Genomic DNA, 72,089 nt, shown 5'->3' on the forward strand with positions numbered 1-72,089 from the left:
ATCTACCAGTTGATGCTATATCCTGTGAGGGATGTATATATATATATCTAAGAAACATTGAGGCAAACATCTCAGATCAATCCACTATCACTAAGCATCATACCCCCACAATACCACATCAATCATAATGTGCCATTAGGCCCATTAGTTATGCTGAAGCTGTATAAAATTGCTAAAGGCTCCAGGCACACGCTCTAAAAGATCTCTGCCTCCAGCACACAGGGTAACATAGTTTCCTTCCACATGCACATACTTTGCATCCACACAGCTCATCAAAGAGTTACCAGGAAAGCAGTCCTAACCCAATAAGGTTCATAGGTTCATAGGTAGGTACTAGGCTATCAGCCCAAGGGCCTACATAAGGCAAGCCAACAAGATTCCCTGGCTTACGCCACCCAAGAAAGTTATTTTCCTGTACCACTGTCGAGCAGAGACACACAAGGGATCCCCGGGGTGTATTGCCTATTTTCCATCCACTCATCAAGATTTTTCTTGAAGAATACTAATGAAGAACTTTGCTTGACATAGATGGGTAGCCTGTTCCAGAGTATGGGAAGTCTCTGGGACAGGAATCTATCCCAGCATGTCCTGTTTATTGTGGTGACAAGGTTTAGGTCCCTAGAGCATGTAGCTCAGAAGGATTGGGATTTCTTTAGGTGTAGCATGTCCAGCAGCTCTGGGTTTGACATAGCTTTATATGTTAGGCAGAGATCACCTCAGAGTAGGCGATATGCTATGGAGTAAAGCTGGAGTTTTTGAGGCAGTTAGTGTAGGGCATTTGTTTGAGGCCAGTAATCCTCTTTGTGAGGCACTTCTGTGGCCTTTCCAGCTGCTGCAGATGTCTTGTGAGGTACATTCCAAAAGGGGCGTTGTACTCTATAATGGGTCTAATGAGTGTCGAGTAGAGGGGAACAATGACCTCTTTTTTACTGGATGAGAACCCTTTCATGATGAGGTGTGCCATGTAGAAGGACTTCCTGACTACTGTGGCGATGTAACTATCAAAGGAGAGACTATTGTCCTCCAGGGTCCCAAGGTATCTTATCACACATTCAGTGTTAAGTAGATTGCTGCTTATGTGGTAGTTTATGGGTACAGTTTTTACCAAAGGGGATGGCACTGCAATTTTTGGCATTGAGGTTGAGGCCATGGCTCTGAAACCAGGCATTTGTCTCAGTGAGGCCCTTCTGTAGGATGTCCACATCATTTGGGGATTTGACTATGGCTCTTAGTTTGCAGTCATCTGTGAACTTTGCTACCCAGAGGCCTTCTGTGTTAGCCTGTACTTCAGAGAACTAGATACCAAACAGGAGAGGTCCCAGGACGGAACCCTGTGGTACTCCACTTGTCACTGCTTTGAGGTCAGATTTGGAGTCTGCAACTTTTACAGTGTGAGATCTGGCAGTGAGCCAGTTGACAACCCATCTTGTGAAGTAGGAATTTATACTTAGTTTAGTGAGTATAGCTATAATTCCAGAATGGGGGATGGTGTTGAAAGCCTTAGCGAGGTCAAGATAGACTGTGTGAACCTCCTTACCCTCATCTACGGCTTTGGTGACTGCCTCAAAGAAGTTGATCAGGTTCAGGAGGCATGATCTGCCTTTCACAAACCCAAACTGGGTGGGATCCAGAGTTTGGAGGTTACCAATGTCTTTGTTTATGAGTTCCATGATGATACGTTCCATGGCCTTGCAGACCAGGCTCATCAGGCTAATAAGGCGATAGCTCCCGGGATCAGTGGTGGCTCCCCCTTTGTGGTGTGGGATAACTGTTGCTGTGCACCATTCAGTGGGCACAAAGCCTGATGCAAGGCTATTATTGAACATGGTGCTTAAATGGGGAGCCAGTTCGTTCTGAAGTTCATGTAAAACACAGCCTGGGATGTTGTCCGGTCCCATGGATGCTGTGTTTTTGGCTTTAGAGAGTGCAGCTTTTACCTGCATAGTTGTGATTACATGGACTCTGCATTCTTCCTGTATATATATGGGCCCAGGGGGTGAGAGGGGGGTAAAATTAGCACTGAACCTATCTGCCAGGATGTTGGCAATATCAGTTGGTTCTGTAATTTTCGTGCCTTTGTGATGTAACTCAGAGCAGATCTGGGTGTTGCCATTGAGATTCTTGACATAGCTATAGAATGCTTTGTGGTTGTCCCTGGAATTAGTGGTGATTTTATTTTCGTAGCTAGCTTTGGAGGATCTTATAAGGGATCTCAGCTTCTTACTGAGGCTGACCAGGGAGCTCCTCCACTCATGGGATTTTACTCTCTTTTGCAACAGTTTCTTCCTTCTGTTGTACGGTTTGTTTATGACAGGGGACCACAAGATTGGCTTCCTTTTTTTGGAGGATAGCGTCTTGGTTCTGTTTGGGATAGCATGATCCATGCACTCGTGTAAGTGCTTATAGAGTGCATTTGTGTAGGATTTAGCAGTTGTAACTGTATTGTCCATCTGCAATGGTCTCATGAAGTTCACCACTTCTGTCTTAAGAAGCAGGAAGTTGGCTTTGGAGAATTTTTTTTACTGTGGTTTCCTTAATGGGGGGGTGGGGGGGTGGGGGCGAGATGTGGATATCAAGGGTGATTAGCTTATGGTCGGATCGGACCAACTAGGAGTTGACTGCAGGTGTGGAACACCGGTCACTCATGTTGGTAATGACTAGGTCTAGGATATTGTTGCCCCTGGTGGGGGTGTGGATAAGTTGATTGACGGCATTGGAGTTTATGAATTCCAGAAAGCGTTGGGCTAAGGAGTTGGTACACAAGTAGTTTTCCCAGTTAATGGTGGGGTAGTTGAAGTTGCCCATTATTATAATGTTTGGTTGAACCCTAATATTTTCCAGTACATCAAGTGGGAATCCTGGGGCATGGTGGGGGATCTACAATTGGATTGCAGTTTTGCCCAGAGTTAGTTGCACTTGGATAACCTCGGATGCATTATGCTGAGCAACTAGCCAGGAGGTGTAGATATCCTTAATGAATATGGACACACCTCCGCCTTTGGTATTTCAGTCCCGGTTACATGGCTGAAAAGTGTGGTATGAGGTATAGCTTGGTAGTGCAGGGGTGCTCTCTGGAGCCTTGAACCAGGTCTCAGTCACTGCACAGATATTGATGTTCTCCATTTTAAGGAGTGTCTCGAGTTTGTGCATTTTGAGATTTAGACTTCTAGCATTGAGTAGCATTACCCTCAGTTTTTGCTTGCCTGTTCCTGTTATGGTGGTGAATTTGTTATTTGAACCCTGCCTAAAAAAAGGCACTAAAGGGGCAGCAAGAGCCTTAGCCAGTATCCAGAATCCCAGGGGCGACAGGTGTAGGCCATCTGTGGCAAAGCATCGTAGTTTGTTGGCCATGTCATCCCAAGCAGACAGATACTGGATCCCCTTAGAATGACACCAGAAGCTTAGCCAAATGTTGAAGTCAGTCATTTTGTCCTTGTACTGCGGTATCATTCTGGGCGATGGCAGAATGCTACTCAGGGTTAGGGTCACACCTGCCTGGGCTACAAGATCAGAGAGCTCTTTCATGTCTCTTTTCATGTAGTCCAGGGAGGTATGTCTCAGGTCATTCACACCAACATGGACAATGACAGAGTCATATTTGTACTTGTTGTGGAGTGACCTGAGTGCGTGGGTTATGTGGCGGATCATGGCACCTGACAGGCAGCTAACAGTAACCTTTTCCTTGTTCAGCCTGGTGAGTGGGACATCAGTGTGCCTGACTATAGAGTCACCTATGACTAGTGTGTTGGGTACATTGTTTTGCCTTATTGGCTGTGGTTGAGTGGCAGACTGAGTCTGTAGGCTATGTGTCATTTGGGTTGTGTTGGGGGATGGAGGTTGCTTGCGTTTCTGCTTTGGAGGTCTCTGTTGCTTAGACAGATTATTATTGAGAGCCTCCACGAATGTTTTTGTGTTACTATGTGTGGATTTTGGTGGTGTAGGTTTAGTGAGACTATGAGACTATGTGATGAGTGTGGTGTGGTGCAAATGTTTACCTTCTCCTCATGACTGTCAAGTTCAGTCTTGGTTGGAGAGAGCTTTACCTCCAGTTTGGCTAGATAAGTGCATCTCTCACATGTTGTAGTGTTGGGTGGTAGGAGGAGAGGGTTGTCTGTGTACATGAGTCAATTTCTACATTGCCTCAAGACGCCCAAATTCATCAGATAGACAGGAGAGAACACTGGGAGCTGACCCTTGGACATGCATGAATAAAAAACTATGTTTCTCTAGATAAGTGAGGAAAGTGAGTACAAGAATGTTTTTCTCTAAGCCAGTGAGAAAAGTAAGTACAAAAACTGTTTTCCTCTAGGTAATGAGGAAGATTGAGTGCTATAGTAATTAGTAGCTTATTTGGTGCTTACAAGTTCTGAACAAGTGCTGAGCATGAATAAGCAGATTTAAGTGCTAAAACTAAGAATCTGTATCTGCACTAGATGAGTTACAGGACAGAAACATGTGCAAATGCAGGCTTTCAAATCAGAGAGTTGAGAGAGATGGAAGATTGCCCAAACAGCCAATAACTACAATTTCTGGGCCAAAACCACTCCTTATGTGGTAGACAGGTTACCTAGTGCTTACCACTCCCACTGAAAATCTAGAAGGTTTCCCTCCAACACAGAAAGGCTGGATACAGCAAATATGTATCTGGTACACTAGTTACAGGAAAGGTAGGAAACAGGCTTACAGTTTTTTTTTTTTTTTTTTGCAGAAAAGTAGTAAAAACAATTCACATGCAGTGCAAGCTAGCACACTTGAGTATGTAGCAATATTAGACCAAACATAGTTTAAAAAATGCAATTAAATTAAAAAGGACTAAAAGCAAGTGCAGAAAGAGTTTATTAGGTAGAATGTGGTAAAGAGATGGGACTAAGGGAGTGTCCCCGATCAAATCTACAGTGGGGCGGGCAACTGCAAAAGCCACCAAATTTAAACTACAAACCAAAAATAGGGATGGGGGGGGGGTGAGACAAAACAGTTTCAACAGAGATCTAAGCAACAACTAACAGTACAAACTTTAAAGTCAAAAAATATACTCAGCTCTGTGTATTTGCAGATCAGTCCAATCAGGTCCACTTAATCTGTTTCTGCACAGGGAAATTACTTAGTCATAGGTGACTCTTTAGTTAGGCATACAAATTTCATATTCAGAAGACTAGACAAAAATAATGTGACTGTAAGTTGACTGTCTATCTGTTTGGTGACAGGATCCCTGATTTACAAAGGCGCTAAAGTCCCTTAAACCAGACAAATATGACCATGACTTAGTGGTTGCCCAGGTAAGAGTGAATGACCTAAGGTGCTGCACCTTAAAGGACATACAGAGAGATGTGATGGAGCTTACTATGCATGTGTTATAGGCAGGAAAGACACTGGTCTTGAGTAGCATCTTTCCTTCACCAAAAATGATGCCTAGATACAAAACAAGATAATTGGCTTTAGCAATTGGTTAACTAGCTGATGCCATTCTAAGTTGATCGAGTAGGTATCAGCCTGGGATGAGAAGTTAGATTTTCTATTTTGCCAGAGGTGGCTTACACCTCTCATACCAATGTTTCTGCATACTGGCTAAAGCCTTTTCTGATCCATAGTGCCTACTTTAGGCAGCGCACCCCTGTTGGGCATCCCTACATAGCAAACTCAAACTCCAATTCAGACAACATCAAGTTGGCACTACTCAATGTTAGGAGTCTAAATAAAAGGATGCCTGAACTTGAGGTTTTCCTTCAACTCAAACACATTTAGAGTCATGTAGTTAGGGAGACATGTTTTCAATGCAGTGACTATACTCTCTCTGTGCCAAGGTTTATTACCTATCATTCCTTTAGGAAAACCTATATTTGTCAGAAATACCATTATCTTGGATCAAATTACCTATGACCCTAACTTGGAGCACCTGGAGATCCAGATCACTTTTAATAACTCTATTACTTCATTCCTAGCTATAAAGCTCTATCAATATCACCCAAAGATCATGGAGGTTACTATAACACCAAGGGTTTAAACAGAAAACCAAATAACTTCTTGTTACAGAATTTCAATTACCTAAGCGTTTTATTGTAATACTTACACTTCTAAAAATCAATTTGCTTAGTATTTCCTGTACTTTGTTAATGCTGATGTGATAGAGCAAATTGTAAAACTACCCACTAGAGCTTCTAATATCTGTGATCGTGTCCTTACCAATCTACTTGTACTATCCCCCTGACACTTCTCATCCCTATTTAAATCTGACTTGGTCTATGTTATTTCACTGATGTTCCAAAACATCAAACCTCATATGGTTGAACCCATATTATCAACATTACATAACATCAAAAACAGCAAAATCCACAAAACTGTGTTTTTGCAAGGGGGAAAGACCCCTGCAGCACCCTACACTCCCTGCTAATTATATATACAAATTATGAGATTGCAGTACAGTGGGGAAAAGGGCAAGTTCCCTGATCCCCACTATACAGCGATCTCCCTACAAACAGGTAGATAATTCAGAGTGTCGATCATATGGTCTCAACCATATGCAGTTCAACATTCTGAAACATTGATATTCTGAAGGGGACCCAATCTGACTACAAGTCAGTCATTTTCTCTTTCAGGTCTAAAGGTATCTCAGCAACAAATTATGTTTATAGGGACTTCACCAAGGCAAATATATTTCAGCTTGTAAAAGATCTATGTAAATTTCCAACAACCACCTGCAAATGGATCCAGTTAAGAGGACTATAATATTGATCCTGATATGTACTAATGCCTAAACAGCTGCATAGAAAAGTCAGCACCCACCCACCCTAAATATAATGTCAAATTCAGGAATAAGCCTTTCTGGTGGAACTCCTGTATTAATAAAATATATAACAAAAAAGTTGAATGATAACAACATTTTAATAAATTCCTCATTCCCTTAACATAGAACCACACTAAAAGATATCAGAAAAGAACTTAAGAGTAGTATTAGACAATGCAAAGAAAAGTATGAGTTTAAAATCATTACAGATAACAAAGGAAACTACAACTTTCTTTACAGCTATGTCAGGAAATTAAGGAATAATGTCTAACAATGCAGTAAGCTAATCTTTATGGTTGGGGGTTGACATAGTGGTTAAGGTGTTTATGTCGCAAACACAAGGTACAGGGTTTGATTCTCACCCTTGATGGAAATTGACGAAGCTTAAAATGACCCCCAAGGTCAACTAGCCTTGTACTTACCTATGATATCACATATGCTGATCCCAGGGATATAGCCAATATATTAACAGACGAAGGTAATGTTAACTTTAACCTACCTACCCACATTCTTGCTGCCAGTTTTCCAGATAATTTAAGCTCCTCTGAAATCACCATGGAATAAGCCTTATAGTCCCTAACAAAGACTAAAAGTAATATTTCCATGGAACTGGACAACATACCAGATTGCAATCTCATCAGTGCCAATTATGTATTATCTGAAACTCTACTTAAAATATTTAATCACAACTTATCCGTGGGGTTAGTGCTTGATGCTCGGAGAACATCCATTGTGACTCTCTATCAATTCAGGCAATTATAGGCTAATTAATCTTTCCAGCCTTACATGCAAGGTCATGGAACATATCAAAGCAGAAGTAATTTGTGCAGACAGAGACAGCATAACTGAGCTAGATCCCAGTCAGCTTGTTTTGTGAAGGGCAGGTGTTGTCTCATGAGCCTAGTAAACTTCTTTGAAAAGGTTACAGAGGATGCGGACAGTGGTTTATCAGTGCACAATGTATATCTCAATCTTGGTAGGCTTTTAAAATGCTCCCCATGCTGGTATTGTTGAGAAGTTAGACTCAAAGTAAACCTTCATCTTCTGGGTTGGTTACAAAAGTTGCTGGTACCCTCTCTGAATGTAAAAAAGCTGTTCCCACCTCATATGTTTTAAATATTACTCCGCTTCAGAAAGAACACTGTTAAAAGAAACCTGGGCACATATGTGGAACATTCTGTCTCATTCAGTCATTAGGATTCCACCACAGTCAGGAAATCTTTCTATTTAGCTCAGTTAATTTCTGAAGGAATGACTTCAAAATCCAAAGAACTCATCCAACACTGTATTTTTCTCTTATCAGACCCATCATTAAATGCAATCCCCCCTTTAGTATGTATAAATCAAAGCATATTACTCAACTAGAAATTACTCAAAGATACCTTACCTAGAAAATCAAATGTCTTAAATCTTTCCACTACCCTCATAGACTAGTACAACTCTCACTGTATACATTAGCTTACAGGCTGATCCCATGTGATGCATGTCTTAGTTTTTGAGCCACTAAAGACCCAATCATCTGTGATCTTCACCCTTTTTGTAAAGCCTGTGTATCTACAAACACCCACAGATTTAGAGACCTAAGTCTAAATCAACAAATAAACAAAATTCTTCTGGAGATATAGGTTCCTAAATAAGTGCATTCCTAGTTTACAGAATAAGTTACTACTACATGGCAAACAAAGCACTGCTTTGACTCCCTTTAAAGGTAGCATCGATGATTCTCATGTATAGCTCTGGTTCATTTGGGAGGTAAAAGGCATGGAATATCACATGTGTCTGCGTAATAATGTATATGGCAAGGCATCTCATGGTCCACATGATTACTTGCTTAATATTGTTCTTATGTTCCTATGTCACCATGTTCAAGGTTATGTACTTGCACAGAGCATCTACAAGAGATCTCCCCTTATACAACTCTGATCTAACAGGTAGAAGGAGTCGGAACGAAGAGATGATAAATCAGCAAGCAAAGGAGAGTAGTATTGCTGGAAATGAATTCATCCTCAAGTTTTGGTGAGTACCTTCATGAGGTGGACCCTGTTTTTCACAAAATCTCACCAAGATGACACTGATATACAGACGGTATTTCATATAGGAAATATCATAGACAAAAGTAGGTTAAATAATAAAACAAGATACCTGGGTGCACCAGGATAACAAAGTGCCCAGTCCTGGTAGGTGCACTGATGCCAGGACATGAAAAAATGACAGTGTAGAATCCTCAAACCATGGAAAATAAGGCTAGGCCAGTTTAAGGGGGGAAGGATGCCCCCCCATTGTAGAAGGAAGTAGTAGTCCACAAAAATCACAAAAACTGATAGGCCACGAAAAGAGCCATAAGGATGATAGAGTGGACTATTGAGGATACAAAAGAAATTATGTATTGTTACTATTATGCAAGAAGCCCCAAATTCCCAGACAGAAGATGTACAAAAAGGTTAAGAGAGAAATTGGTGGAAAGAAAAATACTTGCACAAGAAAAACTGTCAAAAGCTTCAAATACAAATTTGTGTTCATTAATACCACATATTTATGAAAAAAAACATTACATAGACCAAGAACCCTTGGGCTGATTAGAAAAACAAGCAACTCAGGAAGTGTAAAAATATAAAGAATAAACCAAGAAATAAAATATAAAGAACAAAATGTAACGATTTTGAAAAGGTCTAAAAGACAAATATGGACATGGGAAAGAAAGAGATATCTGATATGGTGCAATATTTATGCAAAGGAGAAAGCCAAATTAATCAATACAAAAAAGTAGCCCCAAAGATATTCAAAGAGAAATACAGGCAAAGGCCTCCATATATGGAAAATTCAAAATACAAAAAATAAGATCACAAAGAGGCAACACAGAAGAAAATATTGGTAAAGGAGAAGTTAAAAAAATAGAAGCCGAAGATATGGAATACCTGCGGAGTAAAGGATTTAGAAGTCTAACGCAGGTTATATCACAGCATGATGGAACAATGAGTCCCCCCAAGTAAGGAGAAACAGGAGGAGCAGAAGACATCTGAAGAAGAAATATGGACACAGGAAAGAAAAAGAGATTTAATATGGTGCAATATTTATACAAAGAAGAAAGCAAGACTAGTCAATACATAAAGAGCAGCACCAAGGATATTTGAAGAGAAATACAAGCAATGGCACCTGGATATGGAAAATTTTGCAATAGAAAAAAAAACAAGTGGAAAAAAAAATCGTGAAACAGTGGTAAACCACTTTGTAGTTAAGCCATAATAAAGGATAAATTATTATTCCAGGGATAAAAATTCAAAGTGGGGATATTCCAGGGTCACTCTTTGTCACCACTGCACTCTTGTCCTGTCCTTAACCCACTAAGCTGTAGACTTCTCATCTTTTTGTGGATAATTTAAAACTGTATAGTTAAACAGATGAGGAATTGAAAGTGCAACTGCAAGTGGTCAAAACTTTTTCAGATAATATGAGTGTCATTGGGAATCGCCTTGAGTATTATTGGATTTATTGGATTTAGTTACATTCTACAAACTATTACTGAAAATAACAAAATCCAATAATAGTCATGGTGATTCCATGTTCTCATAGAAAATATCTATGTCCTGGGACTCTTTGAATCAAAATATACTTAATACTACCCACAAACCTAAATTCAAACTACACTGAAGCAACACCTTACCAACACTTGGCTATGCTCTTACACCAACCCTAGCTAACAGTCTTCCCTTATTATCTCCCTCCCATGTCAAGCTTTCTCACTCTGACATCTTCACATACCAATCACTATCTAGCTTCCTCCTTTTCTGCCTATTACCACTCTCAGTCACTGTTACATCAGGTATTACCTATGTAAGTTCAGACTTCTTTATCACTACTTTCACTTGCTGATGCGTTACTCTATTGGTCTGTTGTCTACTCTCTTTTTGCAAAAAGTTTACTAAACACATGAATTAACAAATTATCTTTTTATGTCATGTAAAACTTGCATACCATATTCCTTGAGTTAATCAGCTGTCTCATGTTACTTTAACACTTTTAGTATAGCTTAAATATGGTACTTTTCTGACTTATTTTACTATTGTTACTCATTAATGTAATGGTATTTATGTAATGGAGGCTCTCTCCACTGTTTCTAGTTCACCACTGTGATTTGTGTCAATTATGAGAAAATGTATCTATGTAATGGAACTTTTTTCCCTGGTCTCCTGCTGAAAATGGGACATTGGCCCAGTAGGACTTTCTCAGTAAACAAAAGTAAAATAAATAAATAAATAAACATTTAAAGCAGGAGTGCTGCAGCACCAAGAAGACATCAGTCTGGGACAGGAACGTGATATAAAACAACCTGCGTAAGAGGGAGTATATAAATATTTGGGAATTCATGAAAGATCAACAATAAAACATGAACAAATGCAAATAAAACTTAGTAAAGCATATTTTAGAAGACTAAAGTTAATACTGCAAACAGCACTGAAATCTAGGAACCAAATACAAGCTATAAACCGATTTGGTCTTCCTGTTCAAACATACAGGTTTGGAGTGATTGACTGACTCCAAAAGGTGTTTGATAAGTTGGACAGGAAAACAAGAAGGATGCTTCGTGCTTATCAAATGATTTATAAAAGCAGTGCATACCAAGACTATATATTCCCTGTTCTGAAGGAGGTATGGGCCTCCTCAAAATTTATTACATGTGTAGATCTGCAATCATAAGACTGCCACAAGACCCAAATATAGTGAAACTTTTAAAACATGAGGAGAGTAAGTCTAAGATGACTTCCCTGCTTAGTTTAGCAGAAGCATATCGGTGTCAAGCAGGAATGGAAATCAAACCAGAAGTAGATAAAAATAAGGCAGCAACTAAATGTGCCAAAAAACAAAAGAAAGAATATAAGGTGAAGGATCAGATGAGAAGGCAAAAAATGTGGACAATATATAAATATAGTTGCAAGTATAGAAAACTCTTGGAACAACCTCATGTTGATCAGCATCGAATGCAGGAATGGTTAAGGAGAGATGAATTTTAACTAAAAGATGAAAGGTTAATACTGGCAGCCCAGAAGTGGACTACATACATGTTGGTTTACAAAGTCCATTGAACATGTGGGTGAAACCGACAAATGTTGCTTTTGTAAAATAGAATTGAAAACAGTTTTGCATATTGTTGCTGGTTGTGATGAACTAATGGCAGAAGGACTGTATACTGAAAGACATAATAATGTGGCAAGACTGTTGCATTGAGGATTGTGCAAACATTATAATACTGAAATATCTGAAAATCTCTGGAAACATGAGCCACAAAGCATTATAGAAAATGCTGAAGTTTATATCATGTGGGATTAACCATTACCAACAGTTTGAGAAAATAGATGAGAAAAATACAGTTACAGTAGTCCATGAAAAGAAGACAAAAGTAGCATTGATCATTGAAACTGCTTCACCTAGGGACTATAGTGTCTTACATACAGAGAGACACAAAATCATAAAATACCAGGATTTGCAGGCAGAAAAGAGGGTGATGTGGAAGACGGATACCCAGGCAGTTCCAATAACAGTAGGAGCAACAGGTCTTATAAAAAAGAATTTACAATTATGCTTAGAAACATTACCGATACATGAAACTCAATATGAATTGCAGAAGGAGTCAATACTGGGCACATTATGATGCTGTGAAGAGCAGTTCTGGCTAACATCAAAAATTGAAACAATACTAATTTCATGAACTTTAATCACACTTTGACTTAGGAATGGGGTCCATTTATTTAATCATGGTATTAGAAACCCAAAAGACTTGGAGAAATTAAAAAGGTAGAAGGACAAAGTCGTACCACTAAAAATTTAGTTATTTTATGTGTTTAACTAATTACAATAAACACCATTGTAGCCATGTTTTGACAATGTTTAGCCACCTAAGGTATGTCTCTGTAGGTAAGTCACTCTGGTTGAAGGTGAACCTGGACAACTCCCCAGTCCAGAAATTGATGAATTCGTAGCTCCATAGATATTTCAAGGTCAGTGAGCCTCATGACCATTCATGCCTTGCCAATATCGTCCCTCAGGCCACACCTTCTTTCTCCAGGAGGGTTGTACTAATCCTGGAGTAAATTTGTGTATACCCATTGTTTATATTTAAATGACGATGGTGAGTTGCACTGCTTATCATGCAAAGGAAGTTTATTCTAGAGGTTTGGCAGGTGCTGGGTTATAAACCTGTCCCTTGACTCTGTTTTGTTTATCTGTTGGTAAAGATTTGTGTCCCTGATTCTCGTACCTGTGGAGATATATTTTTTGGAGAAATAAGAGGTCCAGTGCAATTGAGTCTCTACTGGAGTGGTAAGCGAGATGGAAATCTCCTTTAAAAAAGTCTATAAGACACTGAATAAAGGGCTAGAGCTTCCACTCTCTCTTAGTAGCTCAATGACTTTAGGTCTGTAATATTTCTGGTTATGAACTTCTGAAGCCTTTCTAATTGTTCATTATGTTTAGTAAAATTAATCCTAAAGGGGTTGTAGTACTTCATAACTGGCCTGATCAATGCTGCATATAAGGGGTTGATAACATTTTTAAACCTTAATTATGTGGTTTTGGCAGTTGAAAGGAATTGCCTGACAGCCATTGTCACATGATAGTCATAAAAAAGGGAGCTATCAACTCAAGTACATAGATCCCTGACAACATTTTCATTTGTAGAGTTGTGTTGTCTAAATAGTATGATGAGGGATGGAGCTGCCTAACAAAAGTAATGATTCTATACTTTTAACAGTTTTTATCAGCCCATTTTTTGTACACCGATCATTTACTAGAGAGGTAGAGAGAGGAGTTAATTCTGGAGAGTTTGGAAGTCATAGGCTAACTTAATAGCAACGCCCAGTTTACAATCACCTGCAGACTTTGCTAGCCAGGGGTATTGGCTCTTTGCTTGGAGATCTGAGAAGTAAATACCAAAAAGGTGAAGTCCCAGCACTGAGTCCTGAATAACACTGCTGGTCACTTTCATATTTTCTGTTGAGGCACCAGCAGCTTGCACTGTGTAAGTGCTGGCTTTCAGCCAGTATGCCACCCATCTTGCCACTTATGGGTAGGTTTTTAAATTATTTAGCTTTTGTATGATGTCAGCATGGGGAATGCTTTCAAAGGGAGATGTGCTGCATGGCCACCACCAACAGTCTGCATAAACCTATCAGAGAAGTTTACCATGTTAAACAGATAGGATCTATCCTTCACAAAGACAAATTGCTGAGGGTCAAATCTAACAAGATTCTTGATATCACGGGTCTATGATCAGCCATTGAAAGGAAAAGATTGCCGAATGACATTACATCAAAGATGCCATTCAGCAAAACTCCTCATGTGGTGGGCTGCACCCCAAACTCCCCACTAATTATCTATACCAACTCCAAGATCACACTACAGTAGGGAAAGGGCAAATTTCCTGATCCTTACTGGAATGGGATCTTACTGGAATGGGATCTTACTGGAATGGCTCGATGACCAGCATGTTCAATGAGGCATGCTATTAGATGCTTTTTTCTTCCAATGGCTGAACATGGACCCTGATATCACAGTTTATGAGGTTAGTTATAATATGTTCATGGCTTTCCAGAAGAGGCTGATAGGTCTGTAATTACTCGGGTCCCTTGTAAGGCTGCCCTTTAGGGAGAGGTATCACCATTCATCAGGGGCAAAACTGGCTCCTAAGTTAAACAGTATACAGAGTCCTAAGTTAAAGAGTATAAACAGTGTGTCTGCAAAGGCTTCTCTGTCACTATTAATTAAGCAACTAGTTATATTGTCAGGTCCATGGAGAAAGTATTTTTGGTCTTTGTTACATTCAGTAAACAATCTTTACAGATAATTGGAGGGAAAGGCTTTTAGAAGTTTTAGAGCTTTAAAAAGAAGTCTCAGGTGAAATAAGAGGATTATTATTGAAGATCTTTGATAAGTCAAATGTAGACTCCTTTCAGGGATAATAGATGTGCCAAGCTTGTCAAAGCTTCTTCTCCTGAAATATTCTTATATATGCATCAGCTCTACTGCACTGTTGCTGTTGTTCACCCTTTACGTCTGTCTTCTGTTTCTGCAGATGTTGTGTGACCATGGAGTTAGTATATATAACAAAGGGATGGTCAAGGGAGAAAACTGTTCTTCATGGGTGATGCATGTTTGACTAATTTCCCTTACAGTTTCATTTGCGATCTCATTCAACAAGTTTGATTAATTTACTACATTTGTAGACAGTTTCAGATCAACGTCTTGTAATAATGCCATTATTATTACTTATTCTTTCACCTGTGGTCATTATGTAGCATGCTGAGGCAGCTTTTAAATTACTTTTTGTCTAACTCCGTGACCATGAAACAAAAATTATTTCTATTCTTTTCTCTTTAGACCTATATCACTGAACAAAATCTGACAATTAACATCAAATTAGTATACTGTCATCATCAAAGCTGCAAGATATTAAATAATATCTTAAAAATCAGTACACCTTCTTCCATTATGTGATACATTTTCAAGTATGACAAAACAGCAGTGGGCAGTTATCTGTCATCCACTTCTGGACTTGATGCTTCATCTACATCTAATGGGCACACGATTTGGTGATTCTGAGGATTAAATATTAACTGCCCTATTTAACATGTACATGATTCCAGTTGTTCATGTGTTCATCTGCACTAGTACAGAAAGTCTGATGACACAGTCTTATTTTTTCTGTCTCTTCTGATCTTAAAATGGCCATCAAGCCTTCATCTTGTCCACCCAAGCAACCCATTCATTTCCTGGGATGGCAAGAACACTGTTACCCATTTGTTTCTCCCAGGGGCAAGGATCAAGCAATAGGAGTGACGCTATCATACCCTCTAAGAACTGTAAGGAAGGAGCATTTAAATTCTCTCAGTTCCTCACTGTGCATGTTTGCATTATCCAAAGGGATGGCATGCAATGGGGTTATGCAATGGACTTCTTTCCCACATTCATGACAGGCATCCTCCTTGATTACCCTGCCCTTGTTGAATGCAAAGCCCTTCAGTAATCCCCAGTCTCTAACAGGAATTTAAAGCAGACTCTGTATTTCTGGGTGCACATTCTTCAGCCTACCCCCCAACCCCACCCCCAAGAGAGAAGAGCAGACCATTATACCTCTGAACTCTCCAGATTTTCACAAAATGGCCAGATTTTTGCCTCATATTTTTGGTCTGTTCATCATAACATCTGTGGTTGTCTGGTAAATCATTGAGGATTGAAGTCACTAAATAATAATAAATAATAACAGGCATTTGAGTTTTAGACTTTCTATCCTTCAGAAAATACATAATAATGCAAAACCTGTTATTCTAGTAACTTTCTAAGTTTATAGGAGCAATATTTTTAAATCTGTTCCTATTTTTGAGTTTTGTCCAGATTTCTGGCACTGAGCACTTGAGAGGTATGCAGAACCTGGGTTATCATTCCTCTCTCTATCTCCCATCACTAGCTAGTGACTGAGATAGCACTCAAACCCAGATGGGCTGAGGTATCATCAGAGCCTTAGAGTGTTCTGTTAAATCTGGGGAGAACCCTGATGGCAGTTTGGTGCACTATGTCATTCCATTGTATTGTTGTTAATGCTGTTTGTTGCTTCATTAATGAACTTCAGTGCTATTCTTGAAGACAGACCATAGAATTGCAACGATCACAGTGATTATTATTTACCTTTACATCGGTAAAAACTGAATCATTTCATTCTAACTGCAAAGTATATTTAGCAAAATCGAATTCCACTGCTGTAGGTACCAAATATACCCAGTTGACTATAGAATATCTTAAGAAAAGTATAATCCACTACATGCTGCGAAAAATATTGTTTATGTCATTGCATGTTTTCATTCACAGCAGTATCAAGGTGAGTATAATAGAAGGTACTGCTTCTGAGAAAAAGAAAATGCCATTGTTCCAAGCACTGGAAAAAGTAGCATACCTTTCTTTGCTTTCCATGTTCTGCTAAAATGAGCAATAGAACACCATACTGTTGAATAAGCATCCACTCCATTGTACGTGCTATATTTAGTGTTGTGTTTTTTATTCCCAGTTTATGGGTAGTCACTAGAATAAAAAGGTATCCTCTGCAAAGCATCACTGCTATAAAAATGCCATTAATGTAATTGGATGTTCTTTGGCTTGTATAGGTTTGTAAAAACAGTATAGTCACTTGAAACTTTAAAACCACAGAGCAAAAGCAACTCTCCAGATGATATAGGACACGGACACCTGTTTAGCGCTTTCATCCACTTTAATAATGTGAACTTCTTCAGAAACAGTTCAACTTACCCAACCTTCCCCTTATATAACATTAATCACATGACAAGAAATTACATCATATAAAAACAAAAATTAAATAACATAATAAATACGTCCTTTACATATTTATACATTAAAAAAAACATTCCAAATTAATGGTTTTGTTCAAACCTGGTGCTTGATCTGCACCAAGGTACATTTGCCAAAAAGTCTCTTTGCATTCTAATTTGTTATTGCAGTCCCCACCAAAACATATATTGTCTACCTTGTCCAAGAAAAAAGATAGAAATTTCTTAAAGTCATTACAATTAATAGCATGTCTAGCTAGAGAATTTGATAAATCCTTCTTTTTAATTGCCAACTGATCTTCGTAAATCCTACGTTTCAAACATCTGATGGTCTTGCCTATATAATAACTTGGGCAGGACATACAAGTTGCAATGTAGACCACTTATTCACTGTTGCATGTAAAATTATAATTAGCCCAAAAAGTTTTATTAATATAACTTAGTGTGACAAAAGAAGAATTACTGATGAATCTACATTGCTTACATCTCTTACAAGCATAAGTACCCTTAATTTTATGTCCATTGTCCAAGTCATTTTTGTTTCTTTTATTCCCGCATTCTAGCATGCTTTTGATGTTAACCACCTTCTTATATGTAAATTTAGGTTCCATTCCTATAATGGTAACTAAGTCCTTGTTCCCTAACAAAACTTTCCAGTTATTTGTAATAATGTCTTTGATGTACCACATTTCATTTACTATCGGCAGTGCAAAGGCACTAATGTATGTTTCATTTCTATTGTTGTTGTTACTATGTACCAGAGTAACTGGTGGACCTACTATTAAATCCTTTGATTTCAAAATAAGAGAACTCCATTTCTAAGGCTCACTACTTCTTGTTCTATCTGGTTCAACCACTGCTATCCTCTAAACATGAACAACGACCTAAGGAAATTTAACTCCTCAAAAAAAGTGTCATCATCTATGGTTAAACGACTTAACCTAATAATCTGTCCTTTGACTACACCTTTTTTCATGTGTGGCAGATGTAGACTACCCTTATGCAGATACTGATTTGCAAAGACTGACTTCCTGAATATACTGCTTGTAAACATTTTGGTCTCATGATCCAATAATAGATGTATGGCACAGTGGTGCAGTGGTTAACGTTGTCGCCTTACAGCAAGAGGTTCTCCAGTTTGATTCTCAGCTGGGGTGCCTTCTGTATGGAGTTTGCATGTTCTCCCTGTGTTTGCATGGGTTTCCTCCAGGTACTCCAGTTTCCTCCCACATTCCAAAGACATGCATCTGGAGCATTTCTCTCCGGGCCTCCGATGAAAACAGGCTCTGTGAAACCTAGTCAGACTTTCCCGGTCAACAAATGTTAAATAAATAAATAAATAAATAATGGACTCGCCAAAACCACTTATTTTGAATTCCAGGAAGTTTGTTGTTGAATTTAAATTTGTTTGTTTGTTTCTTTCGGCTTTTTCCCGGTTAGGGGTCGCCACAGCGGAACTCCGGTCCACTAATGATTGGCAGTAGATTTTGACGTGCTGGCTTCTCGGGCCTAATGCAGAACTTTCAATGAAGGAACGCCCATTCATGCATGTTGCCACACAGAAGACGCTCTAACTGAGAATCGAATGGGCAACATCTAACTGTGAGGCGACAATGCTACCGCAGCACCACGAGAAACAAAATCTATAAATTCTTAAATTGTCCATCCCACAGAAAAAAACAAGTCATCAATGTACCTATAGTATAATCTGACTTTGTTTAAAAAGGGATGGTCATTCAAAAACTTTGTTTCCCAATTTGCCATCACTGTGTTTGCAAATGCTGGAGCTACCCTAGCTCCCATCGCCACTCAGATATTTGTTTAAACAACTGGTCATTAAACTTAAAATAGATATTATCCAAAACTTAACCCATCAGGGTAAAAATGGTATTTACCTTTATGTTGTCAAAATTAGTATTATGTGTTAAATACTCTCTTAGGTATTCTATACCAACCTCTTGGTCTATAGATGTATATAATGATTTCACATCCAATGTACCAAAATAAATTTGTCCCTGTGGAATGGTGTATTCTTGTAAAATTTCCAATAAATGCCATGAATCTCTTAAATAGTGCCTAGATTTTTTGTACTATTGGATTCAAGATGTAGTCTAGCCATACAGAAAACGTCTCTGTTTTTGAATTACTTGCAGAGATAATCAGCCTAAATGGTGGAGCCTGACTGTGGTTCTGTATTTTGGGTATACCAAAGAAATAAGCCATTTTTGGATGTTTCACCTGCAAAAAGCTGTAACACTCATTGTCTATTTGCCCTTGACAAAACATGTCAAATAATGTAGTGTCCAACCTCATATAGCTTCTCTTAACTTCTTCAATTTCTACTTTCTTATAAGTGTCATTGTGTTTGTAACATAGACATTATCGAACTGTTATAGTCTTTGGTATTCATGATTACTATTTTACCACCCTTGTCAGCCCTCATTATCCTTATTTCTTGATTCTTACTTAAATATTACAAGGCCTGATGTTCTTCTTTAGTCATATTTGTTATCTCAGGCCTACCTTTAATCTTTCTAAAATCTGTTTCACATAAATCCTGAAATTCTTGCAAAATAGCCTGTAATGGTGGGTTAAAAGTACTTGGATTTTTGGGCTTGTTATAAATCATATTTTATGTAAAATTACTATTTTCCACTATGTCATGCATAATGTATTTTAAATTAAGCTTTCTGAGATACAGCCTAAAATCTATAATCACATTACCTGTGTTCATAAAACGACTAGGAATGAATGAAAAACCTTTCTTTAAAACACATTCCATATCTGATGACAAAACAACATTAGACAAATTCAAAATTTCCAGTCCAAAATTCTGTGTCGGTTTGTCCATCACAATTTCTTCCTGTTTTTTCCCCTCCCCTTTGTCCTTGCCATGGGTGTTGTTCAACCATTTTGTTGTACGTTTGTTTCCCATTTTGTCCACAATAAAAGGACCATTATTGTGGCTAGAATTATTGCTTTCAGATGATGAAACCACATGGGCATAACTGCCCCCACCAGTTAAATTACTTTCATTTCTCTCACACTCAATAATGGAACCCCCACTAGAAAAAACAGGATTGTTATTTTCCACCAGTGCATTTACCATACTGTCATTGTTAATACCATTTCCTGCTTTGTTATTATTAATTTTGGATTGTAGCACCAGCTCCATTGTAGTAACTTTATTTGAATTTTCAGTCAACATTGTCCTTTCTTTAACACTGTAAGCCTTCTGATTTTTATAAGCTAAAATGTCCCTTTTTAATTTGGACTGTTTCCTTGTAATGATAGAGGATCGCTGCCTATCTGCTTTAGCCCCTATACCATTATACAATTGGTGGAAATCAGGGAAACAACCAAAACCTTTAATGCGTGAATCTAATTCATAGGTTTATAGGCTCATAGGTAGGTACTAGGCTATTGGTCCTAGAGCCTATATAAGCCTAGCCAAAAAATGTACCCTGACTTTCGCCACCCAAGAGAATTATTTTCCTGTGCCCCTGTCGAGCAGAGCCACAGAAGTGATCTCTGGGATGAATTTCATATTTCCCATCCAATCATCAAGATTTTTCTTGAAGAGTGCTAATGAGGAGCTCTGTTTGACATAGATAGGTAGTCTGTTCCAGAGTATGGGAAGTCTCTGGGACAGGAATATAGCCCGCCAGCATGTTCTGTTTATTGTGGTGACAAGGTTTAGGTCCCTAGAGCGTGTAGCTCGGAGGGATCGGGATTTCTTTAAGTGGAGCATGTCCAACAGCTCTGGGTTTGACATAGCTTTGTATGTTAGGCAGAGATCACCTCTGAGTAGGCGATATGCGATGGAGTAAAGCTGTAGTTTTTTGAGACAGTCTGCGTAGGGCATCTGCTTGAGGCCAGTAATCCTCTTTGTGAGGTATTTCTGTGGTCTTTCCAGTTGTTGAAGATGTCTTGTGAGGTACATACCAAAAGGGGCATTGTACTCTATAATAGGTCTAATGAGTGATGAGTAGAGGGGAACAATGACTTCTTTTTTTCTGGATGAGAATCCTTTTGTGATGAGATGAGCCATGTAGAAGGATTTCCTGACCATTGTGGTGATGTGATTATCAAAGGAGAGACTATTGTCCACCTGTGTCTCAAGGTCTCTTATCACATTTTCTGCATTAAATAGACTACCAGCTATGTGGTAGTTCATGAGTACAGAGTTTTTACCAAAGGGGATGATAATACACTTTTTGGCATTGAGCTTCAGTCCATGGCTTTGACACCAGGTATCTGTCTCAGTGAGGCCCTTTTGTAGTATGTCCACATTGTTAATAGTTTTGATTATGGCTCCTAGTTTGCAGTCATCTGCAAACTTTGTTAGCCAAAGACCTTCTGTGTTAGCCTGCACTTCAGAAATGTAGATACCAAACAGGAGAGGACCCAGGACTGAACCCTGTGGTACTCCACTTGTCACTGGTCTGAAGTCGGATTTGGAATCTGCTACTTTCACAGAGTGGGTTCTGTCCGTGAGCCAGTTGGCAACCCATCTCGTGACATAGGGATTTATACCTAGTTTAGTGAGCTTATCTATAATTCCAGTGTGAGGGGTGGTGTTGAAAGCCTTGGCGAGATCTAGATAAGCTGTGTGAACCACTTTACCCTCATCTATGGCTTTGGTGACTGCTTCAAAGAAGTCAATCAGGTTTAGGAGACATGATCTGCCTTTTACAAATCCAAACTGGGTAGGGTCCAGAGTTTGGAGATTACCAATGTCTTTGTTTATGAGTTCCATGATGATACGTTCCATGGCCTTGCAGACCAGGCACGTCAGGCTAATGGGATGGTAGTTCCCGGGGTCCAGAGTGGCTCCCCCTTTGCAGAGTAGGATAACTGTTGTGGTGCACCATTCAGTGGGTACAAAACCTGAGGTGAGGTTATGATTGAACATGGTACTTAGGTAGGGTGCCAGTTCATTCTGTAGTTCGTGTAGAACACAGCCTGGGATATTGTCAGGTCCCATGGATGCTGTGTTCTTGGCTTTGGAGATCATGTTTTTTACCTCTGCAGCCGTGATTATAGGAACTTTGCATTCTTCTGGTATAGAGATGGAGATGAGCCTTCTAGGGGGTGAGAGGGGGGTAAAGTTAGCACTGAACCTATCTGCCAGGATGTTGGCAATATCAGTTGGTTCTGTATATTTAGTGCCATTGTGCTGTAACTCAGAGCAGATCTGAGTGTTCCCATTGAGATTCTTGACATAGCTATAGAATGCTTTGTGGTTGTCTTTAGAATCAGTGGCAATTTTGTTTTCGTAACTAGATTTGGATGATTTTATGAGGGATCTCAGCTTCTTACTGAGGTTGACCAGGGAGATCCTCCAGTCATGGGATTTTACTCTTTTTTGCAACATTTTCTTTCTTCTGTTGTAGAGTTTGTTTATGGCAGAGGACCATCAGATTGGCTTCCTTTTTTTGGAGGATAACATTTTGGTTCTATTAGGGATAGCATGATCCATACACTCGTGTAAGTGCTTATAAAGTGCATTTGTGTAGGATTCAGCAGTCATTCCTCTATTGTCCGTCTGCATGGGTGTCATGAAGTTTGCCACTTCTTTCTTAAGAAGTGTGAAGTTGGCTTTTGAGAAGTTTTTTACGATGGTTTCCCTAATTGGGGGTGGGGGTGGGATGTGGATGTCTAGGCTGATTAGCTTGTGGTTGGATCTGACCAATGAGAAATTGACCTCTGGTGGGGAACACCGGTTTCCCATGTTGGTAATGACCAGGTCTAGGATATTGCTGCCCCTGGTGGGGGTGTGAATAAGTTGATCCAAGGCGTTGGAATTTATGAATTCTAGAAAACGTTGAGAAAAAGAGTTGGTACATGAGTAGTTTTCCCAGTTAATGGTGGGGTAGTTGAAATTGCCCATTATTAGGGTGTTGAGTTGTATCCTAATACTTTCCAGTGTATCAAGAAATGAGGAGTGGGAATCCTGGGGCATGGTGGGGGGGGGGGGGGTCTGTAGCAAGCTACAATTTGGATTGCGGTCTTGCCTAGAGTTAGTTGCACTTGGATAATCTTGGATGCATTATGCTGTGCAACTAGCCTGGAGGTGTGGACATCCTTAATGAATATGGACACGCCACCACCTTTAGTGCTTCAGTCTGGGTTAAGTGGCCGAAAGGTGTGGTATGAATTGTAGCCTGGTAATGCAGGGGTGCTCTCTGGAGCTTTGAACCAGGTCTCTGTCACTGCACAGATGTCAATGTTCTCCATTTTAAGGAGTGCCTCGAGCAAGTGCATTTTGAGGTTTAGACTTCTTGCATTGAGTAGCATTACCCTCAGATTTTGCTTGCTTGTACCTGTTATGGTGGTGAATTTGTTATTTGACCCTTGCCTAAAAAAAGACACTATAGGGGTGGCAAGAGCCTTAGCCAGTATTCAGAATCCTAAGGGCGACAGGTGCAGGACATCTCTGTTAAAGCATCATGGTCTGTCGATCATGTCGTCCCAGGCAGACAAATACTGGATCCCCTTAGAATGACACCAGAAGCTTAGCCAATTGTTGAAGTCAATCATTTTGTCCTTGTACTGTGGTATCATTCTGGGTGATGGCAGGATGCTACTCAGGGTTAGGGTCATACCTGCCTGGGATACAAGATCAGAGAGCTCCTCCATGTCTCTTTTCATGTAGTGTAGGGAGGTACGTCTCAGGTCATTCACACCAACATGGACAATGACAGTGTCATATTTGTACTTATTGTGGAGTGACCTGAGTGCATGCCTTATGTGGCGGATCCTGGCACCTGACAGGCAGCTGATAGTAACTTTCTCCTTGTTTAGTCTAGTGAGTGGAACATCAGTGTGCCTGACTATAGAGTCACCTATGACTAGAGTGTTGGGTACGTTGTTATGCCTTATGGGCTGTGGTTGAGTGGCACACTGAGTTTGTGGTCTATGTGTCATTTGGGTTGTGTTGGGGGGTAGAGTTTGCTTGCTTTTATGCTTTGGAGGTCCCTGATGCTTGGGCAGGTTTTTATTCAGTGCCTCCATGAATGTAGGTGTGTGTTTTATGTTTTGGTGGCATGCATAGTTTCTTTAACTTTATTAAGTTCGTCTCTGTAGTGTGTTACCAGAATTCACATCATTCTTAAACCAGTTTCATTATACAAATTCATCAGTGCATTGAACTGTCCCCTGGTACTACAAAGTTAGGACATTTTGCTGTTCTTAAACCCTGTGGAACACACTTTCGATTTACACACTCCTCTAGATACTTAATTTCTATGTCCAGAATCACAAACGTAACTGTGCATTTTTCTAACTCATATATTGCCTTTTTACAATTTGTAGAATCCGAGTACAAAATATCTTGTTGTTGGTTGCTTACTTCATTTAGAACAGTCGCTTCACCAACACAAGTGAATGGATTGTCTTTTCTTTGAAAGATATGTTCCAAAACGTTATTGTTGATCAAAATGCACCGCTCGCCAGAAACACCATGTTCATCCAAATTAATACCTCCGTCATAGTGTGCGTCACTAACGGGATGATGTAATCCACTATTTGCTTGCGGAACCCCTTTGAATTACCAGCATTAACAAACTGTAAGCCTGTGTACTTCACCAGGCTATCTTTAACAATGCTGGTAATGTTGTTGTTGTCGTCTTTCAACTTTTCCTGGTAACGGGTCGCCACAGTAGTACTCCGGTCCGCTAATGATTGGCAGTAGATTTTCACGGTGATGAGTTGCCAGCTCGACAGCCAACCTTAAATGAAGGCACACCCATTCACACATGTCTTTTGGAATGCCACTCGACCCGCAGGGAAGACATGCAGATGCCACACAGAAGGCGCTCCCCACACACACTAGCTGAGAATTGAACAGGAGAACCTCTTGCTGTGAGGCAACAACACTACCACTGCACCACCATGGATTATAATGCTGATAATAATATTGATTAAATCTTCTGAACTGCTGGTTCCACTCTCAGGAACTGGATAAGTTGATAAATTAAGTAGTGTGTCCTATGATGTGTCCTCTGCAGCCATCTGAACAATGCTTAAAACACCCAACACAGACAAAATAACTCTGAAAAAACAGTATAGTCACTTGAAACTTTAAAACCGCAGAGCAAAAACAACTCCCCAGATGATATAGGACACAGACACATGTTTAGCGCTTTCATCCACTTTAATAATGTGAACTTCTTCAGAAACAGTTCAACTTACCCAACCTTCCCCTTATATAACATTAATTAATCACATGACAAGAAATGACATCATATAAAAACAAAAATTAAATGACATAATAAATATGTCCTTTACTTATTTATACATTAAAAAAAATTTAAATTAATGGTTTTGTTCAAACCTGGTGCTTGATCTACACCAAGGTACATTTGCCAAAAAGCCTCTTTGCATTCTAATTTGTTATTGTTATCCCCACCAAAACATATATTGTCTACCTTGCCCAAGCCAAAAAATAGAAATTTCTTAAAGTCATTACAATTAATAGCATGTCTACCTAGAGAATTCGATAAATCCTTCTATTTCATTGCCAACTGATGTTTGTAAATCCTACGTTTCAAGCATCTGATGGTCTTGCGTATATAATAACTTGGACAAGACATACAAGTTGAAATGTAGACCACGTATTCACTATTGCATGTAAAATTATAATTAGCCTTGTATGCCCTGCCCAAGTTATTATATAGGCAAGACCATCAGATGTTTGAAATGTAGGATTTACGAACATCAGTTGGCAATTAAAAAGAAGGATTTATCGAATTCTTTAGCTAGACATGCTATTAATTGTAATGACTTTAAGAAATTTCTATTTTTTGTCTTGGACAAGGTAGACAGTATATGTTTTGATGGGGATAACAATAATAAATTAGAATGCAAAGAGGCTTTTTGGCAAATGTACTTTGGTGCAGATCAAGCACCAGGTTTGAATGAAACCATTAATTTTAAATGTTTTTTAATATATAAATAAGTAAAGGACATATTTATTATGTTATTTATTTAAAGGATATAATTTTTGTTTTTATATGATGTAATTTCTTGTCATGTGATTAATTAATGTTATATAAGGGGAAGGTTGGGTAAGTTGAACTGTTTCTGAAGAAGTTCATGTTATTAAAGTGGATGAAAGCGCTAAACAGGTGTCCGTGTCCTATATCATCTAGAAAGTTGCTTTTGCTCTGTGGTTTTAAAGTTTCAAGTGGCTATACTGTTTTTTTTAATTTTTTTTGTCTGTGTCACGTGTTTTAAGCACTGTTCGGATGGCTGCAGAGGACGCATCACAGGACACGCTACTTAATTTATCAACCTATCCAGTTCCAGAGAGTGGAACCTGCAGTTCGGAAGATTTAATCAATATTATTACCAGCATTGTTAAAGATAGCCTTGCGAAATACGCAGGCTTACAGTTCGTTAAAGCTGGTAATTCAAAGGGGTTCCGCCAAGCAAATAGCAGGTTACATCATCCCGTTAGTGACACGCACTCAAATGGAGGTAGAAATTTGGATGAACATGGCATTTCTGGCGAGCGGCGCATTTTGGTCAACAATAACATTTTGGAACATATCTTTCAAAGAAAAGATAATCCATTCACTTGTGTTGGTGAAGCGACTGTTCTGAATGAAGTAAGTAATCAACAGCAAGATATTTTGTACTCGGATTCTACAAGTTGTAAAAAGGCAATATACGAGTTAGAAAAATGCAGTTAGGTTTGTGACTCTGGACATAGAAATTAAGTATCTAGAGGAGTGTGTAAATCGAAAGTGTGTTCCACAGGGTTTAAGAACAGCAAAATTTCCTAACTGTGTAGTACCAGGTGACAATTCGTTCAATGCACTGATGAATTTGTATAATGAAACTGGTTTAAGCATGATGTGGATTCTGGTAACACACTACAGAGAAGAACTTAATAAAGTTAAAGAAACTATGCATGAATTAGATTCACACATTAAAGGTTTTATTTTTTCCCTGATTTCCACCAATTGTATAATGGTATAGGGGCTAAAGCAGATAGGCAGCGAGCCTCTATCATTACAAGGAAACAGTCCAAATTAAAAAGGGACATTTTAGCTTATAAAAATCAGAAGGCTTACAGTGTTAAAGAAAGGACAATGTTGACTGAAAATTCAAATAAAGTTACTACAATGGAGCTGGTGCTACAATCCAAAATTAATAATAACAAAGCAGGAAATGGTATTAACAATGACAGTATGGTAAATGCACTGGTGGAAAATAACAATCCTGTTTTTTTCTAGTGGGGGTTCCATTATTGAGTGTGAGAGAAATGAAAGTAATTCAACTGGTGGGGGCAGTAATGCCCATGTGGTTTCATCATCTGAAAGCAATAATTCTAGCCACAATAATGGTCCTTTTATTGAGGACAAAATGGGAAACAAATGGACACCAAAATGTTTGAACAACACCCAGGGCAAGGACAAGGGGAGGGGGAAAAACAGGAAGAAATGATGATGGACAAACTGACATAGAATTATGTACTGGAAATTTTGAATTTGTCTAATGTTTTGTCATCAGATATGGAATGTGTTTTAAAGAAAGGTTTTTCATTCCTTCCTCGTTGTTTTATGAACATGGGTAATGTGATTACAGATTTTAGACTGTATCTCAGAAAGCTTAATTTAAAATACATTGTGCATGACATAGTGGAAAATAGTAATTATACACAAAATATGATTTATAACAAGCCCAAAAATCTAAGTACTTTTAACCCACCATTACAGGCTACTTTGCAAGTATTTCAGGATTTATGTAAAACATATTTTAGAAAGATTAAAGGTAGGCCTGAGATAACAAATATAACTAAAGAAGAACATCAAGCCTTGTAATATTTAAGTAAGAATCAAGAAATAAGGATAATGAGGGCTGACAAGGGTGGTAAAATAGTAGTCATGAATACCAAAGACTATAACAGTTCGATAATGTCTGTGTTACAAACACAATGACACTTATAAGAAAGTAGAAATTGAAGAAGTTAAGAGAAGCTATATGATGTTGGACACTACATTATTTGACATGTTTTGTCAAGGGGAAATAGACAATGAGTGTTACAGCTTTTTGTAGGTAGAACATCCAAAAATGGCTTTTTTCTTTGGTATACCCAAAAAACAGAAACAACAGTCAGGCTCCACCATTTAGGCCAATTATCTCTGCAAGTAATTCAAGAACAGAGACCATTTCTATATGGTTAGACTGCATCTTGAATCCAATAGTACAAAAATCTAGGCACTATTTAAGAGATTCATGGCATTTATTGAAAATTTTACAAGAATACACAATTTCACAGGGACAGATTTATTTTGGTACATTGGATATGAAATCATTAAATACATCTATAGACCAAGAGGTTGGTATAGAATACCTAAGATAGTATTTAACACATAATACTAATTTTGACAACATAAAGGTAAATACCATTTTTACCCTGATGGGTTAAGTTTTGGATAATATCTATTTTAAGTTTAATGACCAGTTGTTTAAACAAATATCTGAGTGGCGATGGGAGCTAGGGTAGCTCCAGCATTTGCAAACACAGTGATGGCAAATTGGGAAACAAAGTTTTTGAATGACCATCCCTTTTTAAACAAAGTCAAATTATACTATAGGTACATTGATGACTTGTTTTTTTTCTTTGGGATGGACAATATAAAAATGTATAGATTTTGTTTCTCATTTAAATTCAACAACAAATTTCCTGGAATTCAAAATAAGTGGTTTTGGTGAGTCCATTAATTATTTAGATGTACATCTATTATTGGATCATGAGACCAAAATGTTTACAAGCAGTATATTCAGGAAGTCAGTCTTTGCAAATCAGTATCTGCATAAGGGTAGTCTACATCTGCCACACATGAAAAAAGGTGTAGTCAAAGGACAGATTATTAGGTTAAGTCGTTTAACCATAGATGATGACACTTTTTTTGAGGAGTTAAATTTCCTTAGGTCGTTGTTCATGTTTAGAGGATAGCAGTGGTTGAACCAGATAGAACAAGAAGTAGTGAGCCTTAGAAATGGAGTTCCTTCTCTTATTTTGAAATCAAAGGATTTAATAGTAGGTCCACCAGTTTTTCTGGTACATAGTAACAACAACAATAGAAATGAAACATACATTAGTGCCTTTCCACTGCCAATAGTAAATGAAATGTGGTACATCAAAGACATTATTACAAACAACTGGAAAGTTTTGTTAGGGAACAAGGACTTAATTACCATTATAGGAATGGAACCTAAATTTACATATAAGAAGGTGGTTAACATCAAAAGCATGCTAGAATGTGGGAATAAAAGAAACGAAAATGACTTGGACAATGGACAATAAATTAAGGGTACTTATGCTTGTAAGAGATGTAAGGAATGTAGATTCATTAGTAATTCTTCTTTTGTCACACTAAGTCATATTAATAAAACCTTTTGGGATAATTATAATTTTTGCATGCAATAGTGAATACCTGGTCTACATTGCAACTTGTATGTCCTGCCCGAGTTATTATATAGGCAAGACCATCAGATGTTTGAAACGTAGAATTTACGAACATCAGTTGGCAATTAAAAAGAAGGATTTATCGGATTCTCTAGCTAGACATGCTATTAATTGTAATGACTTTAAGAAATCTCTATTTTTTGTCTTGGACAAGGTAGACAATATATGTTTTGGTGGGGATAACAATAACAAATTAGAATGCAAAGAGGCTTTTTGGCAAATATACTTTGGTGCAGATCAAGCACCCGGTTTGAACGAAACCATTAATTTGAAATGTTTTTTAATGTATAAATAAGTAATGGACATATTTATTATGTCATTTAATTTTTGTTTTTATATGATGTCATTTCTTGTCATGTGATTAATTAATGTTATATAAGGTGAAGGTTGGGTAAGTTGAACTGTTTCTGAAGAAGTTCACGTTATTAAAGTGAATGTAAGCGCTAAACAGGTGTCCGTTTCCTATGTCATCTGGAGAGTTGTTTTTGCTCTGTTGTATAGGTTTGTGGTATGCTGCTGTATCTTCACAAAACTAGTTCATGCAGTTAAGCATTGTACAGCTTGCATGCAACACTAATGTGATAATCACACTTTATATCAATGTGTCAGTCCTGTTTAGTCAACACATTTTCAGAAGTCCATTTCACTTTTTTGCATAGTGCAACATGAATGGTTACCATACTAACTGTAAGCAGTTAGCACTGGCAGTTAAAGGCCAATGACATAGTTGAATTATAGAACTAATAATGCTTGCATGAAACACTGAAATCACATTAGCTTAGTGCTGATAGGCATTTTATTTATGTGTATGTGTGTATATTTATTTACTTTACTTGTATGCTTGTTTTTTAACCAGGAACATGAGCTTGCCCCGAGACTCTTTTCAATCACAATCTGGGCCAAATTAGCAGGACATACAAACATTAAACAGTTAATAAAACTGCTACCATATTGAAGAACACAGACTGAAGCACTGCATATATTTGTCAACACACTTAGTCCAATGACTAAAGTGCTGAACAGGCTAAAAGAAACATACAATGGTAGGAAGAAATTCCCTTATGATATTTTCATAAAACACAGTTTGGATGATAAAAGCAAAAATCTAGAACAATAAATCAACAAAATCATTATAATTGTAGTACGGGGTAGAAATGTTCAATATTTACAGTCATTATAACTGATTACATTAACACATACATTAGCATGTATTTGTCAAGCCTTTGGATGGATGAATTTATTAATATGCAGCAAATGCACGTGTGAATATATATATTTAAGGAGGACTTTAATAGGTTAATATTGGTGCTGTCCTCTCACTTTTGTGAATATTATAATAATAATTCAAATAACTTAAATATTATGTAACCAAAATAATATTATATTCGTATACTTGCAAAATCTTCTTCACAAATTACAATTTAATGGGCTGGAAACAGTATAGAGATGTCACAAGGTCAAATGACTCATTCAGCAAAATATACATTTACTTAAAAGCATTTTAGTAATTTGACAGAAAAATAAAAAAAATGAGGTTATAACAGTATTTCAAAATGTAACTGGTTGAATGATCCTATGATCATGCATTTGCAAAAAAAAAATGTTTGTAAAACTCTGTATACATTGTAACTGCACTACTTTCTGTTAATTCTGTTAATATTGTTTAATTCCATACATTGTATATATACTGTTTAATCTGTGTTTTTTGCAGTCTTCTGTTTTTTCTTGGGGCTCCCACCTCCCCCATATCTCTGCTGCAAATGGGCTGCTAGCCCAGTCGGACTATCCCGGTAAACAATTGAAAAAATAAATAAATAAAATAAATAAATAAAATCATTGTAATTGCAAATAAAATGTATACAAAAATAAATTCACTGGTGAAAGAGCAGTGTCAGGACCCACAAAGTCACACCAAAGCTGGATCAAATAACACACTTCCTTTAATATTAACTTCAGGTTAAGCGCTTTCATCTACATGCAGTAGAATTCATCAGAACACCTTATCCTAATACATTGCTGTTTAAATAATAACTACATTCCAATCACATCCCAGCATCAATTAACCACTTTGATTTTCAAAAATTTTAAAATTCATTAATCTTACCAATAAACTTGATTAATAAAATTTAGAATAAAAGCTAGTTAAAATCACATAGTTAAAACCTCTTATGATAGAGTGAATACACTAATACCATATACACATATAAAAAATACATAAAAATCTATATTATACTACATTAAAAAATATATGCAAAGTTATACAAAAATAAATATCAATGGAAAACAGTAATAAAACACATAACTATATAACAAAACATATGTTTCTATATTAAAAAGGTAACTATATTATTTATGATATGTGACTATTATATATATGATAAGTTCAAAATTCTATTATTATATAAAGGAAAGGAACCCATTCAGGTACATAATAAGGGTTTGGTGGAAATACATTCATTTAATCCAGGGGGAGTTGTTGCATTCAATAAAATTTGCCATTTTTCTTCCCTCTCCCCCAGCTTAGCTTTCACATTTCCCCCACTGGGATTAATCCTAACACTTTCTAATATGGAAATTTAAAAGTATCACAAGTATTGCTATCTACCAAATGTCTGTATAGAACATTGTTTGTATCTTTTTTTCTTATACAATACAAATGGTCATAAATACGGTTTCTCAGTCGTCTATCCGTTTTTCCTACATAAAAACTGGAACATTTGGTGCAGGTAGCAAGATACACCACATGTTGGGTCTGGCAATTTCCCTTTTTAAACCTAATCAGTGTTTTCTTAGTGTTATCTAGGGTGAGAGTAAGATCTTCCCTAACTGCATGACACTGATTACAGTGTCCATATTTGCTAGTACCCTCTAGTCTGTTCTGTTCTTTCTCCCAATAAGTGACACTCATTTGTATTTTTGTTTTGAGATTGGGTCCGATTTTGTACACAAACTAGGGTACATCCTCTAATTTATTGTGTACCCCATCTTCACACCTCAAAATATTCCAGTTCCTTTGTATAATATTCTTCACTTCCTTAACAGAGGGATTGTATTGTAATATACATGCTCTGTTGACCTTTTGGTCCTATCTTCAACTAGTGTGTTAGTGGGTCCATTAATAATATCCTGGCTGACTTCAGCGTTGTGCACTATTTTTGCTTCACTGTACAGTTTTTCAGATCTCTGCTGAAGGTGTTGGTTTTCCCAACCTCCACCCTATTTCTCTGTGTCTTAAGTTGGTATAACTGGTTTCACTTACATCCTGTGTGTTATCTGACTATCTCAAGGATTACTTGGATAAAATTAGGCTGTCTTAGTAACAGCCTGCATATTATTGCTTGAGCCTTCCTGTGACCTGACAGAGTGCTCTTCAAACTATCTGGAGATGTACATAGCTAAGTATATTTGTCTGGCACTACAGAGTTGTTTACTGTTAATTGTTGCTTGACTAACTTTATATCATTGCTGGCTGACTTCAGAGTTGTGCACTGTTATTTTTGCTTCACTGTATAGTTTTTCAGATCTCTGCTGAAGGTGTTGGTTTTCCCCTACCTACCCACCCTCCCTATTCCTCTCTTGTTGTTTAAATTTGAAGGCTTTTGCAGTTGACCACCCCCACTGTAGATTTGATCTGGGACAATCCCCCCAGACCCATCTCTTTACCTCATTCTACCCAATAGACTCCTTCTGCACGTGTTTTTAGTCATTTTTAATTTAATTGCATTTTTTTAAATTGTTTGGTCTAACATTGCTGCATACTCAAGTGTGCTAGCTTGCACTGCATTTGAATTGTTTTTACTGCTATTTTAGCTACTTTTCTGTATTAAAAAAATATAAGCCTGTTTCCTACCTTTCCTGTAACTAATGTAGTCCAGGTTCAGATTTGCTGTATCCAGGACTGTATGTAAGCTTCTGAGCCCCCCAAGCTTTCTGTGTTGGAGGGAAGCCTTCTATCTTATCAGTGGGAGTGGTAAGCACTAGGTAACCTATCTACCACATAAGAGTGGTTCTGCCCCAGAAATTGTAGTTATTGGCTGTTTGGGTAGTTTTTCCATCTCTCTCAACTTTCTGATTTAAAAGCCCACATTTGCACTTGTTTCCCCCCTTCCCCGTAACTAGTTTAGTCCAGATACAGATTCTTAATGTTAGCACTTGAATTTGCTTATTTGTGATCAGCACTTGTTCAGAACTTGTTGTAAGTACTAAATAACTTACTAATTACTACAGCACTCAACCTTCCTCATTACCTAGAGGAAAACAGTTTTGGTACTTACTTTCCTCACTTGCTTAGAGAAAAACAGCTCTTGTACTCACTTTCCTTACTTATCTAGAGGAAAATAGTTTTTTATTTAGGCATGTCCAAGGGTCATCTCCCAGTGTTCTCTCCTGTCTATCTGATGAATCTGGATATCTTGAGGCAATGCAGAAATTGCCTCATGTACACACACAACCCCCTCCTCCTACCACCCAACACTACAACCTGTGAGAGATGCACTTATCTAGCCAAACTGGAGGTAAAGCTCTCTCCAACCAAGACTGAACTTGACAGTCAGGAGGAGAAGGTAAACACTTGCAGCACACCGCACTCATTACATAGTCTTGCTAAATCTACACCACCAAAATCCACACATAGAAAAACAAAAACATTCACGGAGGCTCTCAATAATAATCTGCTCAAGCAACAGTGACCTACAAAGCAGAAATGCAAGCAACCTCCATCCCCCAACACAACCCAAATGACACATAGCCCGCAGACTCAGTGTACCACTCAACTACAGCCAATAAGGCAAAACAATGTACCCAACACACTAGTCATAGGTGACTCTATAGTCAGTCAAATTGATGTCCAACTCACCAGGCTAAACGAGGGGAAGGTTACTGTCAGCTGCCTGTCGGGTGCCAGGATCCGCCACAAAACCCATGCACTCAGGTCACACCACAACAAGTACAAATATGACTCTAACATTGTCCATGTTGTTGAGAACAACCTGAGATGTACCTCCCTGGACTACATGAAAAAAGACATGGAAGAGCTCTCCGATCTTGTAGCCCAGGCAGGCATGACCCTAGCCCTGAGTAGAATTCTGCCATCACCCAGAATGATACCGCAGTACAAGGATAAAATTATTGACTTCAACAATTGGCTAAGCTTCTGGTGTAATTTTAAAGGGATCCAGTATCTGTCTGCCTGGGATGACATGGTCAACAGACCATGATGCTTTGCCAGAGATGGCCTGCACCTGTCAACCCTGGGATTCCGGTTACTGGCTAAGGTTCTTGCCGCCCCTATACTGCATTTTTTAGGCGAGGTTCAAATGACAAATTCACCACCGTAACAGGAACAGGCAATCAAAAACTGAGGGTGATGCTACTCAATGCTAGAAGTCTAAATCTTAAAATGCACTCACTCGAGGCACTCCTTAAAATGGAGAACATTGATATCTGTGCAGTGACTGAGACCTGGTTCAAGGTTCCAGAGAGCACTTATGCACTACCAGGCTATAGCTCATCCTACACTTTTCAGCCATGTAACCTGGACCGGAACACCAAAGGTGGAGGCGTGTACATATTCATTAAGGATATCCTCACCTCCAAGCTACTTGCTCAGCGTAATGCAGCCGAGGTTATACAAGTGCAACTAACTCTGGGCAAAACTGCAGTCCAAATTGTAGCTTGCTACAGATCCCCCACCATGCCCCAGGATTCCCACTCCTCTTTTCTTGATGTACTGAAAAATATTAGGGTTCAACCAAACACCCTAATAATGGGAGATTTCAACTACCCCACCTTTAACTGGGAAAACTACTCATGTACCAACTCCTTCACTCAAAGCTTTCTGGAATTCATAAACTCCAATGCACTGGATCAACTTATCCACAACCCCACCAGGGGCAACAATATCCTAGATCTAGTCATTACCAACATGAGTGATTGGTGTTCCACACCTGAAGTCAATGCCTCATTGGTCCGATCTGATCATAAGCTAATTACCCTAGATATCTACATCCTGCTCCCACCCCCACCCCCCATTAAGGAAACCACAGTAAAAAATTTCTCCAAAGCCAACTTCATGCTTCTTAAGACAGAAGTGGTGAACTTTTGATACCCATGCAGATGGACAATACAGTTAGGGCTACTGAATCCTACACAATTGCACTTTATAAGCACTTACATGAGTGCATGGATCGTGCTATCCCAAACAGAACCAAGATGCTATCCTCCAAAAAAGGAAGCCAATCTGGTAGTCCCCTGCCATAAACAAATTATACAGCAGAAGGAAGAAACTGCTGCAAAAGAGAGTAAAATCCCATGAGTGGAGGAGCTCCATGGTCAGCCTCAGTAAGAAGGTGCGATTCCTGACAAAATCCTCCAAAGGTAGTTATGAGAACAAAATTTCCACTGATTCTAAAGACAACCAGAAAGCATTCTATAGCTATAACAAGAATCTCAATGGCAACACTCAGATCTGCTCTGAGTTACAGCACAATGGCACTAAATATACAGACCCAACTGATATTGCCAACATCCTTGCAGATAGGTTCAGTGCTAACTTTACCCCCCACTCACCCCCTAAAGTGCCCATCTCTATACCGGAAGAATGCAAAGTTCCTGTAATCACGGCTGCACAGGTGAAAACCACACTCTCCAAAGCCAAGAACACAGCATCTATGGGACCAGACAACATCCCAGGCTGCGTTCTACAAGAACTACAGAACAAACTGGCACCCCACCTAAGTACCATGTTCAATCATAGCCTCACCTCAGGCTTTGTGCCCACTGAATGGCACACAGCAATGGTTATCCCACTCCACAAGAGAGGAGCCACCACAGACCCCAGGAACTACCACCCATTAGCCTGACAAGCCTAGTCTGCAAGGCCATGGAACGTATCATCATGGAACTTATAAACAAAGACATTGGTAATCTTCAAACTCTGGACCACACCCAGTTTGGGTTTGCAAAAGGAAGATCATGTCTCTTAAACCTGATAGACTTCTTTGAAGCAGACACCAAAGATGTAGACAAGGGTAAGGTGGTTCACACAGCCTATCTAGATCTTGACAAGGCTTTTGACACCATCCCCCACTCTGGAATTATAGATAAACTCACTAAACTAGGTATAAATCCCTATGTCACAAAATGGGTTTCCAAGTGGCTCACTACAGAACTCACACTGTGAAAGTAGCAGACTCCAAATCCAACTTCAGACCAGTGACAAGTGGAGTACCACAGGGTTCAGTCCTGGGTCCTCTCCTGTTTGGTATCTACTTCTCTGAAGTACAGGCTAACACAGATGGTCTTTGGCTAACAAAGTTTGCAGTTGACTGCAAACTAGGAGCCATAATCAAAACTCCTAACGATGTGGACATCCTACAAAAGGGCCTCACTGAGACAGATGCCTGGTGTCAAAGCCATGGCCTCAAGCTCAATACCAAAAAGTGCATTGTCATCCCCTTTGGTAAAAATCTGTACCCATGAATTACAACATAGGCGGTAGTATACTTAACACCGAAAGTGTGATAAGAGACCTTGGGACACAGGTGGACAGTAGTCCCTCCTTTGATAATGACATCGCCACAGTAGTCAGGAAATCCTTCTATGTGGCACACCTCATCACAAAAGGTTTCTCATTCAGGAAAAAAGAGGTCATTGTTCCCCTCTTCTCATCACTCATTAGACCCATTATAGAGTACAACGCCCCTTTTGGTATGTACCTCACAAGACATCTACAACAACTGGAAAGGCCACAGAAATACCTCACAAAGAGGATCACCATCCTTAAACAGATGCCCTACGCAGACCGTCTCAAAAAACTCCAGCTTTACTCCATCACATATTGCCTACTCAGAGGTGATCTCTGCCTAACATGCAAAGCTATGTCAAACCCAGAGCTGTTGGACATGCTCCACTTAAAGAAGTCCCAATCCCTCCAAGCTACATGCTCAAGGGACCTAAACCTTGTCACCACAATAAACAAAACATGCCGGAGGGATAGATTCCTGTCCCAGAGACTTCCCATACTCTGGAATAAACTACCTATCTATATCAAACAAAGCTCTTTATTAGTACTCTTCAAGAAAAATCTTGATGATTGGATGGGAAATAGGAAATTCACCCCGGGGATCACTTATGTGGCTCTGCTTGACAGTGGCACAGGAAAATAATTTTCTTGAGTGGCAAAAGCCAGGGTACCTTTTTGGCTGGGCTTGTATAGGCCCTAGGGCCGATAGCCTAGTACCTACCTATGAACCTATGAACCTTGCCAGCACTCAACAGAGGCTTATACCTTTTCCCCCACTCACTTTTGACATACCCTGTAATGTCTTTAATAAGTTCATTGGGATATCCCCTCTCTCTGAACATATTTCCAATATTCTCTGTCTCTGTTACCATCTCCATATAATCAGAAGTCATTCTAGCAGCTCTGATACACTGTCCTTTAATAATGCTTCTCTTTTGACTTCTGGGATGATTACTAGAGAACTCTAAATAAGAGTTACTGAAAGTTTCCTTTCTATATATTTTAGATTGAAACCTCTGTCAGTAGAATAAACATAAGTGTCTAGATATGGGATTCCCAAATTATTGGAGTTAAATGTGAATTTTAGGTATGTGCTGGAATTATTAAGATACTCCACAAAGTTAACAATATCATCCATGGTACCAGGCCACAAAATAAATATATCATCCAAAAATCTAACATAACAACTAATGAACTGGCACCACACGTTGTTCTTAAAAATAAACTCATCCTCCCAAACTAATAGGACAAGGTTCGCATACATGGGGGCACAAGCTGCCCCCATGGCTACCCCCGAACCTGTTTGTAGTGTTCACCTTCATAGTATATATAATTGTTGTCCAACACTATACCCATAAATTCTTCTAATAAACTTACTTTGTCCCAGTCAATTTGTGTATACCTCTGTATACTATTGATAAATCTGTTCATACCATCCTCTTTAGCAATACTAGAAAATAATTCTACTACATCAATAGTCAAAAAAATTATATTTTCTTTCCATAATTTGGGTTTTAAATGACTGAGAAAGTCCCAGAAATCTTTAACAATGTGTGGGACCTTATCATAGATGGGTTTCAACCATTTATCAATAACCTTTCCAAAAGGGAATGTTTTACACTTACTACCCGATATGATAGGGCATAAAGGGGGGTCTTCTAACCTCTTATGTACTTTGCGGATTCCTACGATAGTAGCTAACACCAGAAATTCAACTCTTAAAAAGTGGTAAATGTCTATGTCAATTTTGTTGTCCAATAAATATTCCTCCAAATATAAATCAATTCTCCGGTTTGCTATATTTATTTGATTAATGGATGAATTTTCATAATTCCCCGAGTTATTCAAAATATTATAAATTTTGTGCATATACTCATTTGTATCATATAATACAATCCCCTCTCCCTTGTCAGGGGTCATGATACGTATGGTGGAATTACTACATATTTCAGTAAGAATATGTTGTTCTCTCTTACTCAAATTAAATTTAGGCCTCGACTGTTTATTCTTTTCTTGATACCTATACATTTCATCCATCACAACCTTCTCATACGTTGCAAGGGTATTGTGCATGGCGGGAGTGAATTGACTTTTCTTCTTTAAACCATTATTGATTTTATTGTCATTTTCACTCTGAAAAAATAGCTCAAGATTTAATTTCCTCAAATATGGTTTAAATTCTATTGTCAACTAAATCAAATTTCCTATTCGGGACACACTTCTTACCCCTCACAAACAATAAAAAATGCTCCTTTTCAAGCTTACATTGTGTATAATTAAATATACTAAAATCCCCCATAGTAAATGTTACCCCATTTTGCAGCACTATCTCCTGTTCCATGAATTTCCCTTTTGTTTAGTTGTTGTCCACCCCCCATGTTGTGGTGTATCTCCCCAGTTTTGATTGTCCCTTTTCCTGTAATCCTCCCTGTAATCCCTCTTCCATTCCTGTTGTTTTCCTAAAAAATGTCGATTATTACTATAACCTCCATTATATTGCCTATTATGGCTATACTATTCATCCCTTATAGTCTGACCTTGTGTTCATCTCTAGCATGCCCTTCATCTCTCTCTTTCCCCTTATTCCACCTGTATGCCATGCCTGATTTATATTGTTCAATATCCCTATGAAACTTTTTGCATTTCCTATCAAATATCTTGTTACTATTTTTTTCAACATAGTCAAACTGTTTACTGTATAATGTTTCCCATTGAGAAAAAAGCAAATCTTTTAAAATTATTTCATTTAATTCATCTACTTCCTTCAACATCCTACATAGCTTACTGTCATTACAGGATATAATGAATTACATGAATTGCATTCCAAAACTATCAAACATTTTAGTACATTCAAGAAGGTTAGATTCAGTAATTTCTACACCTATGGGTTGTTTGAAAAAACGTAACTCCATAGGCACCACTTTACACTCAATACACTTTCTGAGATACACATTATCTAATGGTAAAGCTTTAATATTCCCCAACTTTTTACCAAACTGGTAAATAAGGTCTTTTAAAGTCATGTCAGTTGAACCATTTCCTTCATTTTCAACATCCAGCTGAGTAAAATAGGGAAATTGAAAGTCATATTTCATATTTAAAAATTCATCCAAGCCTCTACGCTCTCTGTTCACATAACCATTCTCATTTAATTCATTATTTGACACAATGGATTTTGTAACAATACCATGAGACTGACCTACAATCACAGAATATGTCTTTTTGGGTACATTCCGCTTGGGTTTGACTCCCGATAATGTGTGTTCATCCTCCAAACTATTGCCTGTTGTTAGCACTGCCCCCACTCTACTACTGTGCTCTCTTTCTTGTACGGCATTAATTCCATAAGAGGATCTGACTACACCAGCAAAGGAGATGCCACCATTTCCTTGTCCGTTGTGGATACTCACAATACCAGAATTTCCTGTTGTAGAACGAGGTGACATCAATGTAAGGGCCAAACTGTCATTACGTTTATCAGCCTGACTCATATCTTCTATGAGTCGCGTTAACTCCCCTTTGATAATGGCAATTTCCGAATGCAGATTATGTACTTCATCCCTTCAAACAGGGGAAAACATGGAAGGTAATTCTTCTATGGAGTCCATGACATCTCGACCACTCTAAAAACGCAAATACACCAGCGAAACCCGACCTGTTTCAAACAAAATACAAAAATAAATTCACTGGTGAAAGAGCAGTGTCAGGACCCATAAAGTCACACCAAAGCTGGATCAAAGAACACACTTCCTTTAATATTGACTTCATGTTAAGCACTTTCATCTACATGCAGTAGACTTCATCAGAACACCTTATCCTAATACATTGCAGTTTAAATAATAACTACCTTTCAATCACATCCCAGCATCAATTAAGCACTTTGATTTTCAAAAATTCTAAAAGTCATTAATCTTACCAATAAACTTGATTAATAAAATTTAGAATAAAAGCTAGTCAAAATCACATAGTTAAAACCTCTTATGACAGAGTGAATACACTAATACCATATATAAATATAAAAAATACATAAAAATATATATGATACTACATTAAAAAATATATGCAAATTTATACAAAAATAAATATCAATGGAAAACAGGAATAAAACACACAACTATATAACAAGACATATGTTTCTATATTAAAAAAGTAACTATATATGACTATTGTATTAATGATAAGTTCAAAATTCTATTATTATATAAAGGGAAGGAACCCATTCAGGTACATAATACGGGTTTGGTGGAAATACATTCATTTAATCCAGGGGGAGTTGCTGCATTCAGTAAAATTTGCCATTTTTCTTCCCTCTCCCCCAGCTTAGCTTTCACATTTCCCCCACTGGTGTTAATCCTAACACTTTCTAATATGGCAAATTTAAAAGTACCACAAGTATTGCTATCTTCCAAATGTCTGTATAGAGCATTGCTTGTATCTTTTTTTTCTTATACAATACAAATGGTCATAAATACGGTTTCTCAGTCGTCTATCCATTTTTCCTACATAAAAACTGGAACATTTGGTGCAGGTAGCAAGATACACCACATGTTGGGTCTGGCAATTTCCCTTTTTAAACCTAATCAGTGTTTTCTTAGTGTTATCTAGGGTGAGAGTAAGATCTTCCCTAACTGCATGACACTGATTACAGTGTCCATATTTGCTAGTACCCTCTAGTCTGTTCTGTTCTTTCTCCCAATAAGTGACACTCATTTGTATTTTTGTTTTGAGATTGGGTCCGATTTTGTACACAAACTAGGTACATCCTCTAATTTATTGTGTACCCCATCTTCACACCTCAAAATATTTCAGTTCCTCTGTATAATATTCTTCACTTCCTTAGCAGAGGGATTGTAGTGTAATATACATGCTCTGTTGACCTTCTTGGTCCTATCTTCAACTAGTGTGTTAGTGGGTCCGTTAATAATATCCTTGCCAGCACCCACCATTGGCTTATACTTTTTCCCCCACTCACTTTTGACATACCCTGTAATGTCTTTAATAAGTTCATTGGGATATCCCCTCTCTCTAAACATATTTCCAGTATTCTCTATCTCTGTTACACATAGACACACAAACACGCACACACACATACGAGTGCTCACACATGCACACACACACACGCGCGCGTGTGCGCGCACGAGCATGCATGCATATGAGTGCTCACACATGCACAAACACAGACACACAAACACACACACACACATACACGTTGAACACCAAGTAAGTAAAACACACCCAGATGGCATCTCTATGGGTTTTCCATGTTCTGCAGTGCCTTGCCCTCAAGGACTACGGGTCAGACTTTTACTTTTCATGTCCCAGTGCTGTCAGTGATAGTGTATGTTGTAACAACATGCCAGCAATAAAAAATGTACAATGGAGATCAAAGCTTTTAGTTTCTGTTCACTTCAGTGCTGTACCCTGTGAAGGTACTGTGACCGCCAGCTTGGGGGTCACAGTTCTAAAAGATTTAACAGCAGCTACATCACTAAGAAAACTCAGTATAATTTTCCTGAGCTATAATAATTATAAGTTACTTATCTGCCAAGTACATTTGAAATTAATTTTTTAAGCACTTCACTTTGATGTAGCTGTGTGTTTTATTTGTTTAGTTGTATAACTTTTCTAAATTTAACGTCATTCTGTACTGCATAGACTAGAAGGACATCACTAAGGAATTCTGCTGTTAAACCAGATATGGACATTCTCACTGGATGCAGTGCTATAATTCAAATCCAGATCCCTGCCGTGGCTTGTCTTTTCTTTTAAAGCTAGTAAAGGAAAAGGTTAGATGTTTCACTTTATGCACACTTAAGACATTAGCAAGGAGGCATTGGGATTCCTCATAGTTTTGATTACTTATAATAATGATTTCTGCACAAGAGTATCCTAAGTTAGCCAAAGGGGTTGTTCTTGTGGAATATATATACCACATACTGAGTACCTTTTGAAATCAACAATACTAGAATGTTATATAGTGAAATATAAGGTACTGTGATGATCCAAACAAATGAAATATCACTGAAACAAATCCCCATAATATTCAGCACAAACATTTTACAATGAATGAATAGGGCTTACAACACAGTGTTAAATTAACTTAGATTACAGTCATGTTATACAAGGCCAAGTCATTCAAGAAGCCAGAATTCCTGTTGTCCCATACAGTTTCCTATGACATTTATCATGAATACCTGTTTGGACAAATGCTGTAGGCCTAACCTTGGTTTATGTGTCCTTCTGTGACTCAAGGCTGTAAACAAAGCTACTCTGGAGGGAAAGTGGCTCCTTGTCATTTATTATTTATCTTGAATGTTGATGCTGGGGGGACTAATTCATTTGAATAAAATTAAGGACAGGAGTGAATTGCAAATTCTTCCTGTTCTGTCATCCACTGCATTACCTACGACTATTTCTGCAAGAGATCCCAGATGTCCTCATCAATCTAGATATAAATACTCAGCATTGATTAATCCTATTGATTTTAATTCATGGGTCAATGAAGAGACTTGGGGATGAGCTACAGAGTTACAAGGTTTAATGAAGAGCTTCAGATTTACTTAGATAGTTTCAGCTTCAGTTCATGCATTTTTTTGTTTGCAATAATTTATAGAAAATATATATTTAGTAGTTCTGTAGTATAAGATTCATGAAAATATGTTGAAGATATTGAATATTACCATTAAAATTGTGAGTTTGTGCTGAACAAAATTACTCTTCTTCCTTTACTTTTAGTAGCATTTGCCAGGCAAAAGATGGGTATTCCCATAGAGAACATGAAAAGAGAATATAGATGAGTGTTGTAGAACTTCATTTCTGTTCTCATACAAAATGGTATATGATGTCTGCCGTCATACTTTGTGTCTGCACTCAATGAATATGACTATTTGATTCTCTGGATTTGGGTAGATACTCACCTACCTACACTTTTCAGTTTGTTTCTACTGGGCACTGATACAAATTATCCTGATAACTCATGATATTCACCTGCACCCATTGTTGTGCTCATCCTCCTCCTCCTCATCATCATCATCACCAGCAGCCTTTGTCCCCCATTATTTATGTCTCTCTACAGATTTTGTGTTCTAAGAAGTTGAGAGGTATGATTACAGCAGGCAAATAACTGTCAGTTAGGGGGACCTGTGAAAGGACTTTTTTAATCCACATAATAACCTGGAAATCCCTTTATGTACATGTGCATTATATGAGTAGCCCTGGGGAGCTACCAGATTAAGTGACTAGCTGAGGGTCACACAGCATTTCGAGTACAAACTGCAGGACTGTAACCCAAAGCTGCTTTAAGCAACTTGTAATCTGCTTATTGTCTTAACCATCTGTGCTACAGATGTATTCAAAGAATAAGATGGTAGTCACATTTCATTTTGCCAAGCACTACAAAACTGCAGAAAGAATAAATTGTGGAACCCAAAGTAACATATATATTGTATACAACTTTCCATGCCACAGAAATTCATTCTAAAGTTAGCCATCTGAGCAAAACTTAAATATGTACATGTATTAGCAATATTTCTTTATGTACAACAAATAAGAAAGAAAGAAACTAAAATTATCATTAATCATATGTTATACAGACATCACTGCTTGGTGGAGAGAAGACAAACAGGAAATTTATATAACAAAGTAGTGATGAGACATTAAATCAAAAAGATAGCTAGCCTCTCATTTCAGTAAACTTATAGCTATAATATCACCTCACGTCTATGTCCACATTGGTCACTGTAATAGATGTCTTTAAGGTTTCATTATGTGACACTTAGAACACAAATAACATATGCATTGATATATTCAAATTTTTAGCGCAATATTCCATGCATGTTCATTCACTAACAACCAGGGCAACATATTAACTGTCTGTTCAAAACATCAGGACTACAGGAATTTGAAATGAACAAGATTCCCTAAACAGGACCATCATAGGACACTATGAATTAAGGAGAATACTGATAATGTTTTGTGCAACATATTTTGGTGTATGACGTGCACACACACACACACACACACACACACACACACACACACACACACACACACACACACACACACACAGTTTCTAAGTAACAATATACTATTCAAAGAAAATAAACATCCCTGATAGAAGAAGTACATTCTCAGTCCCTGGTGAGACAAAGACCATGCAAGACATATATATATATATATATATCTACTAGTGGGAATAAGGTCTCAGTCTAAAGCTGTAGGTACTTGTACTGTTCATTTGCTCAAGGTGAGGGAAAATGCTGCCACTAACTCAGTAAGGCTGAACAAATGATCATCTGCCAGATGTAATGTTGATCATATGTACCAAATGATCAGCATCTGGTACATTAATCTGTCTCTGCATATGTGTATGTATGTGCATGCTGGTGGGACTTGTATATATGAGTTAATAGACCAAATCATCAGTGTTAAGTCAAGGTCTGAAAAAATCTAGAGAATCAAAAAGATTTTGTTATAATTGTAGAAGGGCAGCACAGTGGTGCAGTTGTTAGTGTTGTTGCCTCACAGCAAGAGGTTCTCTCATTCAATTTTCAGCTGGGTTACATTCTGTGTGAAGTTTGCATGTCCTCGCTGTGTTTTCATGGGTTTCCACCAGGTGCTTTGGTTTCCTCCCACATTTCAAAGACATGCAGTAGATGGATTGGACACTCTAAACTGGCCCTAGATGTGAGTGTGTGTGTGAGTCATTTCAAAGACATGCAGTAGATGGATTGGACACTCTAAACTGGCCCTAGATGTGAGTGTGTGTGTGAGTGTGTGGTACACCCTCTGAGGAGGTTTGGGCTAGCAACCCATCCCCATAAAACCTGTAACCACTACAGAAACAGCCAATGCTGGAGAGCACTCATTGCCCCATGTGCTGAAAGACACTGTGTGGATGTATGCGAGAGAGAGAGAGAGAATCGTAGAAAGGCATTCGATTCATGTGATTCATGTTGTGTTAACACTTTTGTGTTAAATGATAATAATTGTGTCAGTTAAGGTGAGTCTGTACTATAGTTTTGTATCTGCCCTTTAGTATTTTAATTAAAAAATGTTGCATATTACAAGAGTCATGCTCATATGCAGATGTTATGGTTTGGATTATCTTAATTCTGCTGTAGATGGAGATCTTTATAATTCTTATTGTGATTTTAGATGATCAAAACCACTAACATCACTAACAGCAGAACTTTATACAGGTACAATGGAGTCAAGAGCCTTTCCAGTTCGGGACAGACAGGAAGAAGGCAAGAGGAAATGAGGGCATCCAGGAATGAGGTGGATGGATCGTGTGTGAGAAGACCTGTATTAGTCAGGCACGAGTGTTGAACAAGGCAGTGTTTTTATGAGCTTTTCATGTAGGCAACACTATACAAGCTCATATTACTATCAGTGAGTTGCCAGTAGTGTACACATGCTCAGTAAAACAGTATCAGTTACCAGTAGTGTAAACATGCTCAGTAAAACAGTATCAGTTACCAGTAGTGTAAACATGCTCAGTAAAACAGTATCAGTTACCAGTAGTGTACACATGCTCAGTAAAACAGTAACAGTCACCAGTAGTGTACACATGCTCAATAAAATAGTATCAGTCACCAGTAATATGCACATGCTCAGTAAAACAGCATCAGTCACCAGTAGTGTACACATGCTCAGTAAAACAGTATCAGTTACCAGTAGTGTACACATGCTCAGTAAAACAGTATCAGTCACCAGTAGTATGCACATGCTCAGTAAAACAGTATCAGTCACCAGTAGTGTACACATGCTCAGTAAAATGGGTTACTATCAATATCTTGAAAATGGAAAGAAAACGGTACTAATAACCGACGCTTTGTACCGAAAATACAACCACCCGAATTACCCTATTGTCGAAAAACAGCAGTTAATGCCGAAAATGTTGACATTTTACAGCATTAACCACAATCCACTCTTGCCATAACTTCCTAATCCCTACACCTAGCATCCCATTTATGCAGGGGGACAAGACCCCCTGCACCCCCCACACCCCCCAACTTAATATTTCAACTCTGAGATTGCACTACAGTGAGGAAAGGGATATATTTCCCTAACTGCACTGTACTGCGATCCCTTTACATGAGCGAATAGTATATTTTCAAATGCACAGTCCATTCGCAAATATGACATTCACTCATGTAACCTGCACGGCTATGAAGTGTTCGAACATCTGTTGTCATGTCAACATTTCAATAGTAATCCCAGTAAAACAGTATCAGTTGTCAGTAGTGTACACAAGCTCAGTAAAACAATATCAGTTACCAGTAGTGTACATATGCTCAGTAAACAATATCCGTCCAGTTATAGAACACTGACGTTTTTAGAGATCCGCATTAGTGATGTCATATTTCTTAAGATTGCAGCCTTGTAGACATTTCATGCAATTTACCATGCAACAGCCATAAAGAAAAGTTGAATTCTGGCATATGCCCATAAGGAAATATATTCTTGATATGAACTCCTACATTCAAAAGCATATGGTGAATTGATTGCAGGCTTCAATGCGCAGAACTGGTCATTTGGCCTGATAAAGCAGTGCTTGTGACAAATGTTTGCCTAAGATAAGATAGAAGAAGTAGCCCAATGCTACAATGACTTTGCCAAGTTAAAACGCAAGTCGTCTGCAAGTCAGGTTGTGATTATATAACACAGCGGATGTATAAACAAGTATTCTGGATAAGCCTTTGGGTGGTTGTATTTGATTAGCATTTGTAAAATATTATTTAAAAATGTAATTTAGCACACAATGAAGTGAAAACACAACTGAAACATATTTCCTGAGTACATCATAGTTCTGCGAAGAGTTGTAAGGCAATCTAAACAATGTTCTCTTTTACATGGTACCCATATCAAGCAAGTAAATATAAAAAAGACAAACAATAACTGCTATATAATATTAAAGATGGGTTATACTTGGTTTATTTTCTTCTCTGTAATGTCAGCTAACATTGTACTAAGGATACCATGGAAACCGAAGCCGAATATACTTTACCATTTATGTGTCATATGCATCCTTACATTGTCACATAGAAAGGATTTGCTCTGTTAGCATTCGATCAGTTGTAAAGCAGTGAGCAAACATTACTCAGTGATATGTATGACAGAATTCATTTTGCTATAATTAAATTAATACAGTATCTATGTGTCTCAGTATTTGATCACTGTTTTTATCCATTTGTTAGTGGAAAATAACTTCCAGTGATGCTAGTCTAAACAGACCAGGCTGCCATGTGCCAAACTAGATCTCATATAGGCCACAACAGTTTTAGCACAATTTAAATAAGAAACAATAGTTGTGCAACAATCTAGTGTTATAATGTATGAAGATGGATAAATATGCAATGCATGAAGGAAAAAGTATGAGACAGAAAGTCGCCATACGCAGTAGTTCATGCAGAATAAACTGAAAATAACAGTTGTGCTTATTCTGATGTATTACTATCTTGTGTTCCTTGCCAAGCCAATTAAATGTTTTAATAATGCTGTTACTAAATTTCTCAATTATATATGACAGATATTGTCTTTACCATTTATAAATATCTACTTTTTTAAACAGTGAAACTATTACAATCTTTAATTAATAAAAGATATATTTTTCAGAAAATGCACATTGCAGCAAATGCGTTAGTTCTATTAACATTGTTAGAAAATGAGACACAACTCTAAATGTGTTGATAATCTGGGGCACTTTTTCCTTAATGGTTCCTGTTTGTCCTGATTTCTTGAGTGAATATTTTTGAGTCATGTTAGCTAGTCATGCTAAAACAAGGTATGAAAAAGGGAGATTTCTGACTAAAAATAGGGTCTATATTAGAATGCCGAAACCTCACTTATGTGAATCCCGAAAGGCCAACACATACACAGCGAACCGCAAGAACACCGAACGTCCTGAAGCACGAAATTCAAAATATCGAATTGCCATAGTTGGCCAACTCCACTGCCTGCTACGTACTGCCTACCCAAACAAAATAAATATGAATGTATTACAATATATGCAATTACCTTAACCTGCACCCTAACCCTAAGGTCAGTAACTATTGCACATTTACGTTAAGGAGCTATAAGGGAATCTCCTACTGACATTTTACCTCATTAAACATGGTGTGGACAACTATGGCGATTCAGTATTTTGATTTTCATGCTTAAGGACATTAGGTGAGAGACCTAACACTATTCATATTTGAGTCATTGGGTCCTTGTACATAGATTTCACTAATTCTACCAATGTTTTAGGGACTGCAGACCACTGCAGTGCTGCCCAAATCAGCTTTGGTGCTCTGTCATGCAGAGCATGTTAGCCAGAGGTCCTCCTACAAGCAGCACTGGCCATGTGCCTGTGTGGGGCACCACCAGTAATTTGGCTCATACCATGGTGTGCAGGCACACCTTCCATAGCTCCCTCACTTTCCTGTTCTAAGCTACCACACGCCAACTGTCCTTCCTCTATGGCCACTGGTGATGGGGTATGTGCAGGTATGGGATCTGTGTGCGGGGATGAGGTGGATATAGATGGAATGGCAACCAATGGCACAGGTTCAGCCCCGACAACTCTGCCTGTGTCCCAATCATATGTTCATCATCACTGCTAGAGTCTGTGGGGACACTAACATCAGATGTACTGCAAGAGGGCAATGCACCTACATCACCTGTGAGGGCAGACAAAAACTGAACATTACAATCTATACAATAGACACACATGTGCGCATGTGATATGACAGAAGGCATGCAACATGCATGTGATATGGCAGACGGCATGCAGCGCAGACAATAATAGTGGTAGTTATCATACATCCCTAGGTTGCACAGAACAGCATGCATGTGTCATAGCAGACGGCATGCAAATTACACAATCATAGTAGGGGTTAGCATACATCCCTGTGTTACACCATGTGGACCAGCACAGGTTAACAGTACACCTTCCTGATGTGTGGCATATGACCTTGATAATCACATGTAGTATGACATGTGATCTGCTGACGTGTGCAATGACATGCATACATGTTTAACACAATGGTATCCTGTCAAATATACAGTGGGGCAATGGTGTACCAATTCAGTGTTGTCTGTCCACCCTACAGATATACTGCAAATTTAGCTGATGTGCATGGCCATTGCAGTGAATCATGAGGCATCTCTAGTGCTATACAGTGTTAGTTACAGACAGGGTTCATAGCCATGACTGTGTTCAGATACAATACATATATACTGTGGAAAGTGACCCACATCACTGAGGTGTATATACACTAAACTATGATGTGGAAGTTGTGACACAGGTCACTGATAGGTATACGGATGACACCCCTGCACATCTGCAACCATATTGCTGCAGCTTGGCAACTATGGCCAGACATGGCGAACACGTTGGTACACCATGTCCCACATGACATCTGTGTACCACACACACACACACACACACACACACACACACACACACACACACACACACACACACACACACACACACACATACACACACACACAAGGAGTTAGTATGGCTTTTATGTCCGACACCAGCAACGGGAATGTACTGTATCTGTGGCCTGATGTGGATACTGTACAGGTGACTGCTGTCATGTTGCAACACCCTCAAGATGTTCAACACATCTTATGTGGTGGATTGGTGTTCATAGGTTCATAGGTTCATACTAGGCTATCTGCCCTAGGGAATTTATAAGCCTAGCCAGAGCCCAAGATGTGCACAGGCCTGTAGGATGTCTAGTGTTCCACATCTACATTATGACCATTATACAAAGGCCATGGTTTAACCATGTGTAGCCATTGTATGACAAGTGTACACACAAGTATAACACGTCTACTGTGTGTGTTGCTCCATGTCTCTGGCCATCCTCCATGGCCATGTGTGTACATGTATTGTCCAAAGTATTGTGATGGGCATCTATTTCACATGTCTGTGTTGTCCCATATGACATATATGCTCCACTGACAACAGGGTTATGCAGATAAAGGGTGGTATGTGGGATATGTTTTCAGGTTAGGTAGGCAGTGTAGCAGCCAGGCCAATAGATGTCATGGACATGTCAAGATAGCACATCACATTGCGTGACATTCATAGCAGGGCTATGATCCACACTGATGAAACCTGTGTGCTGGCCATACTCCAACCCACTGTGTTGTACTGTTTGTATTCACCACATGTGTAGATCAGATCTGTAGTATGTCCCTAAAGTGAATAGCACCTCCACCATTGTATGCACAGCTGTCAACACATCTGGCAACAAAGTTTGTGAGGATTCATGTCAGTGAGATGATTCACATAGTTTGCAAGTGTTGCACATGGGTAGTCATTGTAATGCATTGGAGGTCCGAACTGTATATTGTGACATGACCATACATTATGTGTGTACATGTGTGAATGGCCACATGGCAGATAGATTTGTGCATTATGGTTCCTGATAAATAATAACACTCTCACCTGCAATGGGCTGCTGTCACAGCGGAATGCCAGAGGTACCTAAATAGGAGTAATACAGCAGTATGAGCATAATCCACCCCTGTATAAAGGCTACAGGGTGCAATGTGCATAACACACCAGTACATTAGACTATACTATGGTGTATGCACATGTGTGCATACACAGAGTAGCATACTATAGTATGTGGCATATGTGTATACATGCCTTGCATATGATGTTAAATTACATATTGTACAGTGACACATGCAACTATATGGAATATAGTTATTATAGGTGCAGTACTGACTTACCAGGCAACTCCAGGCTCAGTGGTTGAGAGACACCCACCTCCACAATATCGGCTAAGGCTTGTGGATGTGGTTCTGCAGGTGCCCCCAGGTTGGCCAGTAGCTCCTCGGTACGTGTGAGTGGGGCTGGGTTGGTGGTCCACCACCTGTTGTACCTTGTTCCCTGGTGATTGCATTTGCATGCTGATTCGCCCCTCTAATGAAGTCTGTATAGTGTCTGCGCACCTGCTGGTATGTGCGGTTGTGGTCACCCACATCATTAACCCTCATGCGAAGTTCCATCCACAGGGCATCCTGCTGCTGTGCATCCTGTGGCACATGGCTGAACAGGATATCGTTATTGTCGAGTAGGTATGGAATGACGGCCTCATCCTCCAAGCGTGTAAAAGGGGGAAACCTTGCACGCGGCATACCTGGAAGATATAATGATGGAGACAGGTCACAGTAACTCAGAGACATATAGAGCTACAGCTGAACATACATGTGTATCGCATTAATTCAGTTTAAATAGTTGTATTTGCAAACCTACATGACACTAACGTGTTTGTGTCACACACATGTGACACTCAATGTTGAATGGATATTATCACCATATATTTGTGTGTGTCACCTGATTACATTGCTCATACTCCATGTGGTTGCTGTCTTGATGTGGGCATGTCTGTTTGCCTGTACTGGTGTTCCTACCTATCAGCACATGGCTGGATGTGTCCACATTAATGCAGTTGACCTTGATGCAGTGTATATGAAACATATAAGAACTTACACTGCCTTAACAGACATGACCTGTGACCCTGCAGACATGTTCACATAAGGTTTTACATGTATTTGTTCTGCCATATACATCTACACGGTACTGTACAGCGGTTCAACATCCTGCCATGTATCACCTGTGTTGCACATGTGATACACATGGGACACTGGCTAGCTAGATGGTATTTGCAGGGATGGATATCAACTATAGCATGCACAGTCAAAGTTAATTAGTGGGCTATATGCCATTGGCCATGTATGAATCTAAGATGAAAGGTTACCTGGCAGTAGCCAACATGCGGGTCTGTGGGGCCAGGTGGAGCAGTGCCACATCACTGATCCACAGGGTTAATGATACATATACCATGCATTACCATGCGGTCATCACACCATGTCTGAGAGGGGAGCGCTGTGCAGCTTTGACGGACAGGAATGCATAGTATGGCAGGAAGTGTATGGGACAAGGATCTGTCCAGCATGTGGTAGGTGGATGTCCATGAAGTATGTGTTTGAGATCAGGATGAGTACATGTAGCATGTCCAACATCACTTGTTTGGACATGGATTTATTTAGGGTATGCATCATGCTACATAGTGGAGATGGGGAATGGGAAGGCTGGTGTAGGCCATCTGCACATGGCCAATACCCTTTAAAGGAAATATGTGATCCGATATGGGTCACTTGAGTGTTCTGTATGGCTGGACAATGATCTCTATATTCATGAATGGCACCCTATCATTATTAGGGTTGCCACATATGACTACCTAACAGAAGTGGTAACGTAGCTATCACAGGAAAGACAACTTCCCAGCTGCATCCCTCACACACAAGTGTCCATTATGTTGACCGCTGCCTAGGTGGTAGCTCATGGGTACAGGGTTATTAACATAAGGGTGACAATGTGAGTCAGCTATTGCTCCTAGGTCATAGTCATTTGCATACTTCAATAGGCAGATGTCTTCTGTTTGTCTGTGAGGTATGGACTACAATGAGGGGGAATAAAATTCATTAACCCTGACATACTGTAGCTGCCACTGGTGTGATGATCACGTTTTATTCAGACACCTTCTGTAGTGTTGGTTCTTCCAGCAGTCCTGTTGCAAAACACTCCTATGACATAGGAATGTACATCTAGTATACGGAGTGTAGGTGGGACACAGTACGGGTGATGATGTCCTATGACCTGGCAAGGGTATGATATGCAGTTTGACATCAACCATACTGTCATCTACATCTGTAGTGCTGACATCACCTAAGTGATCAAGGTTCATGGCCTTCCAGACCAGACTCAGTAGTAAAGTATTTCCCATTATCAGTGGTGTCTCCCCCTTTGTGGGTTGTGATACCTATTGGTGTGCACTATTCAGTGTGTACACAACCTGACATGGAGCTATGTTTTACATGATGTGTATGTGGAGAGCATCTTGTTTTGCCATATGTGTATGATACAACCTGTGATGTGGGCAGGTCCCATGCAGACTGAGTTCAGCTTGTACCTGCATAGTTGTGGGTATAGGGGCCCTGTGGTGTACATGGATATATGCTTGTGTACCTGTTGGGGGGAGGGGACCATATGTTTATATTATCCATGACCCTATCTGGATTGCTTATTCATGTCAAGCACTTGTTCAGGACTTGTAAACACTACATAAGCTAATAATTACTATAGCATTCAATCTTCCTCGTTACCTACAGGTAAGAGTGAACAGGTTTTGTACATACTTTTCTCACTTGCATAGAGTAATGTAGCTCTTGTACTCACTTTCCTCACTTTTCTAGGTGAATGCAGTTCTATATTCAGGCATGTCCAAGAGTCAACTGCCAGTGTTCTCACCTGTCTATCTGATGAATCTGGACATCTTGAGGCAATGTACACATTGCCTCATGTACACAGACAAGCCTGTTTGCCTACCACCCAACACTACAACCTGTGAGAGATGCACTCATCTAGCCAAACTGGAGGCAAAGGTCTCTCCAACCAAGCCTGACCCTGACTGTCATGTGGAGAAGGTACACATTTGCACAAAACCACACTCATCACATAAGTCTCACTGAATATACCCCACCATTAACTGGGAAAACTTCTCATGTACCAACACATTAGCTCAATGGTTTCGGGAATTCATAAACACCAATGCCCTAACTCAACATATCCACACACCCACCAGGGGCAACAATATCCTAGACCTAGTCATTACCAACATGAGTGACTGGTGCTCCACATGTGAAGCCAACCCCTCATTGGTCTGATCAGACCATGTGCTGAACACCATTGATATCCACATCCTGCACCAGCCCCCCATTAAGGGAACCACAGTATAATATGTCTACAAGGCCAACTACATGCTTCTTAAGACAGACGTGGTGGACATCATGACACCCATGCAGATGGACAGTACTGTTACAACTGCTGAATCCTACACAAATGCACTCTATAAGCACTTACAGGAGTGCATGGCTTGTGCTAGCCCAAACAGAACCAGGACGATATACTCCTAATTAACTAAACCAATCTGGTGGTCCCCTGCCATAAACATATTGTACTACAGGAGGAAGACACTGTTGCAAATGAGAGTACAATACCATGTGTGGAGGAGATCCCTGGCCAGCCTCAGTAAGAAGGTGAGATCCTTTATAAGATCCTCCAAAGCTAGCTACGAAAACTATAATGCAACTAATACCAACAACAACCACAAAGCATTCTATAGCTATGTCACATATCTCGATGTCACCAACCAGATCTGCTCTGAGTTACAGCACAAAGGCATGAACATTACAGAAACAATTGATATTGGCAACATCCTGGCAGATCCCTCTCAAAGCTGCACACTCTAAAGGCAATATCACAGCATCCATGGGACCGGACAACATCCCAGGCTGCATTTTACATGATCTTCAGATCGTACTGTCTCCCCACCTACGCAACATGTTCAATAATAGCCTCACATTGGGCATAGTGCCCCCTGAATGGCACACAGCAACAGTTATCCCACTCCACAAAGGTGGTGCCACAACGGACCACGGGACCTATTTCCCTATAGGCCTGACTAGCGTGGTCTGCAAGGCTATGGTGCACATCATGGATCACTGTCACAGAGACATTGGGTACCTCCAAACCTTTGACCCCCTCCCTGTTTGGCATTGTTAAGGCCGGACCATGCCTCCTAAACCTGGTGGACTTCTTAGAGACAGTTACCAAGGCATTAGATGAGTGTAAGGAGGTCCACACAGCCTACCTAGAGCTCTCATATGCTTTCAATACCATTCCTACTTCTAGTATTATCAACATACCCATCTGCCTGAACATTAACCCCTACTTCATGTGATGGTTTGCAAAGTGGCTCACGGGCAGAACCCACACAGTGGGAGTTGCATACCCTAGGTCCAACTGTATACCAGTTACAACTGGTGTCCCCCAGGGCTCAGTCCTAGGAACCCTCATGTTCGGTATACACTTCTCTGACGTACAGACAAGCACAGAAGGGCTTTGGCTGAAAAGGTTTGCAAAAGAATGCAAACTAGAGGACATAATTGTTTCTCCAGCTGTTACAGACACCCTCTGGAATGGTCGCACTGAGACGGATACCTGGTGTTAATATCATGGCGTCAAGCTGAATGCCCAAAAGTGCATAGTCATCCCCTTTGGATATAACTAAGTACCCGCAGACTACCACATAGGTGCTAGTCCCCTATATACAGAAAAAGTAATACAGGATCTGGGAACCCCAGTAGATAGCAATCTCTCCTTTGATACCCATAATGACAAGGTGGTTAGAATATCCTTCTACATGGCCCCCTAATCTCTAATGGGTTCACATCCAGATCAGAGGGGCCATTGTGACTCTACACATGTCATATTAGACCCAGTAAAGGATACAACACCCCATTTGGGATATACCTTACAAGAAAACTGCACCAGCTTGGAAGACCACACCAGTACCACACCTAGAGGATTACTGACCTCAAACAGATGACCTATGCACCCCAACCTACAAAAATCCAGCTGTACTCACTTGCATACCACATACTCACAGGTGATCTCTGCTTGACATACAAGGCCCATGTCCAAACCTGTATTGCTGGATATGCTCCACCTAAACAGTAGCCTCTGAGAGCCACATGCTCTAGAGATATACACCTAACCACAACGATGAGTAGGATATGCTGGATGTATAGATGCCTGACCCGGACACTCCCTATGCTTTGGAACATGATTCCAATGTACATCAGGCAGGGCCCCTCATGAGTACGCTTCAAGTGAAACCTTGATGTGTGGATGGGAGACAGACATGTACCCTGGGGATCACTGCAGTGGCTCTGCTGGACAGAAGCACAGGGAACTATTGGCTCTGCCATTCAGAGGCACAGGAAACAAACCTATGGGGGTGGTGAAAGCCAACACATGCTAGCTAGGCTTACAGATACCCTTGGTAAGACAGCCTAGTACCTACCTTTGCACATATTACATGTCTTATGTGCATGGATAGTTAAATAGCTCTTCCATTTTACTTTGCTATCATGCTGATAAACTGTCGGCTCACTAAAAGACATATGTATCCTGTTATTGTGTATTGTAAATGCCAACTGACATAACTAATGTTTGCCTAACATTACAGTAATGCTATGTAGCTTGTAATACATATCTGCCTACAATACTGTACATTACACAGTTATTGGCACAATATCCCACAATGCAAATCATACTTGCACAGTGGCCCAACCTTCCACATGTTATTCTCTGTAATACACCCATACATATGTCTACAGTTACAATACATCAACATATACTATCCCATTATAGCACATACTTGTTGGACCAGCTCTGCCACTGACATCGGCTGGTGAGGAGTATTTCTGTTCACAGCCCTTATATAGCATCCCTTATGGTGTATGCAGCGTTTGCCTTGTGACCTACAGCAGTACACACAATTACTACAAGCATTACTATGCTCAACAATACATCATTACAAGATAACTGTTTCCACTATATGGATTGCGTGCACTTTAAATACTACAGAAAAGTACTACATACACAGACATACTGACTGTTCTACATACCTTATTAGTAACCCGAGGCGTCATTAACTGTTGATTCAATCCTTTTTGGTTTGTGTTTCATTGTTCTTTGTAACATTCCACTGGTATATACGGATGGTTTGAATGTGTGATAACACATCCTTTTCTAGTTACATATTTGTAACATGTGGTATCCTGTCCACCAATTGCTATTCCAAAGTAGTTAATTGGATGCACATCAGCTGTGCAGCTAGTCCATTAGCCAATACCATGGCATCTGTGGTGTATAAGTGAGTACTCCTTTTGGGCATTGTCCATTTGCCTTACTTTTGAGGGAGATGGCCTAGATGTGTTATTGCGATATATTTCAACAGCTATATGAAGACACACAGAGATATATTAGCTTCATGACTCCCGTGGACTGTGTGTAATGGCTAGACAATTTAGTTCTACATGTGAGTACAGCTATTATATTTCAGAACAGTGCTACTTATGCAGGGTTTGTTTGTACCTGATACTTCTGTAGATGTTTAAGTCTGGCAAGGATGTTTGGCCAGCTCAAGGCCGTATGGCTATGCATGAACTATGTGGTGTACAGTGTGCTCACCAGACATCCTTGATTTGGTGTACAAGTGTAGCATACTGTGCTGTTACTCACTAATTGCTAACATATCCCAGTGTACGCACAACCCTCTGACATGGGATTAGTACAAACAAACCCTATTACATCAGCAGCTGTTCCATTGTATAACAGCAGCTATTTCACATAGGGCCATGTTAGTGTGTCTCTGACAAGGTATGTTAAGGCTTCTGCAGATGTTGTGCAGTGTGTGAATGATTTGTGATGTTATTACAGTTTGTATTGTAATATGTTTGGGTGTGGGGGTGATGTTGGGGGGTGTGCTTAGCAGATGCAAGTGTGTAGGAACTGCTTTTATACATAATCGCTATGTGCATGAGGGTTCCTTCCCTATTTGATCACCTATCCTTTTGTGGACTAATACAATGGTAATTGCAGGCTGATTCATTAAGGCACTGTTATGTGGTCCTGTATAGCATGCAGGTGATGTTTGTCCTTGAATCCCTTCGGTAATACATCTGAATGTAATAACATGTTGCTACATGATAGCTGTGTATTTCTGTCATAGGTATTTGCAGTCATCGTAGTTGTGTTGGTGACTGACCCTCTTTGGCTAGGGTTGCCACCTTTTCATATGGCCATAGTGGGACCTTTTCGGGACACACATCTGATTTTACAGGCCAACACAAACCCACAGTAAGTACAAGGGATAGAACTTTCCTTTCTTGCCTAATTATAAGCTTATTCTTGTAGCAGTTTAGTTGCTTATCCTGTTTCCTGTAACATGTAGGTATTTTAGATATAGAAATAACTATTGTATGCAACTATTACAGTACATATGGGACATAATTATGTCCTACAATCCCAGGACATTTGCCACGTTTAATATATTTGGTCAGGACACAACCACCCAAAGAGGGAGTGTCCCTCGCAAAGTGGGACAGGTGGTAACACTATCATTGGCTCATGTCCATAGCACATATTTGTAATAGTGTATAGGCATATACTCTCCATATCCTTTGTTCAGAAAGGTTGGTAGTGGGGGAATGTGTGATTGCTATGGTCTATGTTATACACATATATGAACACTTCAACCGCTGTATACGGGAGACCTATGGAATCCTGAAACCACAGTGTTCCAACGCACACAGTACTGGGACCAGACTCCCATACCCCACATTACCGACATCGACAGTAACTTGCGAAGGTAACACGAACATGGAACACACACATGCACACGCAGACACACTGCTACCCAACACATCCAAACAAACCATCCTACACTACATATGAGCAGGTGGCCAAGCTCCCTATACCCCCCATGTAGGTGTATGTGCCCCCCACACCACCCCCTACTTTAATATTCTACATCCTATGTCATGCAAACAGACACACAAATCTAACCCACAACCACACATTACCATCCCCCAAGAACACAGACCACACACAGAACACACACTTACGCACACTACAGCCCTAAGAAACACACGTACACACAGTAACCTACCCGAACTGCAACACCAGAAGCACTGACTAACTGTCCATTAACATCATGAGATTACACCTCGTGCATTTGGTGTTTTGGTACTGTGTTCTTTTGGACCTTAAGCCTTGGGATTACATGTGTCAGTATGTAAAGCAGTCGGTATGTGGTAGGTATCCCATTTAAATGTACCTCCATGGTTATGTAGATGTTGTTAACCTATCTATATATCTACATATATATGTATATCCCCATATATCGACATATCTCTCCCTCTTTCCCTCTCTCTCTATATATATACAGGATGATGTATATATATATATATATATATATATATATATATATATATATATATATATATTATATATATATATATATATATATATATATATATATATATATATATATCTATATATCTATATAACATGCACCTTTCATTGGGTACATGCCGGTTTGTCCTATTTCAACATATTCCTACCTTTTGTGTTTTATCCTGTCAGTATACACAACTGCCATTGGTATATCTCAGTTAGCTTAGTGGTATGTTATTGTGATGAATGTGTACATTGTTGCATGTTCTAATCCTGGCAGTGATATCTTACCTCTCAGAGCAGGCACTGATAGTGCAAGGGTGATTAACGCACATTTCAGTGGTTGTGTGTTCCATATGTTTATTATTCTGTGGAGAACTACCTATATATGCAAGCTGTGTTTAAGGTATACTGTGTAACATATACACATCTGTGAAGATTCCTGTCAGGGATACTCCCCATTATTTGGAACTACATCCCTGATTACATTATACAAAACCCCTCACAGACACTCCGGGGAATTCTTGCAGAGTGGGTGGTGAACAGTAGCTACACCCCAGAGATCCCGCAAGTGGCTCTGCTCCACAGAGGGACAGTTAGTTGATCGATGGGGTGGCAACAGCAGACACATTTTGCCTATGCTTATGAGTGGCCTCGGTGGTTGGCCATGTACCTACCTATGTATCTATGAACCTGTACATACAGTATGGACACATGCTGATAGCTGAATTTACTGTTCAGGTATTGACTTACCTTGTGCCAATGGTGGTTGTGTGTACAATAGTTTAGGGCTACCTATGTAGGATGCACACAGTAGATCACCTATACATGACAATTTACAGGTGGTCATGTGTGTGTGCCATCCATGTTTGCTGTGTGTGCAGGTGGAGAAGGGTGTCAGTCCATGAGTGCCTACACTGTCAGTGTGGATGTGCTATACGTTCCCTCTTTGCCAAGGCATGGGCATACTGGGCATGCCTCCATCTGCCTACTGGGGCTAGCACAGGGTGTTCATGGTCTGAGTCCCCCATGCCTGTGGGTCCCTTGGCAATGGTGGTGGGCTGTGAGGGCCTTCACCATTCTGTCCCTGCTGCAGCTGTTTCCGCAGGATCATATTGTGTAGCATGGCACATACTATGAAGATTTGGGCACACATTCCTGGAGAGTACTGCAAGTCTCCACCAGATATGTCCAAGCTACGGAACTGTGATTTCAGCATCCCAAATGTGCTCTATTATGATTCTGGTTTCTGTGTGTACCTCATTATGGCATTCTTGCGTTGCTGTGTGTGCATTTCTGATGGGAGTCATCATCCATGGTTCCAGTGCATAGCCAGCATCCCCCACCAGGAGGCCATATAGGATGTCCCCCCTGGCAAATACCTGATACAGATGTGAGGCATGCCAGATGTGGGAGTCGTGATAGCTTCTAGGGCTGCCAGCACACACATCCATGATAATGCCCTGGGCATTGCACATGACCTGGCAGTTGATGGAGGGGAATCCCTTGCGGTTTATGTAGCTCCTACCCTGCTCACTGGGTGGTGACTTGATGTGTATGTGCGTGCAGTCTATTGCACCCAGTACCTCTGGGTAGTCTGCCACATGGTGGAAGAGATGCATATTGCTGGCCAACTCCTTTTGCATTCGGGGGAAGTATATGTGCTCATTGGCATGTGGTATCATGGCATCCAGGAACTGGTAGAGTACCCTGGATGCTGATGCCAGTTGGCCTTTGGAAGGTACCTGTGGCTAGTATTCTCAAGCTTACACATACCTTTGTGTCCACTGGGATGGGTTCCCCTCTGTTACTTCTGGCTCTGAGGTGTGGCCAGCACAGCTCAACAAGTTGCTGTATGAAGTCCCTGTCCATCCTGTAATGCTCTACTATCTCCAGATCATGTAGCCCCTGGTAGGTTACCCAGGGTCTGAACACTCATCTCCTCCTCCAGTGCCTGAGATGGTTGTCAGCATCATCCTCCACACCACCGTCAGTCTCTGATACATGCTGATGAATCAAAGCTATGGCAGCCCCTAACATATACATATTAAAAGTTCCCTGTCTGTATAGACCAATGTTGCAGAGTGTCTGGGAATACACAAGTGTGTGTGTGTGTGTGTGTGTGTGTGTGTGGGGGGGGGGCTTTCACACCTTATACTATTGTGTAATGGATGATGCTGGTGTAATTCAGTGTGTTTGTGCTATTCCAGCTGCAGGGTGTCTTAATTATTGGTTTTACAGCAGGTACTGCTATTGTGGGGCTTTTGGTGTTGACTTACGCTTGTCTGCCATGATTCATCTATTGCCCTTTACTTCTATTTTCAACCCAATTCCCCTCCCATTGTCAGACATGCATCCAACTGACTTTCTTGTTTTGTGCTTCCACAACCCAGGATTGTGTTGCAAAATGTGTTATGTAGCTGATCTACTGCAAGTTTGCTTTGTTCTGCTGTGCCAGTTCTCTTTTCTTTGCAGTACTGCACCTCTCCTTTCCAGTTCTGCAGGTAGCTGCTAGCAGCCTTGTTAGCTGTTGTCTATGGCCCACTGTGAGTTTCTAGGTGTTAATTACTCATTTGTACTCCAATTACCATGCTGCAGCATTTCCTTATTGTCTTCCCATATCCTTCCTGTTTCAGCTGTGGTGCACGCCGTGCACAGCCGTTTACCGGGTTTCATGCGCATTTTCATCCATGTTCACATGAACTTTCGGTTACCTTGTGTTCTCCCAGCTAAGCAAAGCTATGGCTACTTCCACACCCCTATCCTTCGGCTTTTCTTAGCAACACGCAACATGGATTAGCAATGATCCAATGTGCTTACAGCTACAGTGGCGCGCCCCTCTCTTGATGTCATGTTTACCTCCAGGCCACTCCTCGGTGTTGTAACACTATGCCATGTGGCACATCCTTACTCCGGTGGGCCATTTACGATTCAGTATTACTTGACTCATTTGCATAGCATTGACTGCTAATTCCTAGTTACCATATGGAACACTGTCACAGACCCTTAGCAATGCTTGCGCCATGGTTGTGGTGTAGCATGCGTGTCACTGACTATTATGGGGATATCATGAATTGCATTACATTACAGTTTTAGGACATCTAAATATATTTTCCTTGTGATCCCGATTGCGCAGCGATGCACTATGGTTTTAATTTGCGTTGCTGTGGCCATGACATTAAATGTTATTTTTTATATGTTGTGCATGTTGTTTTATGCCATTGCCTATATATTTAGCCATTGGCATATATTAACATTATAATACATAAGTTAAGTTTGGTCTGCTTTCATGGCATCAGTTTTATGTTTGACAAAATGTAAACTGTTTTTTTGGTTTACATTTCTACATGCTTACGCCATGCTTGCACAACTTCATGAATCGCTATATAACTTCATTTGCATGCTACACTGCTGTGCATGGTGTAATTAGCATACATGCTGTGCAGCTCTGGCGTACGCTGGTAGCGCACGTGGAAACATCTCTTACCTGAATTGCTCGACGGCGATATTTGGCACTAGATCGCCGACGCTACTCCGGCACATGGCACAAGCTTCATGAATCCCGGGGAATGTGTTAAAATTGGCAAATGTTGAATCAGTAACAGGACTGGATGGGATAGAATATCCTATATACAAAGACATGCTAGATTGGCAGAAGAAGTACTTCATGGAAGTGTTAAGTGAATGGTTAGTGGAAGATTTTGGACAAGAAGAAATATATATAAACTTAAAACCACACAGATGACATAAACAATTTGAAAAAATATATATATGAAACCTCTTACAAAACAAAAAGGAAACCAAAGAAAGTCCAAGTGCATTTTTAATGCTTTCAGCTTTATCAGGAAAAACTTTCCAGATGAAACCACACATTTAAATAACCTTTTACACCCTTCAATTAATTAATTAATTAATTAATTAATTAATTAATTAATTAATTTTAAACAATTAAACAATGCTGATACCATTTCTTATTCATTGAAACCAAGTTAAAACACATTTAATAGTCAAGTTTTTATTTATATCAGAAATATATCTGCAGCTAATAGAAGCTGCCATTTTAATTCTTTTACTTCTAATAAATTATTCACATTCCCAATAAATTTCTTGACCTGCTGAAGTACAAAAAAATTTTAATTTTCTAAAATCCTTGCATAGCAAACTATGTTTAGCTAATGCATTATTTTTGTCTTTTTTCTTGATGGCCATCTTATGTTTATATATATATTTTTTTTAGCCAAAGGTCTTGAAGTTTTCCCCACTTAGAACCCCTAACATAAAGCACATGCCATGAAACAGACTACATTAAAAATATATATAATCAAATCTGTCATTAATTTTTAATTCAAATCCATTATGTCTTAACACAAAGTTGGTAGAATTATGTATAAATCTACAAATTTTACATTTACCACACCAATACATATTAAATGGTTCTCTAAGTTTATCCTTGTCATTCTTTTTAACAAGTCTATTCTCCAAAAATATTTCAAGGTTTTCATTTTCTTACAGCAAAAATGTGGGCTAATGTCCACCACTTTATATAGGTCTTGATTATCCTGGACAATTTTTTATTTGTTCATAATAACATTTTTTAATAGCCAATGTGTCTCTACTAACTGATATAAGAAAATGCGAGTTAAATTGGATTTAATATTGGGTATAAACCAAAATTTAAGGATATTAGGATATTTTTCATAACTAACCTTACCTACTTCCTCAATAATCTCATCTAGAATTTTCTCTGGGTAGAGCCATGAGTACTTCTCTGAACTGTTGTGCTTTCTCTCAAATCAACTAGCAGGTCTTCAGCATAGTTTCTGTTGATCTTATAGCTTTCTCTGACCATTGCTTCTAGGCAATTTTGTCAACCAGTTTTTTTATGCTGTGGGACAATGGTTTTATTGAGGATGACTTAGCAATCACTGATTCTACCCCAATGCCCTTTCCTTACTCAGGGAAAATCTACCCAAGTTGAATGTTGGCCACTCTTGTATATGATCTTGTGGCTGCCTGTCTTGCAGAACCATGTATTGTCCACCATCAATCCATTTGCCGGATAGAAGTCGATAATGGTCCCTCCTTCTATATTCATGTTTCCCTACCCATGTGAACCCAGACAGTCCTCATATCCTGCTCTGTCTGTCTTGATATATGTCTTCAGGTCCCCCATTATCAACACTGTCTTATGTTGTCCTGTTTTATCTAGTAGATCCTGCAACTGCTGCATGAATGTACCCTGGTGTAACTTTGAGTTAACCGGATTCTCAACCTACTTAACATGGGCACATAGTCTTGCCCATTTTTTGCAGCATTATCTAGTGCCAATGTTTAGTCCACCAAGTGGCTAACCCTGCCATGCCTGTGAATGCATTTATTAAGGCATAATGATAAAACACATAGCAATTACCAGCAAAAAAGAATGTCAGCGATGCATGTTACTGGTACAGCACAGTGAAAGTACTGGCAGTTGGCAAAGTGGGTTAAGGTTGTGTGATGTAGTTCTTGTGGTACATGGTTTAATTCCCTTTACCCTCATTTGCCTACTGTGTGACCTTGAGCAGGTCACTTAACCAGACATTGCCTCTAGGTCACCCCTGAAATGGGACTATGTGCCCTGGTTAACAAATTATTATTATTATTATTATTATTACATTAAAAGCAAAATGTTGCCTTATGTTGACCTGTGATGCATGCCATGGTTTTATGATTAATATCAACACTTGCCAGATAAACAATACTAATACTAGAAATAAGACAAAGGACATAGATCCATTTACTGTACTAACAGATTATCACCACAAACCTGCAAACAGAAAGACGGAAATGATATGCATTCAGCATTTTTATTCCTAACAATAAACACAACAAGATATGAGCACTATTACAGATATGTAATACAAAGAAAGCCTAAGATTCAGAGAGAAAGTCCTGCAGACGTGTAAACTACCTATTGAAGGTTGGGTCAATTTACACAATGCTGGGAAAAGCAATTTAGATATAGTTTTAGCTGCAATGAGGATGATCTTATTACTGGGTAATTTACATGTTAATGTAGTGCTTCTTATTACTGTTGGTGCAAAAATCACTTTGCAGCTGTAATTTCCTCCAGTGGCACACACATTGTATTGGTACATACACTTCCTATACACCTGCACATGCACACATGCAAGTAGATTAACTTACACAACGATGAAAAAAGTGATTCAGATACAGCTTTACTCACATTGTGGGAGACCTCATTTTTCCTTAATTTATATGTCTCTGAATTTCCTCTTATTACAGCTGGTGCAAAAATCTCTTTGAGTTGGTAATTAACTTTGGTGGGCTGTGACTTGCATTAGTGCAGGCATTCCCATACACTCACAAACACACACACACACACACACACACACACACACACACACACACACACACACACATTAATTAATTCATATAAATACACACACACACACACACACATACACACACACACACACACACACACACACACACACACACACACACACACACACACACACACACACTCACTCACTCTCTCACAGACATCTCCACATACACACAGGCATTCAATAAACATCACACCATACACACACAAACTATTCACACACACACACACACACACACACACACACACACACACACACACACACACACTCCATCCCCAGGCAAACACACACTCAAACACACATTCATTTTATGCTAATTATTTATTATTTTATTTAGTTATTTATTTTATTTTATTGTACATTTGTTGACCAGGCTAGTCTAACTGGATACATGTCCATTTTCAGTAGAGGCCCAGGGAGAAAAGCTTCAAGCATAGGCAGTAACTTATTATACAATATTAATATAAAATATAGATTGTACTTAAGATAAATGTGTACGGTGTAATTTAGTTGGATTAAGCAGTGATCAAATACAGATAACAATATTTGAGAGAAATAAATGTGTACAGAGTCATTTAGTGGGGATATACTAAGATCAAATACAGAAAATAAACAACATTTGAGAGGAAAATAAAACATACAAAGATATATATATTTTTTTACTTTTGAATTGATTCATACCCCTGTAGACATGCATGCAGACATCGCCACACACATGCAAATACTCACACACCACCCAGCACTACCTCTTTGCTGAACTTCTCTAAACTTCCCTGCATTGAGATCTCTCCCATTGACCTCAATGGACAACCATTTGATAAACCTACCTGCATTGAGATCTCTCCCAGTGACTGCAGTGGGTGACCCTTCGCTTAACTTACCTGCATTGACCTCTGTCCCTTTGACTGCAGTGGGTGACCATGACCACAGCATTTTGGCTGAGTTAGTTTTCATGGCCAGATATGCTAATTATTAACACAGATAAAATATTCTGTGATCACAATGTAAATCAGTTACTGCACTCATTTCCAGGAGACAGCAAGTGGCTAATTAGCATTGGTTGCTCCCCCTAGAATGCCTCGTTATCTTACAGCATGGGCAAATGACCAACTACCTTGGTGATTCTTCTGATTATAGAAAATCACTGCAGTTGGCCTGTTTCCAAATTGGAAAGGGTTACAGTGAGGGAATGGCTGCTTGTGGAAGGGGTTACTAATTGCAGTAACCCTTTCTGAACCACAGGGATTTATTTTTTATGTTTCAGGTATTATTAAGTCATGTACTGCATTTTGTGTGAACATGAAAACAGTACAGGACTACTATGCTGTTTATACAAGTGACAGCAGTAACAGTAACCTGTAGAGTAACAGCATTTCCTTAAAATAGCATGACCTTACTTTTTAGTTTTCACAGTGGCACCTGATTTGTGACACAAAAAGTTTTTTTTTACATTCTTAACCCATACATTTTATTCTTATTTTGATGAATCTCTCTCTGCCATGTGTTGATAATCTGACCACTACAGTTAAAGTTGCTTGGCCTATTCACTACTGACCTGTCTGGTTGTGAAAGTTGTTTTGTTGACTGTCTGCAGAAAAAAACTTGGCAAGAGGCAAGAGTAATCAGAAATTACCTTATTATACATTCAGAACTAGGCTTCATTCAGATGTCATGCTTTCAATTAAAGAGTATGTTATTCCCTTTGAACGTGTGAGCTGTCCTGCACAGAATGATGTAAAATTCAAATATATGCCATTAATGGCATTAGCAAAGGAACAAAACAATGGTTCTGAACAGATGCTGAATACAGAGCTCATGAATGCTGCATTTCCTAACACCGTCTCTTAATGTTGTTTGAACTTCTGTTTCCACTCACCCCAACCCCAAAAGACCATACTTTCAACTCACATCAAGTCTGTTAGGCACAGCTCCTATGATTCTATGTTCTAACTCTGTTCTGTGAACAGAATATAAATGTTATTACAAATACAGATTACAGAACATTTATTCAGCTCTGGAAATGTCACAGATGCATTCATTTATTACAGATGAATTATAGGTACACACACACACACGCACACACACGCACACACACACACACACACACACACACACACACACACACACACACACACACACACACACACTCACAGATCTATATATATTCTTGTGTAAACTGCATTTTTACTTAGGGTTTGGTCCTCAAGTAACTACAAATAAAAAAGAAAGTCAGAAAATATAGCATCTTGCAAATGACGTCACAGAATCAGAAGGTGAGTTAATATCTGTATGGCCAGGTATTCTTGATGGCTGAGATCAAGAACAACATGTGATCCATTTCTACAGAAGGGAGAGTAACAAAACATACAGACCAGTGAGATGGGTTACCTACTGGTAATGAACAGTGGACATTCTGAATGTGGAGCTGTTGTGGAAAAGTGACAGGGAGCAACATAATGCTTATTATCTGTTTTTCTCACATTAAATGTCATTATCTTCATACAGAGACAGCATCAATTTGAGCATGTGCCCCTGACAGCCACTTTATTCAGAATTCTGATGGAAGCCAAATACATATCCTCAGCGTATAAAATGATAAAAGAGAGGAAATATAATAATCATATTCTTTTATCGAAATACTGGAAAGAGAAATTGGCATCCCTAGATGATAGTAAGATAGCAGAGGCGTTTAACTTAACATTGAAATCAGTATCCCTTCAAAAACTGGTCTTTACTCAACTGATGATATTTAACAATGCGCATTATACCCATCTCACTCTTCACAAATTTGATTAAAAAAATTCACCTAAATGTCCACAGTGTTTAGATCAGACAGCAGACCTGCTACACATGTTCTGGAGTTGCAAGTGCATTTATAAATTGTGGAACTCATTAAAATTGCACTTACAAAAAATGGGTTACCAAAACTCAACACTCACATGGGAATTTTTGATTCTACACATCCCACCGGAGAATTTAGACAAATCAAAGAGGATCGTAATTATGAATATCAGTTTATTAATGAAATTATATATAGCCACAAATTGGTTGAACCCAGCACAGACATTGTGGCAAAAATTCAGGCTGTTAGCAATCAAGCATATTTTAGCGCATAAATTATTAATTAGTAACAACAAGAAAAGTATAAGTAGTATAAAAATTTGGGAGCAAATCTTTAACATTATATTGGCTTAGAGGTTCCTATCCACTTTCTTTTAGGACATACAGTAAGTGAACAAACACAATCTTAGATTGATTAGAAGATGTAGAAACAATACAGATTGTTGGCTTGAGTTTGTTTTTAATTTTCTCTGATAGATGTTTTCATTTTTATTATTTTTTTGTTTTCCTTTATGTGATTAATACAATATCTATTGTTAATGTATGATGTGGATATGTGAAATGGAACTAAACATTGGAAGCAATTTTGTACATAATGTAAATAGTGTGTGAATTGTATTATGGTTTTGAAAAACAATAAAAATGATTATCGAAAAAAAAAAGAATTCTGATGGAAGCCAAATTTTATAAGGCTTTTCTCTTCATCATTTTAACATATGTCTAATAAAACTTTGCTCCTCTAAAAAATTCAACACAACTGTACAAAGAAATCCACAAATGGCAGCATGTGTGAGCATGAAAGTATCATGTCTCTAACACTTTTCAAAAAATTGAGTCAGACTTTAGTTTATTTATTTGTTGTTTGATTGATTGATTATTTCCTGTTGACTGGTACTACGTCTGTAGACTGTTTTCAAGGAATAATCAAGATAGTATTTATTCTGACTGGTGGAGGTTTAACCAGAGAATTAGGGAAATATCCCTACTTTCCATGGAATTACTTTCTTAGCAGTACATAAAGATGGGGGAAGCAGAAACTATTTGACCTGAGAGTGCAGTAAATGGTAGAAGGACTGAAAATCTTGCTTATCCAAACAACCAGAAGAATTCAGAGCTCCAGTGTGATGTTAAAATTAATCTGGCAATCACTAAAAAAACAGTAGCAAAGACCATGATTTCAGGAAATTAAACTGACTTCTGAAAAATCCCATCAAGCTGCAGGTCAATACAATGAAAATACTTGAGATCAATGAGACAGAGAACATTTGCTCAGGTAGTGAAAGCAGCAGCAGGTATTTGACGTAGAAACATAACCGATAATTTGTGGCTGAACGGTAAGTAAGATCTGAGCTCCATGGTCCAAGGCTCATTCCTGATATGTGATTATCTGTTACGGAGTCTCCTCAGGATTCAAAAAGCTTGGTGCAAGGATGGTTTTAGCCTTACGCCAAGCGTCCTCACAATAGATGGTGCAGCAGCACCATATGAATATGTATGAGGGCGCACCACCACAACCTCGACGTGCACAGGAAACGTGTGCGAGTGCAGGGGGCATATACAAGTGCTCTACAGAGGTGTAAACATGCCACGACAGTTGCATAACCTACTATGCCTACTAGTAGAGCCTGCCTCTAATAGTAAGTCAGTAATTCAGTGTCCGTGGATACCGAAATGTATGCTAAGCATAGAAGAGTGTCCACGAACAGTGAAATAAAATCGAAGTAGTAAACACACAAGCACGTAGTGGAATGTTGAGCCCTGTCCCTAGAACTTTCACAATTAGATTCCCAGTGTCCCTATTATACATTTGAATTGCTGCAATATCGAAGGTGTAAGCAAAGAGCAGTGTGTTTGCACGTCGCAGCCCTCCGCCGAGCGAAGCTTACACATCAAATTCATTCAAATAGAGAAAAACATGCAGAATCAACATAAATGTCAATAGTGTAGTGTTTAGAGCATCTGCCTAACGAACGGTCATGCACAGTTCAAGCCCAGCAATAGCACATATCATTTTCCATGTGGAATGAATGTCGTTTTGCTGTAAAACTGACATAAGAGTATCGCATTAGATATTTAACTAAATGTCATTCAATCAAACTGGCACTGTCATAATGAATAAGGCACTAGTAAGCAGGTGTAAGCACAAATAAGCAGCAGTAAACATATATAAGTACCAGTAAGCAAGTCTGTGTGTGCTTGCATGGGTCTAAGCAGTGCCCAGCATAGGAAATGTATATAAGTATGTACAGATACATACTATCTATATATATAATATATATATATATATATATATATATATATATATATATATATATATATATGTATATATGTGTATGTATATATGTGTATGTATATATATATATATATATATATATATATATATATATATATATGCATACACACATATATATATATATATATATATATATATATATATATATATATATATGTATATATGGTTTACTATTGAAAAGTCGAACGGCACTACATCGACTGTACTATAGTCAAACACAGAAGTTTGAAAATAGTAATGTCGACGACAAAAAAACTATCTAGGACTGTGTTTTAACATGGGTCGAGGTAGGGGAGATGTTTGTAGTTCTGACTAATACTGAACACCTACCTCGACCCATGTTAAAACCATTCCTAGATTGTTTTTTTGACATCGACATTACTATTTTCGAACTTCCGTGTTCGACTATAGTACAGTCGACGTAGTGCCGTTCGACATTTTAATAGTAAACCCATATATATATATATATATATATATATATATATATATATATATATATACATATATGAAACAATAAAGCATACACAAGGAATGAGAAGGGAATCAACAATAACCCCAGTATTATATAG

The sequence above is a fragment of the Protopterus annectens genome, chromosome 2.part1, assembly GCF_019279795.1.
Source record: "Protopterus annectens isolate FY-2018-M chromosome 2.part1, PAN1.0, whole genome shotgun sequence".
Classification (NCBI taxonomy): domain Eukaryota; kingdom Metazoa; phylum Chordata; order Ceratodontiformes; family Protopteridae; genus Protopterus; species Protopterus annectens.